This window comes from Miscanthus floridulus, chromosome 14 (genome assembly GCF_019320115.1).
Source record: "Miscanthus floridulus cultivar M001 chromosome 14, ASM1932011v1, whole genome shotgun sequence".
In the NCBI taxonomy this organism is placed as follows: Eukaryota; Viridiplantae; Streptophyta; class Magnoliopsida; order Poales; family Poaceae; genus Miscanthus; species Miscanthus floridulus.
Window position 1 is genome coordinate 23,581,316 of NC_089593.1, and position 72,089 is coordinate 23,653,404.

The following is a 72,089-nucleotide window of genomic DNA, read 5'->3' on the forward strand; positions in this document are numbered from 1 at the left end:
GCAATATCCTACCAAGTAGTCCGGCCATCCCGCACCATATAGGGCGAGTGGTATGTAAGGCTTCCTAGTGAATCTGAGTACTAGTAAGTCCTTTGGGATGACCAAGCCAGAATGTCTTCATCAGGGTTTCCATTTACCGTGCCACCACAGCACCTCCACCCTGGGCTCCTCCCATCATAGGTTCACACCCATGGCCTCCTCATATACCATTTACCCACCATAGGTATTCATTCTAGGGGTGCCCAGGTAGCACCCCATGGCAAGACTTTCCCCAGGCTCATCGTATACTCTAACTTGGTCAACACAACCCTTACCCTCCACGCACCCAAGTCACACACGTAGCACTCTCCCCATAGTCTAGATATCACCAGTTTCCACCACGCATCAATGTAGTATAAGCATAGTAGAAGTATAAGCAATGAAATATAGCAGCAAGCGTGTGTCTAGCCTAATAGCAGGGTAAGCAGGGGTAAGGTTGCATCAAGGTAAAGGCCATCAAGTAAGCATACTACCATGCAAGTCCTATCATAGTGTGAGTATAACAATAAAGTAAAGCAATAGCAGTTCTATATGAGCCATGCGTAATAGGTGCTATGAGGTTGGGTGGGATGTGGCACCTTCAGTGAAGTCGTCTCTGTACTCCTCATGATACTCTCGGTTCTCGTCCGTCTGGTTCTCCTCCGAGTCTGCAAACGATCGCATTATAGTCGTGTTAGCGACGTCTATAGAATAGCACAAAAGCAATGGAAATTCAAAAGAGCCAAATGCACTCAAACATGGGTTTATTGCATAGAGCTCGATTTTAGATGAATTTTGGTCCTGATCTTGTATTTTTTTGAGTTTGTATGAATTAGTTATGAATTTCTGAAGTTTCAATAATTTCTGAAAATGGAAAAAGGCTGAATTAATCCTGGGCTGACATGTGTCACGCTCCTGTTGGTCCACGTGGCATGCTGACATCAGCATGATGTCAGCATGACATCATCGTCTCGGTTTTAGTACTGACAGGTGGGGTCCCGCATGATGTCATCATGACATCAGCATGACGTCACTCAATGACAAGTGGGTCTAGAGGCTCTGTGTTGCTGACTTGTGGGCCCGGTCTAAGTCATCGTCAAGTCAACGGGTGAGTCAACGGTCAATGAATCACAGTCACTAACAGGTGGCCCCGGTCAATGGTCAATGTTGACTGGTCAATGGCTAATACAGGACGAACCTCAACTGGGCTGGTTGGGCCTAGATACGGGCTAGGCTTTGGCTTGCCACGTGGTGCGCGCTGGTGCGGCCACGTCGTCTTATTGGGCCACTAAAGGGCCATGATCCATGGGCGTAGGTGAGGCGCGGTTCATGGTGAACCTGCCTATGTTGGTCCATAGACCGTAGAGCCAGTCTATGAAGGACTTGGTCCACTTACTCCTTCCTAGGGTTCGGTTCACGTGCACGGCGTGGTCGTGGTCGGAGCTCGGCAGAGCTACTCGGGATGTGGTCGACGTGGTAGTGGTCGGAGCTCAGCGGAGCTGCTCGGGATGTGGTTGGTGTGGTAGTGGTCGGAGCTCAGTGGAGCTGCTCGGGACATGGTCGGCGTGGTAGTGGTTGGAGCTTGGCGATGGGAAAAATCCCCTTCTCTTCCCCGACGGGGCTTCCGCCGGCGGTGAGGTCACCGGGGAGCACCCACGGTGGTGCTAGTGTCCGATTAGGGTAGGCAATAGCTTCCCCATGTCATGGCGACTACGACGGCTAGGGCTTCCTAGGGCTCTGGCCACGGTGAACGGCGGCATGGGTTCGGCGGCGTGCATGGACAGGGCTGCAGTGGTAGCGAGAGCCCAATTGGAGGAGCGTGTGAGCTCCACGATGCTTCTACGGCCATGGTGGGCGTGTTGGAGGAGCTCCTAGTACTCCCAGTGGCTCCAGCCATGGTGGTGGGGGCAAAACAGAGGCGGTGGCGCTCTGACGAGGTGTGGTGCGGCAACGCAGGGCTCCGGTGGGCTTCTTCCTCAGCTAAGGTGAGCGTAGTGTGTCTCTCATCATGGCGGAACCAGTCGGGTGTCAACGTTGCCTTACCGCAACGTAGAAGACGTGGTGGTCTCGCCATGGTTGTGCTCTCGACCATGGTGAGCGTGTCCGTGCATGTGCGCTCCTGCTCCGATGTACAACGTCATGGCTGGGGTCCTCCTTTTGGCTGATGGCAGCATGCACGGCATGTCCTGGGTCTTGGCAAGCGTGGCCATGGCGGTCTCCCTAGCTAACCAGTTGGGCTAGGCCAGAGCTCAAAGCTTCAGCAAGGTTTCGATCATGGTGGTGCACGTTCCATTTGGCTAGGTAGGTGGTCTCAGCAAGATGGCTCACCGTAGGGTTCGTGGCGGTAGGATGGCGGTGCGGTGGCGAGGCGAGTCTGTGATGAGGTGATGCAGTGCTGTGCCGAGCAGCTTACGTTGCTGTAGCTGATTGGGGCGGCGCTCCTGGCTCCGGCGAGGTCCTCCCCACAGCGGCTTCCTTCTCCACCTTGCTTCTCCCTCCTCCCTCTCTCTCGGTTTGATGCTGTGTGGTGCTGTGCCACCAGCGGCGGCGGCAAACGGGCTGAGGGTTAGGGCTCGTGGACGTTGGCTTTTATAGCTGAGCTCCAAGGGCTCCAATGGTGGACGACGATCGGGTGGTGGTGATGCATGCAGCGCATCCGACGACTCACATGCGGTAGCGTAAGCGCGGGCAAGGGGGAACAAGGTCATGCGATTTGTGTGACCCTAGGGCCACGCCTGCCACGCTAGTCGGCCTCTGGTCACGTGGGGAGATTGCGTGGGCGAGGGGAAGAAGACGCTACTGTGCTGACAAGTGGGGTCGGGTCGTCAGGTGCTTGGCGCGATGTGGCTGCATGTGGCGCGTGATAGCTGACAAGCGGGGTCGACTTGTCAGCGGCTGTGCGCATGCGGGCAGCGATGCTGGGCCGGCTTCATGGGCCGCGTGAGCGAGTGGGAGGGCAGGTGGCTGGTTAGCTGGGCCGGTCGAGGCAGGCTGGGCTGAGCTACTGCCTCCATCTTCTTTCCTTTCTCTTTTAATTGTTGCCAATTTGGTTAGGGTTTATCATAAATATTAAGTAAGTTAGTTAAACATCACATAAGGCAAAAGAATCCAAATCACAAGTGGGTCTAAGGATGCATGCATGATTTATTTATTTAGGAATTTAATTACTCATGTGGCATAAAACCAAACTATGCTTATGATTTTAACCTAGTTGGGTCACATCCAATCCAGAACTAGGGTTGGGCTTCTACATGTGTCACTCAACATCACATAGGGCTAAAACAAAAATTTTGTAGTTGTGATTTTTGGTGTGTGAATTTTTGGGTTGTTACACATCTCATCATAACCGGGCCTTTCCATGATTACGGATGCAAGCATGTTGTTCATGGCTCTATAAGTTCTTCACATCTTAATAGCCACCTTGTTGTCATCCCATTCATTACTACCAAGAGCTCTTATATGATTAACCAATGTCATGAGCCTATCACAAATTGCTTGTGTTGTCTTACCTTGCAACAACACAAACCTTTCCAATTCAACATAGAGTAACTCAATGTTGCCTTTTCTCACACTTGTGTCTTCTTGAAAAGATACTCTCAATATCTCCCAAACACGGTTGGCACTTTCTACTCCATTTACTTTGTTAAACTCATCCGGACTCAAACTTGAGACAAGCAAAGATACGGCTTGTGCATTTTGATGGAGGTTAAAAGCTTCTTCCAGGGTTATCTCTCTATCTTCATTGGTGGAAATGATCACATCAACTTCCACAACTTCCCAAAGTCTAGCAGCAATGAGGTGCATCTTCATCTCGTAGGCCCAATCGGGGTATCTTATTCCATCAAAGTGAGGTGGCTTGCCATGGTTGACAGTGGGGAAATGCATGGGCGGACCTTTGATGAGTTGTCCATAGTTGAAACCAATGTTGGAGTAGATTCCTTTACCATGACTATTTTCTTTATCACCACCAATGTCACTTGCATTGTCTTTGGTTGCATCATTTTTGCCACTAATAGCATCTTCAACATTCCTGCTCAACACTTCTTTCATCTTGCTCATATCATCTTGCATCTTCTTCATTTCATCTTGGAAAAGCTTTGCTTGCTCAGCCATCAACTCTTTTGCAATTTGCTTGGCCATCTCGGTGGCATCGACTTTCATCTTTTCGGTGTTCGACATTGTTTCTTCTCACATGGTTAAGCGCTAAAAGAAGATCAAGCTCTAATACTAATTGAAAGGATCTAAACAATGCCTAAAGGGGGGGGGTGAATAGGCATATCTAAAAAATTCTACACAAACTCAAAGTCAAATGTTAGCAACTGTCGGAAGTCCTGATAGTTTGAGCCAGAACTTCCGGCAGCTAGAAGTTCCGACTCCTATGTGGATTTTACTAGAAGTGCAAAAATGAACTTTGCATGCGAGATTTCTTACAACCCCACTTCCAAGTGGTTAAGTAGACACGTAGAGTCACTCCCTTGACATCAAAAAGCTTCCACTCTATAGATCGAGTCTAAACCCTAAGAGGTGCTTTAGGGAGAAGAGAAAACAACCAAGAACAAATATGATAGCATAAATCACAACAACAAGCACGCGGGACACAAGGATTTATCATGGGGTTTGGCAACCCCACAAAGAAGCTCCTACGTCCTCGTTGTTGAGGTGACCACAAAGGAAAGAGTTTCTTCCACCTCCTTGCCTCTCTCAAGGAAAGCACAAAGGTCACTTGAGCTTTTCACTATGAAATCAAGGGTAATACAAACTTCCCAAGGCTCCTCCATAAGATGGAAGCTCTTAGGCGATGCCTAGCTGGCTAGGAGCAAAGCTCCATGAGTAATAGATGCAAATCCAATAGGCTTGATGAAGAAATCAAGTGCTCAAGGTTGCCAAAGTGATTCTCTCACTCAATCAACTCTCCTTTCACTCAAATCCTTAGGAGAATCGAAGTTAGGAGCAAAGGAGAGAGGAAATGGGAGGCTTGAATGCTTGGGAGTTATTTTGGATAGAGTTAGGTTGCAATGAATGAGTGGGTAACAGTTAGAAGAGAGGAGAAAGCTATTTATACTCATAGGAAAATCCAACCATTCAGATCTACATCGGAAGTTTCGACACAGATCACCAGAAGTTCCGGTGCTACTAAAGACTACTGTTCAAATGTGCAGACCATTGGGCTTGCTCGACTATTGTTGGAACTCCCGGTGGCTACCGAGACTTTTGGCTTCTGTCGGGACTTCCGACGGTTAGGCGAGCCAGGTGTTTAAGTCCCAAGGTGCCAGGACTTTCGGCTCGCACCGGGACTTCCGGCTACCAAAAGTCCACAAACTATGTCTAGGTGTTCGTGAGGTGATTTAGTGTCACTCTTTTCATTTTATTTTTATGCTTAAGCACTCTATCTTTTTCAAACCATCTAAACTTGCATCCCTCTTTATAGTATGGTGAAACCTAAACTCAAAACAAAGGATAAAACTTTGGAGAGCGCTTTGAGTTTGTCCGCCTTTTCAATTTCAAGAATTTTGGGATACCATTTTATCTTAGATCAACTCTTTAAAACTTTCATGGGACTAAAACTATAATATATCTCATTAAGATCTCATTAGTCCCTAATTTAGATGTCATCAATACATCAAAACCCACATAGGGGGCAAATGCACTTTCAAAACCTTTAACCCAAGGCCTCCTGCAAAGCATTAGACACAGATGATGGTTATCATCGTATAAGAGAGCACACTATTATTGGTAATGTAATTAAATAAGCATGCAACTTGCTTCAACGTCGCTTCACCCTGAATTACCATGACATATTCACACGGTAACTCAGACATCTCTTCCTTGTTCATTGACATGTCTTTCATGACCTCAAATGCCCAAAACTCTTCAGGCTCTTGATTAGCATGGACTTGTGAGGATTTGTTCTGAGTTGGTATGTGTTGAGGTGTGTCCTTTTGAACCACTAAGCATTCAGCTCCTCAGAATGTTTCCTCTTTTTTCGTGGACGCTTTAGCCATCTAGGATCATATCTGTGCTTTGCAATGGGAACAAATAAGTATACCATAAGAACTTTAAGTTTGAACATGTGTTGTACTATTACAAAACATGATTCTTTGAGCCTATGATGTTTGTAACATTCGGTTGGTAGCCGACCATCACTACTACTTAAGTCTCAAATTGACTAAATTCCTCAATACATTGGCATCACACAGAGAGAGAAAGGTTTGTAAACTTCCCCTCCACATCATGCATAATTGCATATCCCTTGCAATAAGCTTCAGTGCTCGAGGCTACTGAAACCCTACAAACCACACTATATTAACTACTATTGGCAATAGCAAACCTAAGAATCCATGGAGCACAACAAAGGATCACCACCGAAAATGCACTCATCACACCAGTGAGGGGGGAGGCACGCTCGGTAGCAGGATGAGATCACCTTGCATGTGTGCTGGTGTCGCTCATCGTTAATGTCTCACAAAAGCATTAGTTGCTTGCTCATGATCCCCATTTCCACATACCACAGGCACTCAGGCAGTACACATGGTTCTGCTCTTGTTGCATAGATGAACACAACTAAAACAACATAAAAATGACTCTAACATAAAACCGAGAGCCATTAGATTCGTTTTCTGCAGGAACAAATTAGCATGTAAAAATTTTAGAAAGAAAAAGGCGAAGAAAGTGGATCTGCATGGTGATGAAAGAAACTTCTCACCTCACATCTGCTATAGGGAAGAGGCAACAGGGTGGCGTGCACACATTATTGGCCTTCTTCCACAGCTAAAATCTAAACAGGCTAAAGTTTTGTCGAGTTACAACCCTTGCAATCAAAATCATATATTTTTTTCCTTTGTGCTAATATTCCACAGCTGAATCTTGAAAGGCCTTCTTCACTACCAACGATTACCTGATATGCAAAAAAAGACTTAACAGAAACAATAATGGGTACAGCTGCAGATCCATGTATCCTTAAAAAAATCTTTGCTCACAACTCAACAATCGTATGTTTTATTCTTTGTGGAAAATAGAAGGCCCTTAGAGGTACACAAAGCACTGACTTTTTCTCTGTGCTATTTATCTGACAGAACTAATCTTCCTATGTTAGAAATTTATTATACAAATTTAATTGGATTATTAAAATATGTTTGGAACTTTTGTGCCTTTGGCTGGTCAGCCAACTAAAGTAAAGAATTAGAGACATGAAACACTACAAAATCTAATGCTTTTAATAGTCTTCTTTGCTTACATACTGCCAAAGAAAGAAAGTAGACAAGATTGAGCTATCACTTCCCTTTTGCAATTGCAATATATTCTGGACACATACTGGATTGTGGACCATGGAAGAAGGAACACCATGTTTCACCACATCAATATGATCCAGCAGTCTGGCAATTAAGGAAAAAAACTGAGAAGTGGTCCACATTGTTCCCCTTAGTGAAAATCATCACACACCTGCACGACAATGTCAACAGATGTTATTGATGATTACTCAAAAGAATGCAGGGATAGGAAAAAAAACATCATGGAATCTGGCTTTCAGCTGGTGGGACAATGGAAGGGATGAGGAGCTAACCATTTAAATCTGCCAATGACAAAACCCTCTGAATAATGCTTCTTCCCATTCAACCTGGTGAAGTTCTTGATTATCCATGTGAAGTTGTGAAACATGATATCTGCCCATCTTCTATGGGCTGGCCCTCCACATGCTCACACCTCAGTCCGTGCCACCATTGCCAACAGGCATGGAACAAGTCTATATTGAGATTCAGGAATCAGGATAATGCAGCACACACAACCAAGTTCCTAATGCGGCACATTATCAAACCAAGCAATAAATCAGACTGAAACAAATACATAAGCAGTAAAATGAGATAAGCACGTATAGTACATTCCATGGGGATGTGTCGGCCACCTCGTTGCTCGTGAGCTGTCACAGAGAACTGCGTCCGATCAAGGGCCCTAACACGAGCCCGCGATGACGACGCGACCACCCTGGGGCACCGGTGGCTGCACAGCTTCCACGTTGGCAAGGTGGGGTGGCCTCCTCTACCGCCACATGGTCCGCGGCGGCAGCATCGCTGGTTCAGCACCTTCTTCTCGACGACGACGAGCTTGCCCAGGGAGCACCTAGCAGTAGCGATGGCATCACCGGCGTGGTTGATGTCAGTGCAGCGCAGGATCCAGTGGCTCCCCCACTTCTTGAGCAAGAGATCTAGATTAAAATGTTTCCAGTGGTGGCGCGGCCTTCTGGCGATGGCACCAGTGGGATATGTAACAACCCGTGTCCAAAACTGTTTATATGGCCCAGCTCCGCACGTGGAACGGAACTGCATACGCGTAGCACCTCTCTTACACTTTCGCTTTGTGTAAAAGGGTTAACTCGAAGGTGCTACATGTATGCAGGCCCGTTCCATGTATGGAGCTGGGCCATATAAGCAGTTTTGGACGTGAGGTGTTACAGATGGTATCGGAACATCAACCCTTGCTGCACGTGTCCATGGAGGGGTGTACCAAGGGGTGGTCTTAGACATCTGCCACATATATGTGGTGAGCCGTCGAGGGCATGTAACATCCCTGGTGTAACGAGCTCGCTTAGCATCAAGATTAAGTGTAAGAGAACTTTGTAGAGCAGGTTCTCGGGTGTTAAAAATTTAACACACACATGAGATAATAAACAAAACTTATGTGACTCATTTTGTGGTCGGAAGAAATTCAATCAATATCGTAGGATAATTTACTTAGTGTGTAAAATGTTAATAGAAATCCTAACAGGAAGAACGAAGTAAGAGGTTTAATCGGTTGGTGTGAAAAAAAAATTCTACACAAAAACAAAATATAGCTTGTATTTAGTACTTAAATGAAAATTGAAGTACAAGGTTAGTTGATAAAAATGCAACTTTTGTTTTGGTGCATAGATGTTGTTCAATAGTATTTTTGATAGCTCAAAAATCAAATTTGAAATTAAAATTAGATCTTTCTGTTGAATCGGGAGGAAGTTGAACTTGTGATTAGTGCCATTTTGGCAAACTATATTGAGCAAACTAATTAAATAGTATTTAAATATTTTGTTCCTACGGTTTAGTATAAAGTACGGACTATTGCATGGAATATTTCTGGGTTGCAGTTAACAAGGTTTAGGCCTCTTAAAAAATTGTGACAAAAGTGCTAATGGTTATTTAGTTCTAACTGAACCCTTGCCCTTTTCTAAGTCTGAAAAGGATAGTAGACAATGCTATTTTGACATTTAAATTCTAACTAAAATATTTAAACACTAGCTTCACCTTCTTGCACGGTTGGTTGCCTCTAAGTGAGTACTTGGATATGGTATAGATTGTAGTGGTGTGGAGTGGCACGTGTTTTCTTAAAAAATTCCCAAACTTCCTTAGAACGCGTTGTGACCATGCTGTTGGCGCTCCGTTCATGAACCAGCACTTAGCGTGACGAACCCATGTTGGCACCTCTCTATCTCCCTCGTTGGTCACCCTCCGGCCGTGCTTGTTGCCTGGATCCGAAGCCCTTAGGGTCTACTAGAGCCTCGAGCTTTTGTTTTAATCTCAACTGACCTCTAATCGGTTGATTTTTACGCTTTCAGATTTGTGCATGACATCGCCTTGGACTGGCTGGCCGGGTGGGCGTGATCACCACGCTCAGGGTGTGGCGTCGCGCGTTGGTGCACCCACTGCACACGCACGCACCACATCGCGCGTGGCGTTGCCATTGGCCATCTCATTGCCACCCTGTGCTACACGTCGGGCCGAGCCAGCCGCGACCACCCCATTGTCAGGCCGGCTGGGCTGTGCCTAGGCCTCGCATGCGCATGAGCACTACGCCGCTGCGCAGCACTGGTGATGCTGCTGGGCGGCCACGCTACGAGGTGCTGTCGCGATGCCATTGTCGCTTGTCATCGCTGTAGCCACGTGCGCACGCCACCTTGGCCACTGGCCATCATTGCCATGCTCGCGTGGGAGTCGCTCTGCCCTACGATTCACCTATCGTAGGCCTATGTCGCTGCCCGCCGCGTCTAGGTCAACTGACCCCAGTCACAAGGTGACAATGATGCCTCCCTGCTTCACCCTATCCCGCTAGCCGACGCCAGTGCGCCCGCTTGGGCCCGGCTACTGCATTCTAACGTTCCGCGTGTAGGCATGCCTTAATGGCTCTATCCGAGCACTAACCAACGCGCCTCCTACCCCTAATTCGTGCGTCCATATCCCCGTGCTGTCGTGCCTCGTCGAGTCTTGGGCAGGCCACCTTAGTCACAGCCGTTCTGGGCCACCGTCCATCGCGCCGCTTCCCAACCTTAAATGCGCGGACTAGGGCATCCCACCTCAATTCAGTGCCTCTACAGCAAGGATTGGAAGCCAACTAGCAAACCGACCCACAACAAGGTGCAGACAAGCCTTGTAGGTGACCAATTTAGCGTTTTGATCGTCGTCGGGCATGTACGCCGCTGCGACCTAGGATTTGGGGGATAGCCACGACCCAAAGGTAAAAACCTTAATTGGTTGTGCCTCTGGGTTCGCTTTGATTCCCTCCAGTTGGTGCTTGTGTCAGGTTGGTCCGAGTCCTCGTCATGGGTGCGGTGACGTGCTGGTGCCATGCTCAAAGCGCCGCCACGTGGTGCGGGTGCACATGGTCAAACCACCTTAGCACTTTCCGATTTTGACTGTCACCATAGCTCGGTCCTCGGTGAGTTTCTGATGCCTCCCCGCCATCTCTACCCCTCCGTTAGTGCCCTAGGTCATCAGAACAGTCGTGTCACCGCCATGAATAGCCGTTCACCGCTGCAGCTCACGTCAGTACGTCCCTAAGCCCCTACTGCCACCCAACCTTGTGTGTTTGGCCATAGAGGGTGGTCGACCCCTTACTTCTATCGTAGAGGGCCTAGTTTGCCCAATGTAACCGCCCTATGCTGTCGGTCGCCGTGCCATCGAGCGTGGAGATCCCTAGGGACCTCCCCGTGGTAAAGGTGCAAACACCTGAGGGTTTGTTTGCAAAGTCGCTGATGGTAGGAATAGTACGTATGGTAGTCGTATTATTACCTAAAAGCTCGGGGGCTTTTCTGCAAAACCATCACTACGCGCGGACGCCCTGGCCTTGGGCCGTTGCGACGCGCACGCAGCCCCGCCCACGCTGGGCTACTGGGCCAAATTGATAGCCACCGGCACTTTTCTTTTCCTAAAGTATTTTCTAATATAGTTTCTAAGGTAAACTTGTAAATTCAATATAAATTTGTGTAGTTGACCAAAAATTGTGAAACCAATTTTATTAGGTTTCTAAAATTATGATCTATTTGTTAGTATATTTTGTTCACATTGTTTCATAGTATTTTCAAGAGTAATCTAATTTATTTGAGATGCTTAATATTGTAAAATATAAATTTATAGGAATTATTGTGATAAATTGGTGATAGTGTTGGCTTTATAAATTTTACAGTAAATTCCTAACATTATTAGGTGCCCACTGTAATTTTTGTAGCTCCATAATAATTAGTTTGCTAAGGTAGCTAAATGAGCCATAGTTCAAATATATATATTTAATCAATAAAATGTCAAAACACCTTGGGATTATAGAACCAAAACATTTTTCGGGGAACGACGCCAAGCCTAGTACGTTAGTTGTTAGAGTTATCTCGTTAGCTTGTGAGGCATAGTCGTATTCTTAGAGTTACGGTTGCCGTTGATTAATTATGTCTCTGTGTTGCATCTACGTATATCATAATAGGAACAACGATTGATCATAGAATCAATCGGAGTAGCAGAAAAGATGGTGCCTTGATGACCATGTCACCACAATGGAATGCTAATCTTTGGTTAAATCTTACCCAGGCAAGCCCGGTGCATAACCCCTATTATTCTGCACTTTATTTTATGCTTGTGCATTAAGTTTAAGGAGTTGAATGAAACCCACTTGCATATATATCCTTATCCTATGAGTCTCACTAGTCCGGTAGGATCGCGTAGATTGCTATGCTATAGGACTCCGGTAGAAGTTGAGTGATTACTTGTCACTCATGAGAGATAGAAAGGATATTTTTGTTGTTATTATCATATTACAATCACATAGAATATACATGAATGATAATTGGAGACCAGGCAGGACTATGCTTTGGATTTGGATTTGGACTTGGCAACCGAGCGAGGCTCTGGTTGCACTTATCCCGCCTGTGTCGATTGAGGACCGTCCGTTGCTGTGGATGGTAGTCAGGTCACAAACTTATTATCCTGAGCACATACATGCTTATGGGAGCGGGAAGGCTCGTTGCTCTCTTGTCGTAGGTTCTGGCTCTTTCCGGACCGACGGATTGGAGGCGGGGAAAGATAGAGGTCTAAGCACCATACCAAGACCAGGCCTCAAGTGTGGGGGCTTGGAGTCAAAGTTTGGAGTGGAGTGGGTTGGTCTCATTTAATATGAAAGATGGTAAAATGATTCTGATTGCTTACCAAATGCTTGCAAGTAGCTAGGTGCTTACTTAGAATGATTAGCAAAGTAACTAAAAATAACTGCTAAAAACTTCGAACATGAGGATGTACCATTAGTAATGCTTCCAGCAATGCAATAAATTAGCAAGCCAAATAAGCCTTGCATATCCTTGGAGTCTTTTATTTTTCTCCTATTGGGTAAGTCTTGTTGAGTATAATTAAGTACTTAGGGTTTTATTCTCCCTATTGTAGGTGACAGGTGGATACTAGAGCTGACTCTTGTGTGTGGAAACCTCCTGATGGGCTCAGAGAGGATTCCTTTCATGCTGCAATCGTAGTGTTTGCTTATAACCCTCACTAAAGGTTTTATAAGAAAAGATATAACATCTGCGAGCATATCTTGTAAATAAATGGCCACTATGTTAATGCTTCACCATGTCAGTAAATTAATCTTTGTTTCCGCAGTAACTCTTATCATATGTTTATTCCCCACTACAAGATAAAACTTGTGAACCTGGAATGTATAAACTCATTTACATGTAAAATATTTAATTTCCGCTATTGCATTCAACTTGTTTAAGTACTCTGATAAAGTGACGTAAGAAATGGCTAAGAATGTTGTAAGCTTTATCCTCTCATTTATGATCCTGAGGGAAAAATATGGATTTTCGAGTTCTCCCTTGGGGTGTGATCGACGGAACGGTATGATTTAGTGCACTCTCTTGGGTACTTGGTGTCTAATAGAAGACAAGTACTCTTAGGAGGGCATTAAATTAGGCGGTTCTACCACAGGGCGTCAGCCCTTAGGGGGGTGAATATAACACCCTAGCCCATTTGTAGCCTATAGTAGTTGTGAAGTTGGCTCATGTAGCCCAAGTGGCACATGTGGAGTTATTGTTGGTGGGTTTAGTACCACCTTGGAAGTTTAGGAGGGTGAATGCCAGCTTATAAGCCTTGTCGTTCTAAACATAGCACCTCCGGGTTAACCCTTTTACATGAAGCGAAGACGAAAGTGTAAGAGGCCTGCTACGCAGACCCGTTCCACGTGCGGAGCTAGGTCATATAAGCAGTTTTGGATGTGGGGTGTTACACGAATGTACGGATCACCGGGATCGCGCGGGAGATTGCCATCTTTCTAGAAAACGATCGCGCGGTGGAGGCCGGGATGCCAGTGCATGATGGACGAAATGACGGCACGTGGGGGTGCGAGGGAATGACTCCTGGTATTGCTAGTTTTGGACGTGGGGTGTTACAGGATCGATCGAATGTATGGATACCGGGATCGCGTGGGAGATTGCCATCTTTCTAGGAAACGATCGCGCGGTGGAGGCCGGGACGCCGGTGCATGATGGACAGAATGATGGCGCGTGGGGGTGCGAGGGAATGACTCCTGGTATTTCAGGAGGAGGCAGACCGACGACGCGAGACAATTGTCGCACGAAAATTGTGTCCACCTTTTACTCTTTGTAGTACTGATTCTGAGATCTGAGATGAGACGAGAAGAGATGAGAGATAAATAGTCCACCCAAGCTGCGGTGAAATATAAGGCGGCGAGTATAATGGCCATTCTTATAAGCTTCCTCCTCAATACCTAGGAAGAAGCCTTCCATCTGTAGCATAGGAGCGACTGTGGGTTCTGAAGGTGCCACAAGAATGCTCATGAAGATAAGGCCAAAACCAGGGCATGCTAGGAGCCACATCCGGGCACCTTCGTTATTTCAAGAATTGCCCGGTTGGTTGCTGGTCTGCTTTGTAGTTTTGGATGGTCATCGGGTTGTCCTTGACCCAGCAGTAAATGTATTTTAATCTGTTTCTTGTGAAAAAAATTAAGGTTTTGTTAGATATGTTCAATAAATGCTATGAATTTTTTTATAAATATATTTTATATATTTTTTCTTGGTTGTATGTTATATACACATGTTTGTATGCAAACTTTAGAGTTTCACTTGATTCACATAAAGTATATCTTTTTTTGTAAATGATGCGATGCGCCATTTATTAAAGTCGTTTAAAAAGTTTACAGCAAGCATATACACCCAAAATATGCTCCCACTCAAATTTTTAATTTTTTGGGCCACTTTTAGGTGTTATTATAATTAATTAGTGCTAATTGGACATTAAAAGGTTAAATTATCCTTGTAAACCGATTGATTTTTCATATATCTCCATGGCAAATGATTGACTAGACATATGGTCTTAAATGTATTTTTATGTAAGTTTTTGAATTTTATCAGGGTGCACACAGTTTAATTTTGAATTTATTTTGACACAACAGAAGTTAATTTGAACTATGAAAAATACTGTATCATTCCAAAAATTTATAAAACACACGGACAGTTACATATAAGCTGTCTATTGCATGTGAAGAAATTTTTAGGGTATATAAAACAAAATTTTATACGATGATAACAAAAGCCTTAAAAATTATATACACGTACCTTAATAAAAGGAAAATAGAAAATTTTCGTTAGGTATTTGATCAAAAAGACCTTACAGAAAAGAGGTACAACATTTCTCCCACTAGCCAATGTTAGCATCAAAATCTTCAAACACATTATAATATAGCCAACCCTACAAACATCTTTCTAGCGCCGAGTGGGGTCTCAAAGATGCAAGAGCATGTTGGAGCGGCGGACAAGTCACTGGGCTGCGAGCGGTGATGACCCAATGCCTCTGGGCTTCAGCGTGGCTATATCTTCATGAACATTCTTCTACTATCTCTCGTACACCATCTTAACTACAAAGAGAAGATTTTTGTGCAGGGCTTTCTCCCGAAAGTGAGTTCCTCTCCCAGAGAGAGCACATATTGAGACTACCAGTAGTGAAGCGATGAGCTAGTGTCAATGGATTCATGTGAAACTGCAAGTAGGGGACCTTAACTGTTCGTGGGGTAAGGGATCTACATGTGCTGAATGGATGTTGTATAATCAGAAACAATGATGGTAGCTGAACGACCGTGTGGATAATGGCCCCGTTCGCTTCGCTGAAAAAACAAGATAAAACATTGTTCCGGTTAATTTATTGTGAGAGAAAAATACTGTTCCGACTGAAAAAGCAAATTGAAAAAGACGGATTATAAGAGAAGCGAACAGGGCCAATAAGTAAGAGTGTAATAGGTAGTTAGGTGGATTCCTATAACACGGTCAGGTTAATCCAAAACCCGATAGTTGTGTCATTATGTCGCTGCCAGGTGAAGTCATATCACCGCCGGGTTATCAGCCTGTTCGGTTGGCTGGTTTATATCGTTACTGGTTCATGAAGAAGTACTGTTGGCTGGTTTATGTGAGAGAAAAATACTGTTTCAGCTAAAAATTTACCATCGTTTACGATAAGCCACAGGCAAACGAACATACTGTATAGCTCCACTGGACAATGATAGGTATCTTCACTGTTGGGTCTCCAGGGTCCCAATCATTTGCTGAATTCTAGCTCTATGACCCGACTGTGAAGCAGGATCACTGTTGCTTCACTGTATGCGGCAATGATGAGGCGTCATGGATCGTCCGTTACTAGTGCAAGATACTACTACTATAATATTCTCTATGACCCTTATCAGATTGTATTGCAACTTTCCTATGCCTCTCTCTTTTTATTACAGTGAACCAATACTACTATGGCATGCCATGTAGCTGTGTCTCACAAACGATCAAATATAGCAAAAAATTAGCGATACAAAAAGGTGCGATATACGAAGTTCATAACAGCGAGCAAGCACATAGTCACATCAGGAGTACCAGTTCATATAAAGGCATTTCAAGCCTTCGTATCCTCTTGTTTGTGCTTGCCCATATTGAGGTTGCGGAGACAGGTCCTTCGGGCTACAGCACCGTTCTTGACTTTAGAATCCATGCATCTATATGTAAGAGAAAAATAGAACTAAAAATTAAAACTTAATTCATTTCTAATCAATTCAGCGCCTTTTCTCCTGTCTAGCATCATCTTATTTGTTGTTTTTCTGGGTTACCACTATGTCCATATTGGGCTTTGCTGTGGTACCCTCAAATGACTGTGAGCCGTTTATTTAATTACATCGGAGGGTTAGAATCATGTATTACTTTCTAGCAGATAATAGATGAAATAAGCAAAGTTTTAGATGTAAAGATCCTTTTTAGATCTAATTGATGCATGCATGATCTATTAGACATGATGAATCTTTTTATTTTAGCAACTTTGGATATAACATAATTTAATTAGAATAAACTAATTATTTTTTATGCACTTGTTACTTAGTAACGCAACATAATGTGCATATATATATGCCCAACTTACATGCACGTATATAAAACACTATGTGGGTATATGAAACTTTAAGATAGCTAAAATATGACCAATTTTTAATTTTAACATAAAATATCATCAAGCTTTCTACATGATGAAGCCGCTAAAAATTTATTTCTAGTACCCTGTTGTTATTGGTGTACAATTTTAACCTTATAATGTGATAGGTTTATAAGCATCATGACATGAGAGTGATAGTTGTCATTTTAGTTTAGCCATGGAAACAAAAAAAAAGTACGTGACAACAATTGCACAAAAGAAAGGGTACAGCCATGCGCAAGAACAAGGAAGGGGCTGCATGCCCACCCATGTCTCGCATGATTAGAGGGATTTGAGAATAGTTTTCCTTTTTTAATTAATTAACTAATTTAAAAAATCAATGGCTCAAATTTATTTGAAATATTACCTCAAAGGAAATAAGAAGGATACTGTAGCATTGCCGGTCCATATTATCCTTACGTGCACGTATACAAGTGAGGCGATATCATTCATTAGGATCATGTGCATCTTGTGTCCATTTGATATAATCCATTTTGATCTTCTTCAGTGTCATCACCACATTGCTCATTGTCGTTCTGTGTTCAGGCGACTCAGACGAGCAGAGCAAGCCCAACTGAAACACTGCCACAAGAAAGCCATCCAGGTTACTGGTACAAGAAGAACCATCATGACCATGTATTAGGCCATCATCCACCACGTCAACAAGATGTCCGGGAAATGCTTGTTGGACCCACTGCCTGATGCTCAATTCTCCTACGAACGTACCATCTGTAGGCCTCTTCCCTGTGAACACTTCAAGGAGCATGATCCCATAGCTGAACACGTCGCTCATCCGTGATGCCTTTCCAAGAGAACCGTACTCTGCTCAAGAAATCACATGTATAAAAAGTTGTAGCACGAATAATCAACTATAAAAAAAATGAAGACACGATCGGCCAGACGATTAATTAACAAAAATGATTGGATAGAGTACAACAACAGCAACAAGTACCTGGTGCCATGTACCCAATTGTTCCAGGCATGCTTGCAGAGATCATGGAACTATCACCACCAAGCAGCAACCTTGCAATCCCAAAATCCGCCACATGTGCAGTCATGTCCTCATCAAATAGCACGTTGCTAGGCTTCAAATCGCAGTGTAGAACCACCTCACAGTGTTCATGGTGTAGATACTCCATTGCCATCGACACATCTAGCATGATGTTCAGCCTCTCGAGGAAGCCCAAAGGCATTCGTCCTTCAGAGTGTAGGAGCCCCTCTAAGCTCCCATTGGGCATGTACTGAAGCACCAGGGCCCTGAAGTCTAGGTTAGAACAAGTGTTGAGTATCTTTATCAGGTTGCGATGTCGAGCCATCCGAAGCACACGGCACTCGGCATCGAAGCTTGTAATGGCTTGATCCAAATGCATGTGTATAACTTTTACGGCAACTACCAAACCATCACTCAGCTGGCCCTTATAAACTTTCCCAAAGCTTCCAGAGCCCAACATGTTGCCATCACTGAAATTTTCAGTGGCACGAACAAGCTCATGGTAGGAGACTAACGGATGGTCATTGATCATGACGTCAGCCATACCAGCAGACTCCCTTGACGATACTTCCTTGCTTTCTTGGTCACCATTACACATAGGCAGGAAGCGAGAGCTCCAACAGCTATGACAATTGCAATAGGAAGCAAATATTTTCGCAAGTGGCGATTGTGTCTGGGAGATTCGGTTCGGCATGGTGGAAACCCTAAGCGTGAAGCGCCGCCACATAGTTCGGAGTTCCCCACCAAGGACTCTAGTGTGATGTTTGAGAATACACCACTTTCTGGTATATGACCTTGCAGCTTATTGTAGGACAAATTTAAGCTAGAGAGGATGGAAAAATTGGCCAAGTACTCCGGGATTGTGCCAGAAATGTTGTTATGGGATAGGTCCAGAGTATCTAAGTTGATTAGTTTGTTGAATGAGTTCGGAATCGTGTCATTGAATGAATTGACTGATAGGTTCAAGTACGTTATCATCTGAATTTTCCCTATTGAATCTGGGAGAGTTCCCCCAAAGCGATTGATTGAGAGATCAATAGCATCAATCTGCTTCAAATAGCCTATATCAACTGGTAATATACCACTCAACAAGTTTTGAGATAGATCTAGCTGGAGGAGGCTATCAAGATGGAATAAGCTCAGCGGTACAGTCGATGTTAACTGGTTATCAGATGAGACTATGTACTCTAACTTGGTGAGGTTACCAATGTCCTTGGGCATGGAGCCAGAGAATTGGTTGCTTTGAAGGTATAACATCACTAAGTTAGCTAGCATTCCGATATTTGAGGGGATGGAGACAGAGAATCTATTCCCACTTAGTTGGAGCAATTGGAGACTATTTATTGTCATGATCGGATCTGGAATGGAACTATGGAATCGATTACCCGAAAGATCTAGATCAAGCAAAGAAGTTAAATTCGAAATGGCAGCTGGAAGCTCACCAGTTAACTTGTTGTCACGTGCAATGAAGTATTGCAACTTGGTTGATAGGTTCCCCACGTAACCTGGAAGGCTCCCGGTGAAATAGTTCCACTGAATTTCATGGTCCAACAGATTTCTGCAGTTGGAAAGAGCAGACAAGAACTCTAGATCCCCCTGCAGGCGGTTAAATGCGAGAATGAGGGTCGTCAAAGAGTTCATGTCACCCATGGTTGCTGGTACAGATCCAGCCAACCGGTTCCCGTCCAAAAGCAGGAGTGCTAATCCAGACATGTTACCGACGGAAGCAGGGATAGGACCTGTCAGCCGGTTGTCGGAGAGATGCAGCTCGTAGAGCTGGCTCAGTTGTCCTAGCCCCTGTGGGATGGATCCTGTTAGGTTGCACAGCGCGAGGTCAAGGAAAGCTAGCATGGTGAGGTTGCCAAGTGCAGCAGGGATTGGACCAGCAACGAGGCGATTAGAGCCGAAAGAGATGATCTGGAGATCCGTCAGCTCGCCCAGCCATGGTGGTATGGCATCCTCGAACAAATTTTCAGGTACTGCAAGAGCTTGAAGGTACGGACACGCTGCTAGTCCAGTTGGAATTTTACCAGTGAAACTATTAGACGCGACAGAGAACCACTGCAGAAGTGGCAGGTTGAAGCTTTGGTTGCCCGGGATTGGTCCGGTCAAGCCGTTTAAGGCTAGAGCAACAAGACTCAGTGTAGAAATGTTGTAGATTCCTGGTGGCACCGGCCCCGTAAGATTGTTCACTTGCAGGTTCATGTATTGGAGCATTGGTAAGGAACCGATGCAACCAGGTATCGGCCCTGAAAGGCTGGTGTTGCCGATGTTGATATAAGTTAGCAAATTTGTGTTGTTGAATAGATGAACCGGAATTGGGCCTGTGAGACCATTCCGGCGGAGATTGATGCTGCCAAGGCTGTGCAGCCCCTGCAGCTCCGTCGGAATCGGACTGGACAGCTGGTTGAACTCGAGATCGAGAATTTGGAGCCTCGTGAGGTTGCCTACGGCGGCCGGGATGCCACCTGACAGGGCATTGTAGCCAACATCAAGGAGCTTGAGGCGACGCAGCCTTCCAATCTCGTCCAGGATTGCGCCAACGAGGCTGTTGTTGGTGAGGTTGAGCACGGAGAGGAAAGAGAGGTTACCGAGGTGAGGGCTGAGCGCTCCCTGGAGGGCAACACCCGGCAACTCCACGGCGGTCACGCGCCGCCGGCGCCTGCTGCACGAGACGCCAACCCAGTAGCAGAACGGCGTGCCGGTTGTCCAGTTCCTGCCAAGGACGTCGAGAGGATCCAAGAGCTGGGCCTTGAAAGCCAGCAGCGCAGCGAGGTCAGAGTTGCTCCCGCTCAGATGATCTGGAGATGGAGATGGAGGCCAGAGTGTGGCGGCCATTTTTTTGCGCCACAACTGCAGCGTGGCGTGCACCGGTGGGCTAACCGAACAGCCCCTCAATCAACATATACGCATTAATGCACTGAGGCAGTAAAACTCCCACCCACCACTAACGCATTAATAGGGTCATGAAGCAGTAAGGGCACTCCTAATACTAAAAACTATCATAGTTTCTAAAGCTCTGTCCAATGCAAATTTATACAAGTAGTTTTCATGAAAAAAGAAATTTAATGCACTATTGTATGCAACTCAAACAAACAAGGATCAACTATGCTAAACATTATGTAGCCTTTCTTAATGCACAATATTTGAATTCAAAGTAATTAAAGTAGGTAACATTTTCCATTTTATCAATTTTCTACAAGTTTTTACAATTTTTCAAACATTCGGCCGATTTAAAACATAAAACAAAATCAATAAGCCTAATAGGACAAACACTTTGCACTGCAGCCCCTGGACTTTTCTTGAATCAACCCACAGTACAAAGAACATTATTCGACACTATTTATTTGAGTCACATTTTTCACAACAAGCCCCCTGATAAAAGCTTCTATTCTCTTTTCCTGTGCTTCTCCTCACCTTGAAGTAGAGCGGAGGGCAGGGGAGCGTCGGGGCGTGGTGATTTGGCGCGGCGGGCCGCCGGTGACGGCGAGGGCGGTGCGCAACGGCCCCGGCTGCATGGGTGGGAGGCGGCAGGTATGCGGGGCGCGACCGGTGGGGGTCCGGCCACACGCAGTCGCGGCCGGTAGGAGCGCACGGGAAATGGCTGCCGAGGCGAGAGCGAGCGTGGGAGACGGCCGACTCGAGCGAGAGCGAGCGCGGGAGGCAGCGGCCAAGGCGAGAGCGAGCGTGGGAGAAGGGTCGGGGGCGTGGACGGGAGCAGGGTTGAGGTCGCGCGAGAAGGATAGCGGCATCCATGAGGAGGAAGGCGCACGGGATCGCAGAGGCTCGATGTAAACTATTTCGCTCTTCCCCATGTGGACGACTGTGGTTTCTTGCGCATCGATGGAAGCGTATATGTCGAGTCTATCTTAGACTCGGTTTCTTGAGTTTTGGCTCTCTTTCTTCAATAAATATAGTGCCACGTCAGCAAAATGCAATAAATAGGAGGGTAATAAAAGGTCATAGAAACCATGATGGAGTCTGTATTGGGAGTGCCCTAAGAGCAGTCCCAATGAAGAGTTTCTAGAGCAGTTTTCAATGGAAAGATATTCAATTTTAGTCTCAATATCTCTAATGCATAGTTTTCTATAGTAATTTCTATGGAGAATAACATTTAACGAACATCAACATGTATTAAAACTGAGGGCGGTCAGATGTGGCAAGCAATCATAGGAGACCATACTGCCACATCTCTACCATGTTCATAGGTGGTGTGGTTCTTCTTCTCCCTCTAGCGCATGCTCATCTAGCCTATAGGTGAATGTCGTGCGGCGTGACACATGGATCCAACCTCATGCAGAGGCACCATGCAACGTGAGTGGCTCCATCGGCCTATGCGGTGGCTCCGAGCTCCAGCGACTTGCACGATGAGGCTGAGGCAAGCGGCGGCCCACGCCTTCAGGCAAGCGGGGACTCTAGCGACCTGCATTGTGAAGGCAAGCGGAGGCTACGGTGGCTAGCATCACTTAGTGTGGGTGTACACTAACACCGCCATTTTGTCCAATAATCAGGATCACAGTCGCCTTGCACAACGATCCGATTGTGTGCAGTGCGTGTTCACCGTCACTTTAGCGCCCGACACATCTATGTCGAGGTGGACATCACCGTCACTTCAGCGTATGAACCGTCTGGTCATTGGTAATGGTCACCGTCATATTGTAGTACGATTCAGCGGTAATACACTATTGACCCCTGCCGCATACGACGAATAGCGGCGGTGTTGTCCGTTTGCTTCACCAACGACAAGTGTTACGACGGTGATGACAAAACAAACAATGGCCCTTACATCCGATGGTGACAGAATTGCATCTAGTTTTTCCAATTTATTTACTAATTCAGATGGGCCTTAATAACTTACTGAACACACACCATACAGATATAATCATTACACACCATTCATCATGTCCACAACAAAGAGTATTTTTTATAATAAGCGACACTAACATAACAACTGTGTTAACTCAAAAATTAACACAAGTGGTACATATATAGAAGAATAAAGGTTCTACTCCCTACAGACTTACTTACATAACGAAAATGAGGTAGATGTGATTCGCTCCTTCAGATTGACACTCTTGCTTGCAAGGCAAAGCTTCCTTCAGTTGGTAGCCAGTGCACCATGGAACCCCTCTTCTTTCTCTCTTAGCCATTACAGGAAAATCATTCAAAAGCACTTAGACTCCACAACCTGCACAAAGCAGTGACATTAATAATATTCAATATACAATTGCTTTGGTTACCAAGGTAAAATTGGACTGTATATAGAATCAAAACAACTACCTTTCTAAAGAAAGAACAGCATATGCAACTTTACTGCTCTCCTGTAACACCCTCGGTGTTACACCGTTAATCATCTACTAAAATATGTCATGAGCATCATACTTGTGTGTTAATGCATGTGGTGAAGTGAGTAGATAATGCATTACAACTAAAACAATCAACAAAAATGCGAAATGAAAGCTGCTCCATGATTCGTACAGTTAACAAGTAGGGGTGTAAACTAATTTTTATTCAACAAAAATTACTATAGAACCTATATATGAGACTTAAATAAAGTTTAAAGTATAAACTTTGTAGATAACAATGCAACTCTTGCTGTAGAAAAATAATGTTACTAGCTAGTATTTCTAACAGTCTAGAAACGAAACTTGAAAACAAATCTGGCTCAAGACTTAGAAAAATTCCTAAGGTGAGCAGCAGTGTGACAAAGCCATGTTTGGCAAATTATTCTATGAAATTGAGTTAAGAAGGGGTGTCGTGTTGTAGCTCTTATTGATAGCCTAAGGTGCCCTCTTTAGAGTAGTGAAGATGGCTTGGTTCCAAATTGAATCGTTTAGTTTTTATGGGCGCTTTAAAATTCATATGCATACTCAGTCTCGGGCCGCCGGGCTCGGGTGCGTGGTCACCACGCGTGGCCGTTCTGCATCGCTGCGTGGCTGTGCCGTGCGCGTGCATGCGTGGCCACACACCGGCCGACCGAGGCTGCCCTTGGTTTGGCCATGGCCTGGCCACGGCTTGGCCGCTCTGGCCGCACCGCTTGCAGCCAGTCGTAGGCCGCCGTGCCTAGCCGGCCCTCTCTGCGCCCGAACACCGCTACCACATTGGTTGCCACTGATGCTGATGTTGCCCTCCATGTCGTGCGTCACAACACAATTGCAGTCATTGCCGCTGCCGTCGTGTCACTCCCGCACTCGCGTCTGCTCGCTGCATTGCGCTGCCCCCTCCTTGGCCTGGTTGGGTGTCGTCCGCACGTGGCTGTACACGCCGTCATCACGCCATTAATGGCGTAGCGGCACGTGGGCCATGGCTGGTCGTCGATGCTCACGCTCATCCCCTCATGCTTGGACGTAGGTCTCTCGGCCACGATAACTGCGCCCCACCAAGACATGCGCCAGCCGAACCACTGACCGCACCTACATCCCTTTTTCCCGCTACGTCTCTGCTTTCCGCCGCCATCAAGTCGCAGTCATGGTGAGCCAAAGAGTGAGCACCACTCATCAATTCCTCGTGCTCGCATCTCTGCCTTTACATCCTCTTACCGACCGTCCCCTCCACGCCTTGATTGCTACCGGGCCAAGCTCCAATTTTGGAGCTTTACTTCCGCAACCACGCCATTAAGGCCCAGCCCGCCTCATCATGGACAGCTTCCACCTTGCCAAATCGAGCCAAACTGATTGCGCCACTAGCCCCATCTAGAACCCTTCATCGCCATGTGCACCTAAGCCGCACTCCTACCACCGTCTCTACGCCGCTGACACGGTCGCGCCACCGTGACCCATCATCAAACTTGCCAAGCGCACACGACCAGTCTCGCTTGGGGCATCTCCAGCCAAGCCATCGCCATGGGTAGGTTCATGGTGAGTCACTGGTGCTCACCAGCTATTTCTACCACTTCCAAAAGGTCGTGGCTCACCGAAACTTGGTTGCCACCGTCGTAGGGTGCCCGTCATCGTGGAGAGGCCATTCTACTATGTCCCGGCTAGTCCAACCACTGCTCGAAGTTGTGTGTCGTCCCATAGGTGAGGATCGACCTCCTAGGTGCGTCGAAGGGGCTCCCGATTGGCCGGTGTGGCAGCCCTGTGCCAGCCGACGCCATGCCAGCGAGCATGAGGGCATCGAGGACCGGACGGATGTAAACATGGGTTAGGGCGAGGGCCTATCGGCATAAGGGCCGACTGTAGGAACAGGGTGCATAAGAGCTACATTAATACTAGAAAGAGCAAGGATGTTTTTGCGAAAGAGCAACCGCGGGCTCCCTCTCGCCATGGGCCGGCCTATGTGCATGAGCCGTGCATGCGCACACGCACGAGTGGGCCGCATACACGTGGTTGTGGGCCATGCTGGTGAATTCATTTATCATTTTATTAGAAAATAGAAATAGCCTTATATTTTAGTTTTTAGCTGAACTTTGATAATTAACAACAATTCCTATAGGTGTCAAAAAATCATGAGACTAATTTTGTTAGGCTCTTAAATTCTTTATGTATTTGTTAGTATAATTATTTTATACATATCTGTGATGAAACTAAGGTCTATTAAATCAATTGGAAATACTTAATATTATTAGGTTAATAATTCTAGAATTTTTTGTGGCAAAATGGTAACAACTTTAGCTCTAAAAATTTTATGGTAGTTTTCTTGTATTATTATGTGCTCGCTGTAATTTTTGTAGCCTTAGAATAGGCTAAGCTTTAGGGTAGTTAGATACTCCTTGTTTTAAATATATGTAAATCACTAGTAGAGGCAAAAATATATTTTAGTTAAGTTAATACGTGTTAGATGAATTTGTACCTTGTTTGGTGAAAATACTAGTTAGCTTAGTATCTTAGTTATTAGAGTTAGCTTAGTAGATTAGTAGATGTATTCTTATTTTAAGAGCTGTTGTTGCTAAAATACTAAGTGTTGCATCATCGTTGCATGCATGTAGAGAATGAGTTGATGGAGTTCGTGACCACCGGAGAGCAGGAGTACGAGGAGGTGATCGAGGAGTACGAGGAGGAGGTCCTCGTACAGGAGGAAGCCTTGTAGCCACCAACGACTGACATAGCTGATAATCCACCTGTCCAAGGCAAGCCCTAGTGCATAACCCTTATTTTGAATAATCACTGGATATATATGTGTGTGTGTGTGTGATGTGCATTTACGTTACAGGATTTATATTGAAACTACATGCATAGATAAATCGACCTATGAGTCCTACTAGCATAGATCGAGTAGCTGCTATGCTTAGGCTATCGAAAGCATGAGTAACATGTTGTTACTCATAATAGGTGATTATTATTATTACTCTCATGATAAAATAGTGAAAGAAAATGGAGACCGGGCAGAGATATGGTACATGTATTGGTGGGTGTAATAGGTTGTGTTCCACAGCTAATGGGGCATAGCTTGGTTACACTATTTTCCCTATCCATGTTGGTTAAGGATCGTACATTGCTGTGGATGGTAGTTAGGTCACAGACTTATTATGCTAAGCACATACTTGCTTATGGGAGTGGGAAGGCTCGTTGCTCTCTTATCGTGGGTTCCGGCTCTTTCCGAACCTACTGATTGGAGGTAGGGATGGTGGAGGTCTAAGCACCATACTGAGTCTAGGACTTAGGAGTGGGGGCTTGGAGTCCAAGTTTGGACGAGGACCTGGACCCCTTCATAGGAGAGTGGTGGGTTGGTCTTGCTTGTGCCTAGGGTACAAGCAAGGCGTGTGTTTTGGGGTATCTAGCTGGGATATATTGGTTCATGAATTGCCAGGTGATATGGTATGACTTGGCTATGGTCTAGCACCATAGTAAGAACTAGAAGATGAAAGGGGGTGAATGGATCTGATTGCTCAACTCTTGCTTGAAAGTAGAATAGGTGCTTACATAGAATAGTTAGCTAATGAACTAATCATGACTGCTAATAAAACACATACATAAAGATTCACTACTAGTAATGCTTTTCGCAAAAAGGAAATCCAGCAAACCATAATGCTTATCATATCCTTTAGAGTCAGGAATTATTCCCATTAGTCGGGTAAGTCTTGCGAGTATATTATGTACTCAGGGTTTATTTACCCCTGTTGTAGGTGTAGTTTGAGGAGTGGCTATTGTGTGGAGGATTCTTCTGGTGGGCACAGACAGATCCTTATATCTTATCGTTAGATGTTTATTTCAATTCTACTATTTAAATTCCGCACTCTGAACTTGGTATTGTAATAACGTATTTCTGAGAACTCTTGTTGTATGAAATGGACTAAGTATTGTAAACTCATTCTCATTATTGGATTCTGGATGAAAAATGTGGATTGTTCGAGTTCTCCATTGGGGTGTGCTCGATGGAACCGCCTAGTGTAGCTTACTTTCAGGGTGCTTAGCGTCTAGTGGAAGACAAGCGCCTCCGAAGGTGTGTTATTTCGAGCGGTTCTGCCACATCTCCTAATGTCTCCATGAACAAGGGAACACAAGGAAGATAGTGAGGTCCCTCCGGACGTAGCCTCTAGGTAGGTCTATGATACTGCATGACCTGGGTAGGAAGATAAGAACTTTTTTGAGGTTCATGTGATATGCAATCAGTTTTTTGTCCTTGCCAACAAGGAAAATCAAATTCCATTCTAGGTGAACTACAATCACTCTATATTCTGCATCGCAAACATCATAACCAAATTAAATATTGTCCCGTCCAAATATCTCCAGTGTGGTCACTATATGCTTCAATGTCTAGTTATCAGTACCATAGTCTTCTAGGACACATAATGAAAGTTGATACTTCCTGAACATACTAGCAGTACATAAACATAACTGACCCTGAGCTTCATGGGTGGAGATTGCTTCACCACGTGGCCTACGAATTTTCCTCCATGTCTTTCCCTTCATATCAACAACAACTATCTAGGACAACTCTAGCCAGTGCATAAAACCATTAAGAAACACACTTATCGAATATGTGTGTACAACACCCTCGCTCCATTCAGATTCTTTAAATATCTATGCTGTACTCTTAGATGAGTAGATGCTCACACCTACGAACTCACCGGCCCTCTTCTTCCCATATTCAATCACATGGAAGTGCGAGAAGACTATCGGATCAAACCCCAAGTGAACTGAACCAAAAATGGTTGTTATCCGACAATAATCACCATTTCTTAGTCACTGGATTACAAAAAATATAGCAAAACCCAACACACTAGCATAGAATGAGCCCACGACAGCAATCTAAGATCACAACATCCTCAATGGGGAAGGGCAAGAAGGTCAAGGAGGGGTATTCCCCATTGATGCTGGTGAACTTGCATTTGCCTTTCCAGCCGCGATAGAAGAATCCAACAACAATTTGTGGTAGCTCCTTATGGTACTCGGATTTGGAGAAGGGGCGGTTCTAGGAGCGATAGACACACTTTGCAGCTGAACAAGGTGTGGGTGGTGAGGCATTGGAGGATGAGGACGAAGACATGGTCTATGAGGACGACCACTTGGTTCCTCTTGTTGGGGGCCTCCTCCTGCATCTTTAGTTCTTGACTAGGATCTGGTGGAGTGGAGCTAGCAATGGAAGCGGTTGCGCTGTTGCTTAAATCAGAGAAGGAGCACCTGTGGAGATTGGATTGTGAGCTCCTTAGTAAATAGATGGAAGCTTGTTTCGTACTCAAATGACTGAAGAGGGGAATAAAAATCCAAGAAAGATGGAGGGAAGTGCGAAAGAATTACCATTGCCTTTGGAACTTGTAGGATTGGTGGCCACGGCAGGGATGAGTAGTAGTCTGGTCACCTATGGATCTATGCAGGCCCTGCCGATGAGGCATACCGCTAAGGGGTACTAGCTTGTCGGTGGTGAGTGGCGGTCACGCAGTTTAGCACTAGGGAGCAAGGGGTAGCAATGAAGAAACAAAAGCTATGGGCAAGGATAAAGACATGGGGTGGGGAGCGTGCTTTGTAAGTAACCCTTTCAGACGTGGGAATGAAAATTGTGCACAACTTTGTAAAAAAACACGTGGGCTTGGAAATTGATGAAAGTGTTAGCATCCAGACCGTATCCAGGCGGCAGTGAAGGGTACCAGTAGTGGTGAATAGGTCCTATGAAGATGTTCCAGGAGCCACTACACCACTATCGCCATGGATAGTGGCGACTGCTGCCTGGTTGAGGGCGTCACTCGTTCTACCCGATTGTAACTAGAAAAATGTTAGATTAAGGGCCTATTTGGTTTCCTCTTGCTAAAGTTTAGCTACTAAACTTTAGTCACTTTAGCCACATGAGCGCTTTTGATGATGTGGCAAGGTTTTTAAGAAGAGAGAGAAGAAGTGAGTTTCATGAGGATGAAACTCTCTTGGCACGAATACCAACTCTCTATGACTCATGGAATTAAATGTCTATGAAACTCTCCATTGAGAAGGGGTGTTTCATCCATATTTCATTTTATTCTACATGACATGGCTGTCTTGGAAACAATATAATGAAACTCTCCACTAAGACTGGCCTAAGTATGAAATAAACTAGAACTGAGTCCAATAAATCTTCCATTAATATCCTATACCCTACAAATAATCTATAGGTCTAGGAATTGAAATACGGCATTCCAACGATCCTCATAACTGGCTTTGCTTTAGATAAGGGTCATTTGCATCTATCTGCTTAATACATTCAATCAATGATGGACCTAGATGCAACAAAAATTCTTTCATTTGCAATGACCTTACAAGTATGGGGGTAACCTACACCCGACTAAATAGGAGAATGGAGATGGGGAACAGCCTCATGAAACTTCCTCTAACATCCCCTAGGAGTAGTGGGACGAAGAGGAGAAGCAGAGCAACATGATATCTATTCCCACATCTGGATTGCATTCCTGAGCCAGAACTGCTCTGGCTCATGAATGCAATCCAGATGATGCTCGGGCCCTTGCTCTAGAGAAAGCTCTGGAAGATCCACCGGCGCCAGAGCCCTTGCTCCAATGAAAGCTCTCCATGGTTTTGATTCCTCATGCTTCTCTCGTAACTTAAGATGACTTATTATAATAGACTATATGTACAATGGTTGTCCTTTTATGTTGTCTTATAGTAACTCACAATTCCTTAATTAATGCATAGAATAAAAATAGGAATGTGAGTTGCAGGCTTGGAAATTGACACGAAAGTGTTACCATCCACACCGTTTGCAGGTGATGGTGAAGGCTACCGATGGTGGTGAATGGGTCATTCAAAGATGTTAGCACCTAATAACGACTATCGTATCATACGGTGTCATACGTGTCAAAGGCACACAAATGGTACATCCATCACGACCGTGGTCATGGGCTAAAAGTAGATGACGAGGTCCTCTCGATCACAAAAGGAGGAAGGTGGCGGGAACCTTGGCTCTAGCCCACGCAGACCCCCACGCCGAATGCACTGCTCCACCGTTGCCCCTGCATGCAGGCGCCACTGTGTGGACGGCGACGTCTGCTGCCTGGTTAAGGGCGTCGAAGCAGTAGCTATTTTTCACCGAGAACTGGGTGATGATGCGAGCGTTGTTGTTGGCATCCCAGCGAAGGAGGATCACCTCCTCCATCTACCAAGCTAGGTCATCAATGGCCTGATGCAACTCCACCGCCTCGGCCTACGTGGCATTGAGCTGCTCCTCGATAGCTAAAAAAGGTGACAAGAAAACCCTACAACTGAACACACGACGTCTCATCGCATGAAGTGAAAGAGCAAGATCATGCCCAATATGACTTACCAGCGAGCTATGTCTAGGCCTCAGCAGCCACATCCTCCACTGCGACCATTTCATGCTCTGACGTGACAAGCGTTGTCTACACGGTGTCAAGGCAAAGCTGCTGCGTGGGGTCATTCTACACACAGATTCGATGGGCGGTTGGCCTTGCCAGTCACATAATGACTTAATGACACCCACCCACGAGCAGTCGAGCACCATAGAACACGGGCGCATAAATTGAAACGGTATGGAAAAGATGGGAATGCATAAGGCTTACTTGGTTCACGCTGGTGCATGGGCAACTATCCTTCTGCCTTCCCTCCGATCGCTTCACCTGCCTTAGGTGTCCATCACAATTATAAGTATGCTAGAGTGGTACTGTGAGGGAGGCATTCACTTCATGTCACCTGCTCCGCCGCTTCCTTGTTCTTGTTCTTGCGCGCTTGTAGCCTCTTCTCCGTGCACCAAGATGGATCATGGCAAGCGTCCTTGAGAGGAGTCACTAGTGGGCGAAGGGCCGCTGCCACATCTCCGAGCCTACCTACACGGCAAGGGTAAGTTTAGAGCAATGTTTTGAGATCACGATTGACCTACGCTGATCAGTGACCTTTCTAGGGCCGTTTCCCACACCGCATCCGAAGGGGCCGCTAACCCCCCTATGCTGTGACCCCATTGATGGTAGGGTTGAGTTTGTCCTTCTCAGCGTCATCTTCCTTGGATGACCAGCCACAGTTTCATGAGCTTGTCTACATGGCGGACAAGGCCCGCCAGCCATACTCTGATGCCACCCGCAAGGTGGGTCGGCTGGAGCACTGCCTCGATGCTATCGAGGTGGCGCTCACTACCTCAGAGAGGGAGACTACCACCATGTAGATAGTGACCACCGATGCCTAGGCGCATGTCTTGGGTAAGGGTTCTCTCCATCTTGTCGTCCTATCTGACATCCGTAGCTTCTCATCTTCTCGCCGTCTTGTTGTTAGTGCTAGAGGAGCAGCTAGTGGCCTCTCGCCATGAGACAGAGGAAGCCCACCTCCAGGAGTTTCTCCTAATGGAGGACCGCGAGTGGGCTATGGTGGTAGGAATTCAAAAGGGAGCCAGCATCGCCCCCACTACCATGGAACTCTGCACCACCTAAGACTTCCACCGGGTGGAGCCCAGGTTCCTAGGCCACGCTAGGCAGGCGAAGCGGGCCGAGCTGGTCGGTGACTTCACCGTCGCCGCGGCCATCGTCATGGCCACCGTGAATGTGGAGGACATCTTCCACGGTGGTGGCCAACACCCTTAGGTTTTACCTAGGGCCTTTTTATAAAGAAATCTTCTCAACCCATGTTTCTTGATTTATTTTGTTTTGTGCACTGTTGTCTTGTCGTGCTTGCCGATGATCTGATCATTCGAATGTCATAGTCATGTGACCTTACCTGGGGATTGATCCACGAGGCTTAGCCTAGTGCAACTCCATTTTCATGACTAAAGTGTCGTACGACAGATCCAGCGGCATCGCGTCCTCCGTCAAACTCTTTTCTTTAGGTCGACCTGCTCGAGGGGAATGGCCTAAAGTCTGATATGACTTCGTGGAATAGAGCACCGAATGGCCTCATCGCCACTCACAATAGTCCCATTGCGTCATAGGTCTCAGCGTAGAGGAGGTCGAGACTGCTCCCGCCATCCATGAGGACACAAGACTGGCAGGTCTTGCCGATGATTAGGCCGATGACAAAGGGAAAACGTCCTGGCTACGGAATGTGGTCGGAGTGATCCTTTCTGTTGAAAGTGGGCGTAGTCTTCAACCATTTCAGGAAAGTTGGGATAGCGTCACCTAGGGTGGCCTTGTTGACCTCCCTATCCATGAGCTTTTGCTGGTGTTTGGACTCGTGCGCCGCTAGCCCACCAATGATCATGAGGTACCCTTTTGGGTTAGGATACGCAACCCTTTTATCAAAGGATATATAGGTGAGCTAGGCATCCATTGGATTTCCCTATGATTGCACTGAGCGAGAGCAGGAGTTAAGGCGAGGCTATGTCTCCCATGATCTTAGTGGAACACGCTCCTCCTAGAAACAACGTTGGAAGTTGGACGGAGAAAATTGACTGCACCATGCGGCTTGTCTAAAGGGCCGCGTCCACCGGGTCACTGCAGCTAGAGTAGAATAAAAATAGGAATGTGAGTACCACAACGACATGAGCCAACATTTTGTTAAAAAAGTAAATCTTTATTCATAAGTCTAGTAGGTTACATTTGAAAAGGTGTATAATAACAAAGATGTGTATCAAAGACTACTGGGTGTACAATAATAAAGACCTATCGAGTACATAAAACAACATATGCTCGACTACAATGTCGTAAAACTTCCACTAACATCACCCAAGAAGGGGCATAGTGCGGAGTTTGAAACAACAGTGTTGTAGTCATAGGATGCTCCGATGAAGAGAGCCAATGTGACACCCACCTCGCAAAGCTTTCATTTGCATCCCCTCGTGTAGGCAAGGGTTGTAGCAGAAAGCATGAGGAGACCTGCCCACGTGTCTGACTCCTCCATGAAAATGGAAGAGAGGATCATCCCCAGACATACCAAAGGCAGTGATCCTCCTTATATCTTCGTAAAACTTCGACTAGCACTAAGGACAAGCAACCATTGCTGCACCCCAAACATGGAAGAAAGCCAATCCTCAAGGCCTTATCCCATTGCCGGTGCACCATGGCGATGAAGATGGATGACAGGCTCAAAAACTTCCTTTCACTAAAACTAAAGGCGATTCTTGGAAGGTGTGTAGAATGAGCACAACTGATGGTAAACTAGCTTACCTTGGCTTAAATAGCCCCACCCAAGATGCGCGCAGGGAAGACAATAGTCAAGGTCTATGACATCTGTGGCCACCCACACGATTCATGAGCGACGGAGGGTGAACATGATGCAGTTTAGATTCTCGGGCACATTTGATTCCCTGCCACATTTCATCCTCATCTAAAATTGGACTTAATGACGATGTGTACTCAAGCGTATGATACGACATGAGTGGGGAAGGCAACAGTCAAGGTTCGTGACATCCATGGCCACCCACGCGAGTCACATGGGTGATGGAGCAGGGTAGATGGCGTAGACCATTTGATTCCCTACCACATTTGAGGCGCATCTATAACGCGGGTGCATTGTAGTGCTTTTGAGGTGTCATTTTTGTTTAGTATTTTGGAGTGCCCTCATCAGCATTCCCCATGTACCCATAACATTAGAAATCAATATAAGTATTCTACTACTATAGTGCTTCTTCCTTCTTCATTGTCATGCAGGCCTTCCACCTCTTAGAGTAGGGCAATGTCACACTAACGCTGAATCACCGTATGAAACTGCGATGGGAGCTATAACACCACCATAATGTATTGTTCGCACCAGAGAAATAAACCAATTTGGAAACACAACAAATTAAGATGGCACACTAGTTTAGCTATAATAATGACAACATCTATCCTAGATGAAATTAACATGGCCATAGACAATCAAACAACATTGGTCTATTTGAACATGTCGTGACATAGAGATACATCAAATGGAGCTTTATTCACTACTCCGCTAATGACTAAAAGAAAAAGAACAACAGAACATAAGGAAGAAAGTAAGGTCTGCTCATGAACCATGCTAGGACTTTACGTCTACCACAGCTATGGTCAACACTGGCAAGGATGACATGAACTTTTCTTCAGTCCATGTCATACGTGATGATTGTTCTTTCCGCCCCAACAAAGAAAATCAAATTCCATTCTGGGTGAACTGTAATTGTTGTGTAGGCTAAATCATAATCCACATAACCAAATTTAATATTAGTCTTTTCAAACATCTTCAGTGTGCTAACAGTATGCTTCAATGTCCATTTATCAGTAGCATAGTCTTCAAGGATCCAGACTGAAAGTTAGGATATATTGTGACCACTAACACCACCAATAGTACATACACACAAGTGACCCTGAGCTTGATGGATGGAGGGTAGAGTACCATGAGGCCTAAGAAATTTCCTCCATGTCTTTCCCTCCATATCTACAACAAGTATCAAAGAGTACCCCATAATGTGCAGACAACCGTTAAGAAACACACTTGCTGATCTTGAATGTATCACATCATCAATGTCTCAGCCCCATTTAGATTCCTGATAGATCCATGTTGCAGTTTGAGATGAGTAGATCCCCACACCTAGGCACTCACTGTCCTCCTCCTCCACAAATTCAATCACATGGAAGTATGAGGAGGTTGTCGGATCGAACCCCAATCGAGCCTGACCAACAGCATGGATGCTAGGCAGTAGTACCCACAAATTCTTGGTTGCCGGATTATAGACAACATAGCAGGATCCAGCAGCCTCAACACACAAGCATAGGACAAGGCCATTGCAACAATCTAAGACAGCTACTTTGTCAATGGAGAAGGGCAAGAAAGACAAGTCAGGGCATTCACTAGTGACACTGTTGAAGTTTCGCTCGCCTTTCTCGCTGTCATAGAAGAAGGCAACCACAATCTGGGGCAGCACCTTACGGTTGTTGGAGATGAGGCGGTTCTAGGAGCGGCAGACACATTTATAGCACAACAAGGAGCAACACGAGGAGGCAGTGGAGGATCTCCAAAACAACATCCTCTATGAGGCTACCCAGTGCATTCCGGTTGTTGGGGGCTACCTCCATTTCAAAGAGCATACGATCATCATTGTGCAGTAGGATGAGAGCTTCCTTTGTAATGAGATAACTAAAGAGGAAAATAATCTGACAAAGATCCATCAGTGTAGTGCGAAAGCATTACCCTTGCCTTTGGATCTGGTGGCGGTATGGCGCAAGGCGTGTAATGGTTCACACAAATTGCGAGAGGAACAATGTGCCAGCCATGCAAGAGGTGGTGGTGGCGCTGCGCGAGGTGTGCAATGGTTCACATAAACTAAGAGAGAGGAACGATGCACCAACCTTGAAGATGGAGAAGTGGAATGGTGATGCAACTGTGTTGTGGGTAGTTGGGAAAAAACTCGCTCAATTTACTACCGCCGGTAGACCAAACGGTCGTGTAGGACTGGCGGCCAGAATGCCTATCCAGTCGGCTCAGCTTTTCATACGACGGAGAAAATACCATTGCCGCATCTATTGTTAACCCATGGGTGGTAGAAGTTTCAACTATCGGTTTCCTTCCTCAGGAGGCCTCTCTATCAGTCCAACCGGCGGTGGAAGCATAACACAGCTGCTTCTATCGCTATGGCAGTAAAAGTGGTGATAGTGATAAGTCAATCTATAGTAGTGATCTATCCTAAATCTAGTCATAAACTTCTCTACACACCTATGACTGGTGAAATGGAATGTTCTATGGGTTAAACCTTTGCCTTATGAATTCTATTCCATCTTCTCCAATGTTGATGCAACACATGCACCAACAAATATCACAAATGATATGATCCACTTCATATCATCACGTGACCTTATTGGTTCATCAATCTTGACCTCACTTGCTCTTTATCATTGCTTCGGTCCATCGACACCAAGTCTTGCTCAAGCTTTCCTGCCACGTAGTTTATTGCTTCAAAGCCTCCGACTTGCCCTTTACGCTTGCAACCGGTCCATCAAGCCAAGTCTTGTCTTGATCTTCTCCACCTAGTCACATGACTCCATGTCATGTATCACATATGTTAAGCTCCTCCATCACATGTGTGAGCTTTACTACATATCTAAGCCATTTTCATCTCCATGGCATGTGCTGCTCACACAAGTGTACTTGTGGACTAATCACAAGTGTACCTCACATAAACACATATTCTGGAGCATCAAAAAGGTAATTTCAAGCATTGTTGTTGTTTTAGTTTTCCGTGTTTCGTCTAAAAATTGATGTTGTTTGAGATCTACAGGTGCAGATTAAGAAGTGGCTCCAATCAGCCGGAGCCAATCTCTGTTGAATTCACTTTGGCAACTGAGCAAACAGCTGCTCCTGTGAAGGAAAATTGTAAAGGGAAAAGAAACAAATTGCTAAAAGGATTGCAATCAATCATATGGTGCCATTAGACAGCCTTGCCATAAGCACTAGAAGCAAGAAAACCGATCCAGCAAGTCCTGCAACGAGCACAAGAAGCAAAAGGAGACTTAGCTTGTGATTCTCGCCAATAACTTATGATATATATGCATGTGGACTTAATGTAATGTTTGAACCTACATGTATGTGAACATTAATGTATGCAGCTATGGACCATTTATATTGACTATATGCATAGAGATTCTATGGACTCAATGAAGTGTTTGAACCAATTTATATTGAGATCTCATTAATATTTATCTATATAGTGTGGATGAAGTTTATTGCACAAATAATGCAAGCCATCAATAAAATTATTTTTTGGGAAACTTTAACCATAGTTGTATAATGTGGATGAATTATAATGCTTAAATAATGCATATTAGCCTAACAAATTATTTGCCAATTTTAACCACGTTAATATAATGTGGACGAATTTTATTGTCAAAATAAAGCATACAAATAAGCAGTGTCGTAGAGGGAATAAGTATGTTTTTAACATCACATGAAGTAGTGTCATATAAGGAATCACCGCATTTTCTAGAATAGGGGTATTCTGGTCATTTTGCATGACACTTAACAGTGTTAGTCTCCCAAATTGACGGTAGTGTCGTGTAGGACACAAAAATTCAAACACAGTGTCATAAAGGAATTTTGAACTTTTTAGGGCCATACAAGGTATAAGTGAGTTTCATAGAGCCTTATAGGTAATTTTCTCAAATTGTACCACTTTGTGGATACTAAATAAGATCAAGCATGAGGTGGTTACAGAACACTTTTGTGGAGTTGTGACATTCTCAAAGTCACTTAAACTCCTATATAGTTTGGGGCATCATCGTAGACTAATATAATTATAACAAAAAAAGAGCATTTATACTAAAAACACAGAGAAAGAAGAGCTTTATCTTAGAGAAGATCGTAAACTCGTTTCATATTTTTTAAAACATTTTTCTAAAGAATATTTAAATTTAGGATTTTAATTGCATATTTAAAAAAACGGATTTTTTTGAGAAAAAATGTTTTTATAGAATTTTTTATTAAATGTATTGGACCCAGAATTGTTGACGTAGACTGATTCACCTCTCTCGCGGTTGAAAGTTGGAGGAGATAAAAAATCTGTGTTTTCCCATTTGGCGAGGGAAATCGACATTCGAGCAAAGTTGAACACGGGTTTAAATAAAGGAGCAAACAATGAAGTAGATTATCCGCCACCAGGTGGCAGTGGCACTGATGAACCACTGACCTGATATTTCGCGGTGACTCGGGCGACTCAGGCGGCGCTCACCGGCTTAGCTAACGGCACCCTCTCCTGGACGCCCCTCTGATTATAGTCGTCGCCTCCTAAAAACCAGAGCTCATCCGCAACATCCCCTCCCTTCCCTCTCCGCCCCTCCATTCCCTCCCTCTCCTCTTCCCCGTCATCACCAGCGGCGAGGGTGGCCAGCGGGGGCGGATCCCCCCCCCCCCCCCCCCCGACAGGATCTAGTGCCTCAGATGCGCCATGCCTAGACGCTACTTGGGCTGCGCTGGCGGGGCCAAGCCGTGCTGGGCAAGCAGCGGGGTGACACCGGCCAGCTCCCGCCCCTACTCTTCCTCGTCATCGTTAGCGGTGGGGGTGTCTGGCGGGGCCTGATCTGGTCCCTCCAGCCACGCCCTGCTTGCCCAATGCCAGGGTTGCGCCGGCCGGCCCAAGCCACATGGGGGCAGACTGTGCGTTGGCTCCGTCCAGGCCCAGCATGTCAGGCGCTGCCTTGCCACGCAGGGGCTAGAGAACCATGCCTTCGCTAGAGCTACGCCACCCCGAGACTGCACTGACAACTGTCCAATGTGCCCTACCTCGCCTCGGCTACGCTCGGTAGGATCCCGGCCAGTGGTAGCCACGGCTGGTTGCAACTGCCCCTGGCTGGCCGCAACCGGCCTGATCTGGCTATAGGGCGGCTGGTGTTGGCCATAGCCGGCTTGTGCTGGCTGCAGCCCACCCGATGTGGCTGGACGGCACGGTGGTGGCCGGTTAGCGATGCTCATGGGTTTCACGGTGTAGCGGCGGTGGTGGGCTGCCTAATTGGGTGCAGGCGGTTGCGCCTGTGCCAGTTCCTGTCTCTTCATCCGGGCGGTGGCTCTCCTTGGGGAATGTCATTGGAGTCATGGAGTTCTGGCAAAAGCTTTGCCCAGTTTTGGCCGAGCGGACGATGGTGACGCCTTTGGTGCCACGTACCTCCTTGGAGGCGTCGTTGTTGAACCCTGTGCTTCTCTTTTCTTCGTTTTCTTAATCTTATGTTTATTCCAAGTAACCCACCACTAGTTTAGTGATTTGTAATCTGTGTTACGAGGCTCTCTCGTAGTTACACCGTGCAATTCACTTCTCTTAATTAAAAAAAAAACGGACTATATTCTCTGGTCATGAAAAACCGGATGTTTGGCCATCCAAACTCAGGCTCGATCCATCACCCATCCTGCGACGGCGAGTGGATCTCCTCGTGCTCCTCCTGCAGTCCTGCCCCCTGCCGTGTCGTCGCTTGGCCGTGAAGGGGTTTTTTTTTTTTTTTTTGGTCCCATCCTCTCCTGCCTGTCGCTTGCTGACTGACACAGCAAGCAATAGCAGTAGAGTAGGGCACGGTGTCCGGCACCAGAGCCACCCAGCTCCTGTGGCCCTCCTCCGGTGCACGCTGCCGCTGCCGTCCACGGTCCACACATGCGTTCCGTTTCTTGGACGGGGCCCCACGGCGCGGCGGCTGCCACTCCCACCCACAACATGCGCGTTCATCACGTGCCCTCCTCACTCAAGCGAGCGATCTGCACGAAATTAGCCCAAAGGTTGAGGGGGCCTTGCCGCTCATCCCTCGCCCGCAACTTCAAAATTTCCAAACCCGCATCCGGCGCCCGGTGAGAGAATGAGAAGCTGCGAGGACCCGGTGCACCGTCACGTGAGCCTGCGCCGGCGGGGCCCACGCGTCGTTGGGGGACGCCGGGACGGCGCGGCTTTGGGAATCAATTGCGCGTTTAATGGCTGTTGCCTGCGCAATTATATTTTGCTAATACGACCAGTAGTGGTTGGTTGGCAAATGTTTCGATTAGGCCCTGTATCTGTCGCGCTATCACTGTTTGATCGGGATACCTGGGCTTGCCCTTTCAAACACAAACGATGTCTCCTGTGCTATAAAGTGTTTAAACGAAAACCAACTTCTTTTCCTTGGCCCCATTTGGTACTTAAAACATATGCCTAAGACTACTTTTGAGATGACAAATCTAGCTGCACTACTTCAGCAGTACTTTTCAACGAACGAACATTGTTTTTCTCTCCCAACAAATCAGCATAAACATCAGCATAAGCCAAATTTCAGCGAAACGAACAGGGCCAAAATCTACACATTAGCTTCGGTTGGTGTTTCATTTTATTAGAACATTCTTTCTAATGAGCAACACTATTAGTTATACTTTTTTTAGATAATGACTATTACTTATTCTTGGCTTTACAAAAGCTGGGTTTCCTCGGTAAAAAAATACACTATTACTTTATTCGTATTGTGCTAGCAAATAGGTTTTCAACTAACTTAGTACACTACTAGTGCAAAACCACATCGCCCTTGTAGATAAGTTCTCTATCTTGGCACCTTATAAACTTTGAAGATTTCAAAACACCATCTTCAAAGAGAAGAATTCACCATAGCTTGGAATATAGTATAATTTAAAGTGTGTCACTGCCTTATCTTTCTTCCTCCTCCAATTTCCCTCGCTAAGTACAAATTTGTGCTATAGTGCACTTCATGAAAACACATATCAAATTATGGTCAACCAGATTTGGAGAGGAGCTAGTTATATGGGAAGAAGGCTTTCTTTGTGGTGTTTTGTGACTGAGCAGATGTGGAAATGAGCCAGTTGTTGGTCTCTTCACGATGCAAATGAGAAGGCTACGTTTGTATGCTGCTGCATGTATTTACAACTCCATGTAATGGCTAGTTGTCTGATTTGAATGCAACGGCTGGCAAAGACCTTCTCAAACGTGTACAGAAATCCTTTGTTTTTCCTATCGTGCTACCAAAGACCTGCTGATTTACTTTCCTGTGTTTTTTTTAACTCTATCTACATGATTGGAGAAACATAGCACATAAATTTGTATGCTTTTTTCTATTCCTATATGTTTCCTATCGTATGCTACAAACCGAGTTTCGATTAAGCAAGTCCAAAGCACAAAGACACCAAAACCATTGGTGAATTTGCATGATAACCCAGAACTAGAGTGACTGAAACGCAAAACTCCCACACGCTATCGAAGGACCGCCAGTTGAAACGGAGCAGAATCACCACCGCACCTTCTGCTCCTGCCTCGCCGGCCGCCGCCGCGTCCCTAGCCCCCAGGACCTCCGCCGCAAATATCGCCATGAGCTCAGCCACTTCCGCGGCGCCGCCTGGCCGCCGTACTAGGAGCCGCCCGCCATCAGCTTCTTCTCGCAAGTCTGACGACCCCTCGGTCGCCGCGGCCGCCGCCGCCGCCAACGGGAATGGGAACGGGAAGGCCGCATCCAAGCCCGCCTCCCCCCACCAGCTCACGTAAGCGCGCGGTCAATCTTCTCCTTCCATTTCGTCGCCTCGGTTTCGAGCCGGGGCCGCTGAAGATTGGATTTTTAATTGGTTTGGGCTTGCTTGCCCAGGGGGGAGAGGACAGTGAAGAAGCTGCGGCTGTCCAAGGCACTGACGATATCGGAGGGGACGACGGTGTCGGATGCGTGCCGGCGGATGGCGTCGAGGCGGGTCGATGCCGTGCTGCTCACCGACGCCCATGGCCTCCTCTCCGGCATAGTTACCGACAAGGTGACTTCTCTTCTCTTTTTCGTAATTTTCTGGTTCTGTTTGATGGTTACATGTGTTCCAGTGTGCTTTTATAGCGATTGAGAGCTGAGGAAATGGGTCCGGTTTTCTGAATTTGATGTAACAGGAGTCCAAGATGCTACATAGTACATATCTTCCTGGGGAAAATCTGTGTTTGGATTACATTCTTGGTTTGGAGCTTAGCAATTGTCAGTTTCTGTCAAAGCAAAGTTCCATTTTATTTGGAGATTTTGATCAGCCTTTTCTTTTACCAAACTTGGACGACTCATTGTAATTTCCTTTTACCAATGCATATTTTTCCCTATGCGTAAATGAAAGAGGGTGCTGTTGTACTTGTTTAGTAGTTGGTTTATGCCTAAAACTATCGAAGCAGTCCAGGTTATATGATGATGGTTTGCATTGCACTTTTGTTAGGCATCTAGAAGACTAGAACATTATCTTTATATTCTATAATTTCTACTCAGTAATTTGAAGTAAATAACCTTGTAAGTTGTAAGTTGCTTTTTAACCAAGCAGACGATGGCCTATTTTTGCTGCTTTCAATATGACTTGTTGATTTTTGTTTGTATTCAAATTGGGGTGCAGGATATAGCTACAAGGGTGATTGCTGAGGGGCTTAGGGTGGAGCAAACCATCATTTCCAAAATCATGACACGGAATCCTATTTATGTGATGTCTGACACACCTGCCATTGAGGCTTTGCAGAAGATGGTTCAAGGTATGTCTAGTGATTCTGGCATTTCCTTTGATAGAGTTTATTAAATAAATGTTTGTATGGACAATATGGGAACAAAGTAGAGAAAGCCAGCTTGTGATTTTCACTGAACTGTGCCATGGGCTGTTCTCTGATATATGTACTGTACTGCACTAACCATCCGTGTACATTTTTCGTAACAGTATAGGCTACTTCCTGAAGTTCTTGTGCAACTCATATATTTTGCTGTAACCACTATGCTTTTTTTCCTGTCTTAAACGTAATCTTGTGTTTGAAAAGAAAAAAAAAATTGTATTGTATCATGTGATGTATACTATTTCATAAGTCATTGTCAATCCAGCTGTACTTGCTAGTTTTGTAAGTGCAATGACAATACAATTTTGGGGAGCTGTATTGTATCACAGTCCTCAATATCTTAGTAGCAAATGAATATTTCTTCATTGGTATGGTTAAATTTCTAGGATTTGTTTGTCACGTTGCTGAGTTTCTGTCATGATTTCAATGATAATATATGTGTATACTGTGTAAGCTGGTTGTTCTCATGTCCTTGCACAGAAACCCTTAGTCAACACTTAGTTGGATATGTGCTTCCTTCTTCACTAACATCAGCTTTTCCAATTTGTTCTCTCATATTTTAGGGAAATTTAGACACCTTCCTGTTGTGGAGAATGGTGAGGTTATTGCTATGCTGGACATTGCAAAATGCCTTTATGACGCAATATCAAGACTGGAAAAGGCTGCAGAACAAGGAAGTGCAATAGCAGCTGCTGTTGAAGGGGTCGAACGTCAATTAGGAGGCAACTTTTCAGGTTTCTGCATTACATATAATATCTCAAAATTCTCATTTCAAAAACCATTTGGGTCATATGAGTAAATTGGTTTACATCTAGAAGGTATATTTTATGAAATAGTAATCATGCTAACGCCTTATCATTCTAAATCCAAGTGAACTTCATATCATACGAATTCGCTAGGTATATCATATTCTGCTCTACTATTAAATGTTTATATTTGTGAGATTAGACACAAGATAGTAGATTGATTATCAGGGATATGAGGTTACACATATATAGGCAAGGATGACCTAGGTTTATAGAAACAGAACCAGCAGGGATCCTTGCCTAATAGATATCAATCTATCTGTCCTAACCATATAGGCACTAGGCCCAATAGGATGTACAGGCCCATTAGAGCTGTGGCACCCTTTGTCTAACGATATTATATATCTCAATTGTTGTAACTACATTTTAAAAACCATTTTTACGTTGTATCATGTTACAAATCATTTAAAGTTAGTAATTTTCTGTGGTTACAGTTCCTTCTGCTCTCATTGAAACTCTAAGGGAGAGGATGTTCAAACCTTCTTTGTCAACCATCGTTACAGAGAATACAAAGTATATCATTGATTTTCTCTGACTATTTTCTTTCAATAATTAGCAATAGAAAGGACATTGAGCTTACTATGCTATCTTGCAGAGTAGCAATTGTTTCGCCTACAGATCCTGTGTGTGTAGCAGCACAAAAAATGCGAGAGTTTCGGGTTAATTCAGTGGTTGTCACTACAGGAAACACATTGCAGGGGATCTTTACGTAAGCATTCTATATTAGTAAAACAGTATTGTCCATGATTCCCTTGCTTATTGTTGATGTTGTATGATTATGTTACGCAGCTCAAAAGATATACTTATGCATGTTGTGTCACAAAATATTTCCCCTGAGTTGACTCTAGTAGAAAAGGTATTCCATTATATTTACAATTTTCTTTTTCTCACTGTCTAAGTTGTCCAGTTGCTTTTACACTACCTGTGCTCATTACTTCATTATAACATTTTCAGGTGATGACTGCCAACCCAGATTGTGCCACGTTAGAAACAACAATTCTCGATGCATTACATATAATGCATGATGGCAAATTCTTGCATATTCCTGTTATTGACAAAGGTGCCACCTGATTTCTGTCTCAATCTTTGAATATCATACTGCTACTTTATATGCTACATGTTTAAAGTCTTCATTATTGTGAACAGATGGACAGATTGCTGCTTGCCTGGATGTCCTGCAACTTACCCATGCAACTATTCAATTGGTAACCCCTAACTCCATACTCCTTCAGCTCTCTTCTGGTTCATACATGAATTTGTCTATCTAATTCTCTACTTGTAGGTTGAAGGAGGGAATGGAACTGTGAATGATGTCGCAAACTCGGTAATGCAGAGGTTCTGGGACTCTGCTCTTGCATTGGAGCCTCCAGATGAGGAATTCGATAGCCGTAGGTTTGTTGATGGGTCTTTTGAGGATTATTTGTCTTCTTCTGTTTTCATATGAGGCTATAATACAACTCTCCTTGTACTGTTCAGCGAGGTATCCTTACTCCTGCAGTCAGAGGCTGGAGATGGAAAGAGTAGTGTTTATCCCCCTGTGATTGGCAATTCATTTTCCTTTAAGCTTCAAGATCGAAAAGGCCGTGTGCACAGATTCACTTGTGGTATTTGCTTGTTCCATAGTTTACCTGCAGATGTAAGATATGGTTGCATCATCAAATATAACTGAATGTTAATTTTTCAATTCACTACTGCAGGCTCAGAGAGCTTGGATGAGCTTGTGTCTTCTGTAAGACAAAGATTAAGTATTGCTGATGAAAAAGAAGCAGTGCAACTCTTGGTAAGATCGACTGATCAAGTACTTCAGCATCAGAATGGTCCTATGGTTTAGTAGGCATATAAGCATTTAACTTCCAAAGATTACGAAGGTCCAATAGGATGAGATTAGGTGCCCAATGCCCCAATATCTGATAGCAAAAGCCAAAGTTTCCCTTACTCTGTTGATGAAAAATTAACTGTGTTTATTATACTTGAAGAGTGTGAACTCATCCATGTGACCATGTCTTTGCATCACCATGGGTGATGATATAAATGGTTTCATTCGTCATTGCACCAACTAAAAGATGGTTTGTATTTGCCCGCACTAGCCAACTTGATCTTGTTCTATGTAGTATGAAGATGATGAAGGTGACCGAGTGCTGCTGACAACAGACGCCGATCTTGCTGGTGCAGTGCTGCATGCCAAATCATCTGGGTTGAAGGTAACTCTTTTTTTTTTTGTGCCTTCTGTGATTATCTATTCGATTGCAGGTTGTAGGGCTACAAATTACTTGCTCGATCCACCTGACTAAAACAAATGTTCACCTTCAGGTGCTGAAGTTGCACATCGAAGATCCCAGTTTGTATACCGAAGTGACAAAACCGTCACAGGAGCTGGCACCACCTCTCTGCAGTAGTGGGATATCGCTGGTTCATGTTGGGTTAATGGCCGGTGTAGTGGCTCTCAGTGGCGCAGCAGTGATAGTTTACTTGAAAAGATCTCAGCTGTGATCTCCAAAACCGGAGGATGGCCTTCTCTTTTGAGGAGTGGGATTGGTGGCATCTGAAACTAGCATTGCCATCAGCTAATGCATTCTGAAGCTTTGCCTTCACCCTGGTGCCATTTATAAGCTAAGAACTGAAGGAAAGTACAGAAATGAAGATCACATCTGTGATCTGTTGATGAACTGAAGGTTCATACAGGTCACTGGACAAGATCGTTGTTTTTTGGAGTAGGCGAATTTCTGGCAGGACGTCCTGCCTATCTTTGTTCAGTCTGCACGAACGTGGACAATTTCACGACTACGGTGTAATATATGTAAACATTACATATATGTTCCCTTTTCATACTTATGTACTTGTTTGTAGATAAACAGATGAAGTAAACTCATTTCAGATGACTATTGTTTTAGAGGGTAATACTGATTCGTCTATCTGTCATTCATGTTAAGTTTGGTAAAACTGCATTCTGTAACTCCCTGTGACAACTACATCAGCTGAGCTGCAGGCTCCTGAACGCCTGTTTAACTACGGGAAGTCGTAGTTTACATGGAACGATCTAGACTAACATTGGGAGAGATCAATGACTTGTGCACAACAATATCGGCAGCAGGTAGCACTCGTTATCTGAAGGATTTTGTCCACTCATTAAACGCCAAGAAAGAAAAGGAGATGGAGGTCACATGTCAAAACTGAAGCTCCAGAGAGTACCTGATGTCCCATCAGTCAGTTAACTGAATTTCTTACTTACACATGGCATGCCGCGCATTGCCGTGTTGATATGTCATCAATTTTGCAGATAATGATGAGAGTAAATTTACGAAAACCATTGCACTGACAAGTGACAAGATTCAGAATGTTATAATGCCCCTTTATTTCACATAATATAAAGATCATTAAAAAAACAACAGACTCGACAGAAGTACCATTTTTCTATAACTAGACTAGAAGAAGAGTGGAGGGGTTCTCATCCGTTCTTCCACGAGCGGCGAGAGTCTTAGACCAATCCGGACAAGCATTGGCGGCCGGCCAAAGGCGGCGCCACGGAGCTCCGTTCGTCGGGCCCCATGGGCGTGGTGGAGTCGTCGTCAAGCGCGCGAGATGAGTAATGGCTGTCCCGGCCTTTGCCACCCTCCCGGGACGGAGGAGGGCGGCGCCGTGTCCTCCCCTGGTCTGTCCTCGCCGGTGGACGTGGACGGCAGCGGCGACTTCGTCTCCGTTGTCGTCGTGCTTGAGGCGCAGAACCACCCCTCGATCGAGCTACGTGGTGAGCTCCATGCTCGCTCGCCTCCCCTGCGGCGGCATGGGCTGCCTTTGCGTCGTGCCCCTGCTGCTGCTGGATTTATAGCCTGGGGATGGGGAGGCGGAGACGATCGCGGCGCGATGCATGCAGTGTTGAGGGGCTCCGAAATGAGGCCTTGACTGAGCACCTGCGGCGCGATCGGGCGGGCGGTTACTGCTGCGTCTGAGCGGCGAGTACCATACGCGCGCGTCTTGTCCGGGTTCCATGCGTCCCGTTGAGCAACTTGGGAGTGCAGGCGTGCCGTTCATGGAGGATCATTTTCTTCCACCATCGGACACAAGGCCTGTTTTTATCAGGTAAATCTAATAAGCTCAGAGGTTGAGTGGTTTAAAATAGGCTATAAGCTGGACTGTTTGGATTAGCTATAGTTCTTTTTTAGGAGTTAGCAACATTTCTAAGACCGTGGGGGCATATTATGTGAGATTTTAATTAGGTTTGATCTAATTTTATATTCAATTAAAATCAAATAATTTTTAAAAATCTGGAAAGGAACTTGATTTTGTCTTTAGGGGGAAGTCTTAAAATAAAAAGTACTTTCTTCGTTCCAAATTATAAGACGTTTTGTCTTTTATGGATACATTGCTATTGCTTTTACTACGTAGCTGGACATAGTGTACATCTAAGCTCATAGCAAAAGCTATGTATTTAGAAAATCCAAAACGTCTTATAATTTGGAGTGGAGGGAGTACAAGAAAGCTTTCTGTTGGTCTACATGCCAATGTGACTGTAAATATTTTTGTTGGAAAATTGCTTCCCACTTCAGACATGCATGCATCTCGGTCTACATTCATCTTGTTCTTATCTCTGAGTGTCCTATATATCACCCATTTATCTGGAAATGCTCCGGGATGATTACACGAATTGAAGTTGCACTTCTGCTCTCAACACTACAACCTTCTGGTGGTGAAGCAAGCATTTATTTTAGTTTCGGAATTTTTGGAAGTGATTGTGTACACCTAACCTAGCTGATGTACACTTCAGCTCTCAAACACAGCCTACAGTGTTGATGAAGCTTCCTTTTGGTTTTGGACTTTAAGGAAGTGGCTGTGTGCACAGAGCTGAGCAGATAGGTATGGTTCACCATGTGAATACATGGCGGAGATGTGCCCATGTGTGTGTGATGAATGATTGACACAAGAGTTGAGAGGTTTTAGACTTTTCCAGTTGAATCATATTTCAAATGTGCTTGTTTGTTCTAATGGCTAATCGGAGGTGTCGTGTTGAGTGTGTGTCATGTGTGTTGTGCAACATGTCTCTTGGCTTGTGAATATACAGGTGTTGGGTGCGCCAAGATAGTCGAGGGCAATGGAGAAGGTCAAGTGTGAAGTTTGTGCGCGATAGACCGGGAGCGGTGGAGGGCAGACGAGAAGGCTTGGACTGAGGGACCAGTGACCAGAGAACAGACCATGTGCAGCTCACATCGGGCACAGGAAGAGCAAGAGTACATTGGTGATAGAGACCGCATCGACCAAGTCAAGGAGGAGCACGTTGGCGGAGCTTGGACACACATCTACACGGGTAATGAAGATGGCGTTGGTCAAGTTAAGAAGGAAGGCAAAGGCGTCAAGCTTGGCGGAGGTTGAATACACGTCGACACTAGTGAGTCACTCCTAGTGAGACGCGCATGAGGGGTTTGTCGGTCTGGTCATTAAATCAAGATGGACAGTTTGATGGTTTGGGTCTCGAAACCATCGGAGGAGGGTTTGCTAGTTTGGCTCTCAAAACTAGGCATCGACGATTTGGTGGTTTGTGCTTCAAAACCATTGGTGGTGGGTTTGACCGGTTTGGACCTCAAAATCAATGAGTGGTGGATCGACGGACACGTGGTGGATCTCGAAGCTTGCATCGAGAGGTGAAGTAGAGTTGAGAAAGGCGTCGGTCCGTTGCATCGTTGAAGAAAAACTTGGATAGATTTACCTATGTTAGGTGTTTGGGCTAAGCGCTTCGTCTAAGCGCGACTTAGAAAATAGCCAAGTTCCTATATATATGGGAGGTGGCTGGTTGTGAGGCCAAGCCTTTGGATGACTTTGGGATTAGTTAGGTTGAGAGCTTTTGGGTTAGGGCTAGGAAGAGAGGGAGAGGGAGGAGTGTCTCCTTGATTGAGCTTTTCTCCATCCAAACTTTGTGATCTATTAGGAGTGGCTTGTAATAGCACATGGTGAAGTAATCAAGAGACCAAATTCGTATGTCACTTCTCTCCCAAATATGAAATTTCTCTTTTTTTGGTGTTTTTAGTGGTCATTTTTCGGTGTTTTCGTGCTGCTGGTTTGGCCGTATCTTTGACACATTTTTAGAAGTCTTTGGGATCCTTGGAACATATCTAAACCATGTCTTGAAACCCAGCTTCTGATCTCTTGGATCCAAGCCCCAAAACTTTGCTTTCCTTCTTTGGTGATTTTCTTGAACATTTTTGAGCTGAAGGTTTTGGGTTGTTCTTGATGAGCAAGATGCATAGCTTCAATGGATGTTCCATGCATCCTGTGACATTTGCACTCGAGCTATTCATGTAGAAATCAAGTCCTGCATTCTTGAATGGAAACGTTGCAATGATTTATTTTTCGTGCCACTGTATGATATGTATGAGCACTAACAAATTTTGGCATCAAAGTATATGTACAATGAAAATATTTTTATTTAGATTTATAGAAAAAAGTAGTACAAAGGTTTCAAAACATTACCAATCATGCACACATGCTAAATCTTCATTTTTGATAACCTAGATCTTGAAAAGACAGAAAGACCGAACCGATTCTTTGGTCAGACTGAATGCCCACCCCTATCTAGGACTCTGTATTCGATATGAAGCCTGTAAGAGTCATTCACGAATTGTTTCATAACAACTATAACATGAAAACTGGTCCATGACAACATAAACAATCGGCAATTTTACCACATCAACCACCTTCCCCTTCATGGCTTCTTTGAACAAGTCTTCAGTGATCTCGTCGGATTTCAGGTCCTTGTTAACATTTGCACCCAGTACAATAAACATGTCATGGCACTGCACAAGTGCCTCCTCCTGTGCTAGTAATGTGACAGTGATATAACGCTTGGAGCACGGCCGCATCATTCCTTTGCTCGGCTGTGCCCTGTACTTGGTTCTGTTGATCTTTATATTAAATGCAATGAATCCATCAGTAATGTTGGTTAGCTGCAGGCAACATGATATGGCCTTCCTCGGCTCGAATAGGAAGCACAGCTCCAGGGCCGGATCTATGGCAAGAAGGTTGAAGTCAGAGCTTCTCTGCAAGGATGGAGGGGTTAATTAATGTGATTATGAGAATGTGTATCCTTTATTTATCATAGCGCGTTGAAGTAAGCTTAATTGTCAAAGTAAATCGCATGGGTGCCATTATTTTGACTAAATCCTAGTACATTGTTTAATGAAATCAATTCGGATGCAATCTAACATATAAGTGTTTGTATTTTGGATCTTACGAACACTTTACTTCATGAAACGTTTTTGCACAAATCCTAGTTATTAGACATCCTGGCTCAAAGAACCTATGAATCTAAAACATTTGTTTTTTTTCTTCCAAAGTAGGCTAACAAAAGGTGATTTGAATCACTCAAGCATCTATATTCTATCAGAAATGTTGTACCTGGACAATTAGATCTTTTGTCTCATCAGATGGTAGTGACATTTTCATAATTTCCGCTTCTAATTGTTCCAGTTCATCGACAACATCCTTTATAGACGGCCTCGTTTTCCTGTCAGCTATCACACATCTTAAGGCGATGTCAATACATTTCTTCACTCGTAGGATTTCTATTTCCAGCGATGGATGCTCATCAGGCATTTCTTGCAGCCTTTTCTTCCACTTTTCACATACCTGATTGGCACATAAAGTTAAGGAACATCAAATAAAATGAATGCAAATGATACAGAAAATTATGGGAAAAAGAGACGATCGTTCCTCATGTTTTCTTTCTTACATGCTCAGTGAACTGCTTGGCGTCCATTTCAGCAGAGCGGGTGCGACCCATATTTCCATCCATTACTTTAATAATTATAACTCCAAGACTGAACACGTCATACTTCTTTGAAACAGATCCATTATCCACATATTCTGGTGGCATATAGCCGCTGCATAGCATATATATCATCAGTATGGATGTGATTAGCTCAATATGAATAATGGAACTATATGTTAAGGTCTTGTTTGGATGTCCATGTATCCATTTCAATTCATGTGTGTTAGGGTGTGTTGATGTAGAATTTGAACTAAATTCCACACCAATCCATCCTAATACACATGGATTGAGGTGGATACATAAGCATCAAACAAGACCTAAGGCGGAACAACAAAATTGACGTTTTGAAAAAAAGGAACAACGAGATAATTAGGAGGAACTTACTGTGTTCCTTTGACAGTCTCTGTTTTATGGGTCTGTGTTGAAGCAACGAGTTTGGACAAACCAAGGTCTGCAATTTTGGCCATCTTATTGTTGTCCAGCAAAATATTATCAGGTTTTAAGTCCAGATGGAAAATAGGTTTCTCATATGCACTGTGAAGGTGATTTATACCCTCACATGTTCCTTTAATAATTTGGTAACATGTAGGCCAATCTAGGTCACAAGATTCATCTGCAAGTAAAAATGGAAAAGGAAAGCCTATAAAGCTACAAATCACTCATTTTAGTATGGCAAAAAGTTGGATAATATGCATGGAACTTAATCGATCATCATACCTGTGATATGTTTATCAAGGCTTCCACATTCCATATATTCGAAGCAGAGAATTCGCTCCATTAGTGTGGCTAAAATTAGTTCACCATTGTGTTGGACATATTTTCTTCTTGATTCATAACAGTAGCCAACTAACTTTACCACATTCTTATGGTGGACCTTGCTAAGGTTGCGGAATTCATTATCAAATGCCTTATCATCAAGCCCTTGCAACTGATGAAGCTTCTTAACGGCAATCTCTTTGCCTTTATACACCCCCTGCCAAAAATCACTTGTGGATATAGATCACAAACTTATAGCTGCTGGCAGTTGTATATAATTGAAAGTTAATTGAAACCTAGAGGAAACATAATGAGCATTCATACCCTGTAAACAACTCCATACCCACCACTGCTAACCCTGTGATCCTCTGAAAAGTTGTTAGTTATTGTTTCGAGCAAATGGAGTTTAATATCCAAGTCGTCAGACATGTTCCACTACGCTTATATTATATGTTGGGTCTTCTTCCTGAGAGGGGAAAACTCCTTCACTTAACATTCACTAAGGGCTTGTTTGGAAGGGCGGTGTTCAGTGAAAAACACTGGTAAATTACAGGCCTGATGAATTGGCTGTTTGGATGGCGAGTCAAAACCGGTGTAAAATAATAAACTCATACTCAGGTCTGGAAAAGAAAACGACATCCATCGGGCACGCCTCCCGCTTCCGCAGCTCAGCTCCATCCTCGCGCACGCCGCCGCCAACGCCATCGCCGTAGGCCGCCGCTGCCGCTGCCGCTGCCGCTGCCGCGTCCCCACCCTGCGGCCCTAACCGCCTTCTTTCTCGCCGAGATCCGCAGGTGCCGCCAACCTCTCCTGCCACCCGGAGCGCACCAACACCGCCGCTTCGCCGCGACCACCACACGCACAGAAGGCCACCGTAGCGACTCCACTGCTAACCTCTGCGGCGCAGCCCCAACAAGGCATCAGCACGGGCTCGTTCCTCCTCGCTCGGAACTCGAATCCGGCGATCCAGAGCCCAGCGGCGGAGAATCGAGCGGCGTAGCCATGCCCCCGCCCGCCCGCCCGCACGCATTGGCAGAGACGATGGAACGACGTGTGGTGCCGTCTCGGCAGCAACGGCTTCACCGGCTCCGGCTAGAGTATAGGCCATGGGACGCACGAGCCGACCTTGTCGGGCACGGCAACAGGGCACTGACAGGTCAGACGGACGAGTGAGGATTCAGGCAATGGAGCAATATGAGTTGGTTTTTCTTTTCTTTCACTCGTCGACTCTCTTGTCTCTTCTGGTTTCTCGAATGCTCCGATTCACAATTCTTCCGTCTGTTTGCTGATGAGAGAATGTGCTTCTGCTACCTAATTCTTGGAATTTTCAGTTCCAAACTTCGAGATCCAATTTCAATTCCATGATCGAAGTTGATGTTAACGTTGCTTTTGCGCGCGCTCTCTATCTGTTGATATTCGGATGGCAGTTTCAGGACACCTACAAGCATTTCAGTATATACCCAAACAGCTTTTTCCAGGGGTGTAAAAATCATTTGCATTCCAAGGGTTTACTTGTGCACAACAAATTACAGTTGTATTGCATTTACAAGTGCATAAAATTTCGAAACACCCAAACAGGGCCTAACAAGAATATGTATATGTTTAACAAACATCTTAATTATTAGAAGGAGGAACAGGACAACAGATTGAAACAATTGCCACCAAATGCACAAAATTTGACATGTACTTCCATGACATACACGTACGATTAACTATTTCCCATTTGGACCAAGCTTCACACATGATTTGCCTTGTGCACAAAGAATTGAAACTATCCAGGAGTATTAGCACATACCTGCTGGAAACGATAGCAGAGACAGGAGTGGTTAATTTTGCTGCTTGGCGATGAGGATCCCATCCAGCCTCATTTATATATCAAGAGGGGTCGAGGTGCAACGTCGACAAACAAAAAATGGTTGACTTGACTCCGGATCGCCTACATGATGCTCTAGCCAGCGGGTGGTATTTCGGTTGATTCAATAGTATTTCTGTGAGAGAGAATAAGCTGAAATAAGCATAAGCCGACTGAAAAGTAGATGAGCAGGATGAATAGCTCTGCACTGACCAATGGTGAAACACAGTATGATGGGACATTTGGAAGCTAGTAGAACTCGGTCATGTGGTTCAACAAAAAGGATGAGCGGTTCTTATAGCAAGTTTAATAAACTGGGCTATAAGCAAAGCCAAGTCAACAATAGATTAATATAACAACTAAGACATACAATAATCTGGTTTCTTCTCTTGCTAAATATAATTACTACCTCTGTTCCGTTTTATAAGACGTGGGCTAGAATGACACGGTATTCTAAATTACATTTTGACCATTTATTTACTTTATATTATACTTTTTATGCTTATAAATTAATAATTATTGAATAGGACAACTACTTCCGAATTTTATCATATGAATTTTATATTATGATAGTTAAAAATTGTTCGATAAATTATTGGTCAAAGTTTTTAGAGTTTGACTCTTAATGCGTACTCCTTACAAAAATGAACGGAGGTACTATTTTATTATGAGTGGGACCCGCCCACTTTCTCTCTCGCCGTCTTTATCTCCCAGAGCCACTGAAACACGCAGGCCCACAAATAGCAGGAGATGTGCTATCCCTCCATGCTCTGACTTGTGACAAGTAGATTGTCGTTTGTATTTTGTCTCATCCATCTAGGCATTTATTGGCTAAACTTGGCTATAAGCAAAGCCAAGTAAAAAATAGATTAGCCCTACGCAGCCGCTGCCACTGAGACGCCGCCTGCCATAACTCTTCCCTCGCTACTGCCGCCTCCGCGCCTAGGGCCCTCCCCTTCTTCGTCTCCGGCGCGTCTGCCAAGGACAAGAAGGAGAGGGGACCTGTAATGACCCGAGTTCGTTACAATATAATCTCTTATTTTGGACCATCGGAGGAAGCCACCTACCGAGCTCCTGTGGAGATCCCTGGTGCTCTGAGCAAGATGGATCATTGAGAATCCACCAAATTCACCCCGCAAGCACCCCCAGATAGACGTGGTCAGGCTCACACCCGGAGCAATGGAGAACCCTTACATGGATTAGTACTCGACCTGTTGACATCATCAAAACTAACTCAACCTCAGAGAGTACCCTAGATTATGATATCTTGGCCTTCAATACAAGCCACCTCATGACTTAGCTAATTCAGCAAAGACAGAGATTTACCGGACAACCCACCAGATGTACCGGACCATCCGCCAGGTCACAAAACAGTAAGAATAAGTGGAACTATTTTCCATTTATAAAGACTTGGGCCCACATGTCAACACAAGAATGAGATAACCCTCAGCTGAAGCCACATCTCCTCACTCACTCTCTCACTCATCCCTTCATTTGCAACACACTCCCTCTCTCTCTACACTCAAGAGCAAGCAAGAACCCTAGAACTAGAGAGGGGAGAGATTGGAGAAGGAAAGGAAGAAGAGGAAGAGAAGCAACTCATGGACGTCCCCCACTTCTTCAACCTCATTCATGGTGAGCTCAAGAAAAGTAACTCTTATTTCTTGGATTTTTCTCCAAAAGCCTAATTTATGGCTCTTGGTGCAAGATTGGAGACATCGTGTTGGTGTTGATTCCATCATATGTAGAGTAAGTTCAGGAGACCTTCATCTAGCTAAATCACCCATTTATCTTATCGATTGTCCTTTGATTCATTCTTTTTGGAATGTTGCAAGAGGAAGTTCATGAGGAGCCAATCTCTCTTTGGATGAAGAGGCATGGATGAAAGAAATTGAATCTTCAAGTTTTTGGCCACGGAAGCTCTCAAATCTCAGAGCTAAGGATTTCATCACGATCTCATGGTTTATCCCCTTTTTCTCATGTTTTTGGTTAAAACCCCAACCCATAGTTACACTTAGTAAACCTAGCTCAGAACATAGTATTCTTGAGCCTAGTGAGCCACCTAAACTATCCTAGGAATATCTTGCACTTGCATGGATCACAGCACCAACCATCTAGGCATGAAACCCAAGATCGCCCATGAAAAGCTATGAACATAGGTTCTATTGACGATTCAGTGGAGAGTCCGTCAGATGTGACGGAGTGTCCGCCAGTTCTAGAAAGTCACCCAGTAGAGCCTTGTACTTCTTCGGAGTAAGTCAGTGGAGAGTCCACGGTATCACATGGAGTGTCCACCGATTTATAAAGATAGTAACCCAAGTACTCGAGAGCACCTGATTTCCAGTGGAGAGTCTATGACCTCTCACGGAGGGTCCGCTGAAATATAAACCTAGTTAACCAGAAACCTGAGATCTCCTGGTTTTCATCGGAGTGTCCGTCGTAGGGTTCGGATAGTCCAATGAAAGATGTAATCCCCAAAAATGCCTAAGTCCTAAACCACCGGAGTGTTCTTCGGAGCATCCGCTAGGTAACGGAGTGTTCGTTGCCTCCGACGGAGAGTCCGCCAACCCTAACAGAGTCAAACCAGAACCAAGTCATCTCAAAGCCCAACCCGATAGAGAGTCCGCCACATATAGTGGAGAGTCCTTTAGTTCACTGAAGGTGTGAGATTGTTTAGGAAACTTACCCAAGAGGTCAACAATACTAGACTAAGTTTAGTTGTAAATAGTGCAATAGTAGAGCCATGTTAGACATCTCTTCCCAAGTTCCAAATCAAGTCTCAATCTTTATCTCCTTATCAGTTATCCTCACTCTTGATCTCCATTTCTTTCAGGAAATCGTGTAGCGTGAGGAACATGTATAACCAGGCAGGCACCCCACTACTATGAACCCTATTTTGGATACTCATTACTTGTCCCATTATGAGTTGGCATTTCATCTAAATATGATTAACAATTAATGTTGTTTCATTAATTTAGAACTAGTCATTAATCAATTTAGAGCCTTCACATAAGCAAACAGGGTTTGAAACGCTTAATTGCTTAGCAACGTTAGAAGTCAAGTATGAGAAGGAACTCATGCTTACGCGTGTAGGATGCTACACGGGATAATTAATCACTAAAATGAATGAGGGTTACAACTTATCTACTTCCCTAATCATGACTAAGGACTAACCTTAATTTGAAATATGAAATTGATGATCAATTTGGTAATTCTTGCTCATACGAGGGGTAGGTCACTGTGAGTATAGGATCTCAAGTGACATAGCTCATGGAGCAGCTAAGGACCATGCATTGGGATATGTGAGTCCGAGTAACCACCTTTACAGACCACATGTCGCATATGGGGGTGACAAGCCGAGTAAGTAATTGTGATCGGTCTATTCATGAAACTGGCAAGAAGGTGGCGCCGGTTAGATGGTGGTAGCATTAACCGAAAACTAGTCGAACCTTTCATCAGACATTCTGGCCGATTTAGGGAAAGGTTAGAGATGTGAGGCAACCCTTATCTTTGTGCACAAGATATGGTGGTTAGTCCCATTCTTCCATGTGGATACAGTTGTACACCTCTGTAGAGTTATTTGAAAGCCTGAAGTCCCTCGAGACGGAGTCTTTTTGGTTGTTCTTACTTTCTATACCCATGGTAGAGATTAGACTAATGAAAACATGATATAGAATAATGTGTTGATCATTTATTTATTTTTCTATCTATTACTACTTGTACTATGTTTAATAGCCATGTTAATGTTGATTCATGAGCATGTCATTTTAATAAATGCCATTGCTTTTCTGCAAATGTACAAATGCCTGAGAATAACCTTGGATCCACCAAATGTATATATATGTTGGAATTACGTCCTGCGAGTACGCAATGTACTCACGGTGCTGCCTTTAAGTTGTTTTGCAAGTATCTTGATTTGGTTGTCTTGAGCCAATGCTCACTCTACCGATGCCTATCGGACCTTGGAAAGGGCGATTGCAAGATGAATTGCATGTTAACTCCAATAAGATCATGAGTGATATTCTACAGAGCCGAACCTTAGAGGGTTAATTATAATTTGATGCTAATATTAATTCGTTATGGTTGTAATCTAAAAATTTTAGTTTAAACCAAATCCATTATATGAACTGTGGTGGCATAATACTCGCGTTATGTGTTGGTTTGCCATTTGGGGTGTTTTGTGTCACTCGACTGTTACAAAGATCCTAAAGGGGAGGTGCGGATGGCACCCTCCTGCCACAGACGAGTATCGGAGCAGTGGTCGACTTACATGAGCAATCCTTTTGTCGAACCCCCATATAGCCCGAACATTGTTGTCGATGCCATACCCTTGGGTATCTCGACTTTCGTATTTGCTGACTAGAGACTCCTGATCAGAGAAGACCCGAAGGCCTATAACTACCCTATTCAAGGAAGGATATCTCTAGATTACGCCGACTTCGACTAGGACACGGCTCCTTAGCTTGTAGGGCAAGTTGATCTCGGATATAAATAGTTAGCAATACCCCCTGATGTAATCATCGACTCTTTCGTAGGCATAGCTACATTGGAATCTCAATCTTGCCGAATACAAGAATACAAGAGTAGCAACTAGACGTATTGTAGCACCTGGTTTTAAGGACAAAACTAGATACACACCATATGTGAGACCAGGAAGTCAAATCACACATATGGCTACAAATAAGGGGTAATATCAAAAGACAATGCTTTATTACATAATGTATTAGTACAAAGAATATAACCTTAGACACAAATAGCGGAAAGACAACTTTCGATCTTTGAGTGAAGACTCCACTCCACGAGGATGACTGACTGGTTGATCACAAGCCAAACTGCTCTAGAATCTAGCAATCTGTCTCCACTCCACGGGGACAACTGACTAGTTGATCACAAGCCTAACTGCTCTAGAATCTAGCAATCTGGTACCAATCTAGGATTTTTCTAAAGTATTGAAAAGTAAAGCAAGCGTAAGTACATATCATACTCAGCAATATAACATAGGGTTCATGAGGCTCAAAAGGTAGACACAGGTTTAACACTTTAACTGCGGTTAGCTTTTAGTGAGTCACAATTTTAAGAAATTGAGTAGCATCAAATTTATCATAAGCCCATATAAACACATGATCAGGTAAGTATGAATAATGAATAGCATAAACAATTAACCATTAATGACCATCTATTTCATAAGAGTTCCAAGGCCGCTTGTGACCATGAGCACGACTGATATACCAGTTTTACACTATGTAGAGGTTGTACACTTTCACCACGATCCATGATTTATCCTTTCACTCGAGGTTGCGGGCTTTTTAACCCACTACCAAGGAAGGTCGGCAGGTTCACTATGAAGTCTTTCAAAGGTTTGTCTAACAAGTTAGGGCCACTAGGATTCCAATTGGCAAGCAGGTATAGAGCCCCCCTTCCAAATGGCACATTCCACGCAGGCTATACAGATAAGGATAGAGGCCGCACTATACCCATCGTGTCAAGCCCCTGTTGCACCATAAAGGTAACAAGCTAGAAAAAGTCCAAATACTTGACTAAAGCCAGAGCCATATAGCACTCATGGTTGTACTATAAGTCCCGGTTGACCACTTATAGATAAGTCCTTAAGGAGAGGAATCTGGAGCATCACAAAAACCAAGTCACCTCGAAGCCCAACTCAATGGAGGGTTCACCACATATAGCGGAGAGTCCGTCAGTTCACAGAAGGTGTGAGATTTTTTAGGAAACTTACCCAAGAGGTCACAATACTAGACTAAGTTTAGTTGTAAATAGTGCAATAGTAGAGCCCTGTTAGGTATCTCGATTTGGTTGTCTTGAGCCAATGCTCACTCTACCGATGACTAGCGGACCTTGGAAAGGGTGATTCCTAGATGAGTTGCATGATAACTCTGATAAGATCATGAGTGATATTCCACGGAGCCAAACCTTAGAGGGTTGATTAGAATTTGATGCTAATATTAATTTGTTATGGTTATAATATAAAAATTTTGGTTTAAACCAAACCCATTATACGAACTGTGGTGGCATGATACTCGCGTTATGTGTTGGTTTGCCATTTGGGGTGTTTTTTGTCACTCGACCATTACAAAGATCCTGAAGGGGAGGTGCGGATGGCACTCTCCCACCACAGGACCCATCTTTTTTTCTCATAGTTTCATATCTAGTTGCTTAGGTTTTAGTCTAAATAAATCTTTCTGGAGAAATCAGATGATTTTTGGTCGAGATCGTGTTTCTTGTGATGATTTCGGTGATTGCCACGATGAGATCGTCATTGTAGTTGTCGATTTCATTGGCAGGTGACCAACTTGTGGCCTTTATCTGCAAGGGCGCCCCCAATGAGGACAGCTACTCTGGGACATTGATCTCATCGTCGTTGGTCATGGAGAGAGGAAATCAAGGTTTGGAGGTTATGAATTTGCATCCTATGCTATACCTGACGATGCAACTGCTGATATTCTTTCATCGATTCAGTTGCATTTTGGACTGGTTCTGAAGCGTTGGATTTTGCGACATGTCCATTGTTTTAGGGTTGGTCTTTAGATTCGGCATAAGGACTGCATTTTGGCTCTGACGTTTGAGATAAGCCATTGGGGAAGAAGATGATGAAAAAATCTAGATAAAACATTATGTATTTTTTATTTTGGATTATTAGGTGCTCACTGTAATTTTTGTAGCCCCATAATAATTAGTTTGCTAAGATAGCTAATGAGCCCTAGTGAGAATATATATTAAATCAAAGAATGAAATAAAGAAACACCTTGGATTGTAGGACTAAAACGCTCATCGGGAAACAACACCTTATTCGGCAACATGGATACGTAGCCTAGCACGTTAGTTGTTAGAGCTATCTCGTTAGCTTGCGAGGCGTAATCACGGAGTTGCGGTTGCTGTTGATTAATAACATCTCTACGTTGCATCCACGATGGATCACGGAGTCATCTAGGGTAGCAGAAAAGATGGTGCCTTGATGATCGTGTCACCACGATGGAGTGCTAACCTTTGGTTATATCTTACCCAGGCAAGCCCCGGTGCATAACCCCTATTATTCTGCACTTTATTTTATGCTTGTGCATTAAGTTTTAAGGAGTTGAATGAAGACCACTTGCATATATATATATATATATATATATATATATCATTATCCTATGAGTCCTACTAGTATGTCAGGAACGTGTAGATTGCTATGCTATAGGATCCGGTAGAAGTTGAGTGATTACCTGTCACTCGCGAGAGATAGAAAATATATTATTGTTGTTATTATATTACTATCACATGAAATATATATGGAGGATAATTGGAGAACGGGCGGAATGGTACTTTGGATCTGGACTTGGTTAGGCATTCGAGCGAGGCTCGTAATGCACTTATTCTGCCTTTGTCGATTGAGGACCATCTGTTGTTGTGGATGGTAGTCAGGTCATAGACTTATTATCCTGAGCACATACTTGCTTAGGGGAGCGGGAAGGCTCGTTGCGCTCTTGTTGTGGGTTCTAGCTCTTTTTGGACCGATTGATTGGAGGTAGGGAAAGGTGGAGGTCTAAGCACCATGCTGAGACCGGGTCTCAAGTGTGGGGGCTTAGAGTCCAAGTTTGGATGGGGACCTGGACCCCTCGACAGGAGTGAAATGGGTTGGTCTCATTTGTGCCTGGGATACAAACCGGTCATGTGTTTCGAGGTACCCAGCTGGGAAACATTGATTCACGAATCACCATTTCTATGAGACGGTACCGACTTGGCTATGGTCTAGCACCATAGTAAGAACTAGTACTTGAAAGGTGATAAAATGGTTCTGATTGCTTACCACCTGCTTGAAAGTAGCATATGTGCTTACATAGAATGGATAGTTAATGAACTAATGATGACTGCTAATAAAATTTAATATAAGGACACACATTTAGTAATGCTTCTGCAGATGCAATAACCCACAAGCCAAATAAGCCTTGCATATCCTTAGAGTCTTTTATTTTTCTCTTGTCGGGTAAGTCTTGCTGAGTACAATCGAGTACTCAGGGTTTTATTCCCCCTGTTGCAGGCGACCGATGGATGGTAGACGACTTTTGTGTGTGGAAACCTCCTGGTGGGCTCAGAGAGGATTCCTTTCACGCTACGAAGGTAGTGTTTATATATAACCCTCACTAAAAGTTTTAGAAGAAAAGTTTTATAATTCACCATTAATCTTTATTTCCGCTATAATTATGATCATATGTTGCTCTCCGCTGCAAGATAAAAATGTAAACCTAAAATGTATAAACTCTTTTACATGTAAAATTGTCTTAATTTTGCTATTGCATTGAACTTGTTTAAGTACTCTAATGTTTGTGATAAAGTGATGTAAGAAATGGTTAAGAATGTTGTAAGCTTTATTCTCTAATTTATGATCCTGATGGAAAAATATGGATTTTTGAGTTCCCCCTTAGGGTGTGCTCGACAAAACAGCACGATTTAGTGCACTCTCTTGGGTACTTAGTGTCTAATAGAAGACAAGTACTCTTGGGAGGGCATTAGATTGGGCGGTTCTGCCATAGGTGGTATCAGAGCATAAATCAGGAGATAAAGCTTCAAAACCCTTTTCTAAATTAAAATCTGATAACCTATTTTTGCAAAAAGTTAGGGCATTTGTCTACGAAGTATATAAGTAGTCCTATTGTTATGGTTAAGCATTCGGAATAGGTTTAACTAGGCTTTCTCCGCTAGTATACGATCTTTAAGTCCGTCGCGTTGGTATTGCCTTGGTTGTCGTGCCCATATTGCTTGTAGGTGCATCATCCATAGGTGTCACATGTGTCGCATTGTGCACGACTGACCTATCCTTGTTCAGGAGTTACTGCTGCACTCCATGTTAGTCTATAGTTCACGCTTGTCGTGACTCACGTCTTTCCGTACTCCTTTCTACGCTCTTGTTGGATCCTTGCCCTGTAGCCATACTAGTCATTAATGGCCTCGGACACTGGTCGCCTCGAGTGCACAAAAATTTCAGCTGGTTTATTTGTAGTTACCCCACGCAGAAACTGAAGGTGGATAGCGCCAGGACCACTGACCGCTCTGCCATTACAAAAGGGCCTAGCCTAGCCATTGGTATCACCACTTGGCACTCTAGCTCACCTAGCCCTTCCTCTTGAGCAAGCTTTTTGCTCAATCCTCCTTGCAACCACCCATTAGGATGGCAGGAGCCTAGGTTAGCAGCTACTGCCTGAACGCTGAAGGCTTCCCCAAAATCCTGTATGCCATCCTAGAAAAGCTCAGAGCCGAAGATCATCCCGAGTATGAGGGCCGTGAGTATGAGAAGCATGTCACCGAGCGGTGTGAACTTACTGTCTATATTGGGAAGAATGAGGAGCTCCCCAACATCACTGAGGCCAAGAATGTGACCACAACCGGGTTTCACTTCTATTTACACCAAAATTTGGGAAGAAGAACGCGGGAACTCGAAGCTTCCTGGATTGTGTCATCAAGGAATCAATTAGATGTGAATCGGTATCAGCTGATTTAGATGTGATGTCAGAATCGGCTATTTTATAGATGATGTCTGCAAACGGCGTCAATGGGTTATATTTGAAGTGCTAGAAAGATGTGTCGGACTCTACAAATAAGAAAAATTAGGGTCCAAGTTATTATTTAGTTAGGAAGTTTTCTTTTATTTCAAGAATTGTATTGAGTCATATTTGAGTAGGATTCATGTTTAGGTTCCGGGTATAAATATTAGACCCTGGTTATTGTAAAAAAAGGAACACTAAATTAATCAATCTTTCCGGCTTTCGCCATCGCATTAGGAGTAGGAGTACTGTAGATCTCGGTGAGTTTTTTAGCAAACAGGGCTGCATCAACTGATCGACCTCTAGCTTGCTTGTGAGTACCGTCATGACTTATATTGTGCTTGTAAAGCTGCATCAGCTGATTGATCTTTTATGAGCCATAATATAAGTTAGTTATCAATCTGTATCGTAGTTTGTAAGGCTGTATCAGCTGATTGATCCCTTACGAATCATAATATAGATCAAAGTTATCGATCTTGTGTTAAATAACTTGTTTAATATAATATCACCAGTTATCGAATATGCTAAGATTAGTAAGATTTTCCTTGCGGTTTTTAGTTGATTCGCCAGTTATCGATCTTGCTATAATTAATGTTTTATTAATTATAACAAAATCATTCAATGGAGATAGAGATAGATCGGCATCATATCAACTTAATTGGTCGTCCTTTGATCTGGTCACGCTTGAAATCTTATAATTGATGGCTTAATTCCGCTAGATCGGCTGTTTTATCTCTATTCTAATCAAATATAGTATGCATCCAAAGACATGTTTCAATCTTGAATAAACTCACTAGTTAATGATATCTAATCTAATGACACTACCATAGCTGCATCAATCCGGTCGAACCTCACTAGTAAGACTTTAGATTAGAAATTATCAATTAGTGGTCTTGTTCATGATCATAATATGTACTCTGTTTGTTTGCTATGACTGCATCGGCTATTTTAGCATATTTGCCTATACTCTCACGCATATAGCATGTTTTCATGAATCTGTCAACATATAGATGGTTTTATAGATTCTTTGGCTTTAGTTTCTTATCATTATCATACTGCATCAATCCGATCGAACCTCACTATTGATGATAATAGATTAGACTCAAAACTGTTTGTAGATTCATTTATATTAGACAGTCGATTTGTTCGCATGTTATACTCTTTTCATCAAACTTATTGGCTCGACGCTTTAAATCGATCATGTTCCATTTAGCCGATGATGCTTTCTGATGTTCCATGAGCATCGGTTATTTTGATTGATATCATTATTATTTAATATTAGCCAATAATCCTTGATTTAAAGATCTTCATTTCATGGATACGCTGGATATTGACTATTTAGTTGATAGCCTCATTGAATCGGCTATCTAGCCATACATTTGAAATTGTTTGGTGTAACACCGACATGTTCTACCTTAAATTACTGATAAGACTTTCTTTCCTTATCAATTGCTGGTCAAATTGACTGGCACGTCGTTGGGTTTTCAGAATCGACTGGTTCTGTGTTGAAGCTAAGCAGATCTCTGGTCTGATTCCACTCAGATCTTCCGGCTTGCTGTGTGTTGATCACATCGCCACATTTTTATGTCAACACACTTTTTGGCATGCCCGGTGGGACCACAATCGTCATGGTGGTTCACAACAATAAGGACATCCTTATGGTGCCTTATGAAGACTTACCTAATGAGGATAAAGATGTCATTGGTAAGGCTATAGAGGAGTTTCAGAACAAGTGCTTGTTGTCATACACCAAAACATGTGACAATAAAGTTGTACAGAAATATCCACTGCCGAGAGTTTTGATGCATGGACAGTTAGATACAGATGAAGCTGATAATAGATATTTCTTTGTAGAAGCTATCAACAAATCTGTTCATGATGCAATGTTGAATCATAATACAGCTTTTTTGAATACATTCCACAATACCATGAAGGAGGTATTTCATGGGTTTCCACTTGATCAGGTTGGACCAGCTTATTATAATATTCCACATCCATCGACTCAGGGGACTAATCAAGCCAGTACTAGCCATCAAGAAGCAGCACTAGCTAAGAGTGATGATGCCCAGGCAATTCATAATTCATCTGAGCAAATTCAGGGTGCTACTACTAATCAAATGCAATATAATCCTGGATCATCAGTGCAGCATGTGTAACAGTCGACAGGGCAAGTTTAGAATCAGATGGTTAATTTTGGTACATCAGGCCAAATACCACCGTCGGCTCAAAAAATAGCACCATCGGTTCAAAGAATTCATAGAGATATAGATCCTAATGTTTTCAATCAGATATTTCAAACAATAAATCAGCAAGGGGCCTAATAGATAGATATTCTACAAGGATATCATTTTGGTTCAGATTATAATAGTCTCAATATGATTCCAAATCTAGGATATCAAGGCACTCAGAATTTCAATCTACAGATGGATCATCAATTGCCAAGAAATTCAAGCTCAAATGCTGATGAATTGTTGCTCAGAGTAACCGAAATGATGAAAAATTAGTTTGGTTTAAAACCAAAAGGGCAGACCTTTTTGTACAAACATCCATATCCAGAGTCCTACGAATTACAGGCTTCCAAAATTTGCTAAGTTCACTGGTCAAGATAGCACAAGTACAATAGAATATGTTAGTCCATATCTTACTCAGTTGGGGGAAGCCTCTGTTGAAGAAGCGCATCGAGTTCGTTTCTTCTCTTTGTCCCTGTCAAGACCAGCTTTCACTTGGTTTTCATCACTAGCGGTTAATTCTATTGCCAATTGGAGTAATCTTCAAAAGAAATTTCATACATATTTTTATGCTGGCACAGGGGAAAGAAAGATCACAGATGTGACAACTATAAGGCAAAGAGCTAATGAATTGGGTGTTGAGTTCCTTCAGAGGTTCCAAGAAACAAGAAACTTATGCTTTTCGTTGAATTTGACTGATGATCAGCTAGCTGCGTTGGCTGTTCAAGGAATGTTGCCGACATGGAGAGAAAATTTGCTTGGGCAAAAATTTGAAAATTTAGGTCAATTGGTTCAACGGGTGGTAGCACTTAATAGCCAATTCTAGAATATGCGCAGAGATATCCGATTCTAGAAGAATGCTGCAATCGCTGAAGCTTATAACCCATATTTAGTCGATGATGATGATGAAGAAGAGAAAATTGCCGTAGTTGAATGGAATTGGGGTAAAAAGATAGTAATGGTTCCAAATCCTTGGGGAAAAGAAGTTGAAGAAAGTTATGATTTTGATGTTACAAAAGCAGACAAACTTTTTGATTTCTAGCTTGAGAAGGGACAGATTAAACTGCCTGCCAATCATGTTATATTACCTCCCGATCAGTTGAAGAATAAGAAGTTCTACAAGTACCATAACACTACTTCCTATACTACTAATGATTATAGGATTTTTTGGCAGCATATTCAGAGGGCTATTCAACAAGGGAAGCTTAAATTTGATACAACTCGAAAAATGAAAGTTGATGATAATCCTTTCCCAAAGGGTCAGAACATGGTTGATGCTAAGTTGTTCAAAGGGAAAGCTAAAGTTTTAACATCAGCTAGGGCAAGAGAAACTGGAACAGTTGATCCAGAGATGCAAATATCGGCTGATAAATATAGAGAAATTAAAAGGCGTTGTGACCAACAATAGAGCCGATATGAGTAGGGAGAAACGTCGAGAGATGGTGCGATGAGACCATGTGTTACATCTCGAATTCTATTGAATAAATGGCAATGGTAGAAGGAGAAAAATTATCAGCGCTGGTTAGAAGAGAAGGAATATCAACATCAACAAGAAGAAAAGAGATATGAAAGAGAACAAGCTGAGTCACATTGGAATTGCCTTTTCTTCGGACATTGTTGGAACGAAGGTTTGAGATTGCCTACTAGAAATAATTGCCCAGAATATAGAGAAACAATATTGGGAGTTTAGGCAATCTCAAGTCAACCGTCGGTTTATCCATGATCGAATTAAATATCAACGTAATGATGTGGATCAGCACTTAAAAAATAGAAGCATTCGTGATCGGCTTGGAAAGTGAGTTGTTGATCAGAACTGGACCAATTATGAAGAAGAAGATGATGAAAAGTATGTTTGGTAGGAAGGACAGTGGTGTCCAGGAGGTTTAACATGAAGTCAAAAGAGAAGAGTACAATGCTTAAGGAGTAGAGAATTAGAACAAGCTCAGAAATCTAGTAAACCACAAGTATGGCGTGCTAAACAAACAACTGATAAGGGTAAACCATCGGCTAATATTCAAATGGCTTTTCTTTTACCATCTGAATTTAAAGCTCCAGCAGATCAAGAAGTTTATTCGGATTTTGATGAGTCAGAGTATGAAGAGATGACAACCTAGTTAACATTGATACAACAAGCTATATTTGATAAACCAATTAAGCATCGGCATTTGAAGGCTTTATATGTGAAAGGTTTTATCGATGGGAAACCAATGAGTAAAATGTTGGTTGATGGAGGTGCTTCTGTTAATCTGATGTCTTATACTACTTTTCGCAAGCTTGGTAAAGGACCAGAAGATCTGTTTGAGACTGACATGATGCTTACGGATTTTAGGGGTAATGCGTCCAAGACCAGGGGGGCAATAAATGTTAAATTGACAATTAGGAGCAAGACTTTGCTCACTACATTCTTTGTCATTGACGAAAAGGGTTCATACAGTTTACTCCTTGGTCGTGATTGGATTCATGCCAATTATTGTGTACCATCCACTATGCATCAATGCTTGATTCAGTGGCATGGAGACAATGTTGAGCTAGTTCATGCCGATGATTTTGAGTATAGCAACAGCTGATCCAATGTATTGGGAACTAGAAGATTTTGAGTGTTTTTCTGGCAAGTGATGGGAAGGAGGCTTCATTAGAATCAGTGATGAAGGCCCACAGCTGATCCGAGCAGTCGGCTGTAAAAGTTTATTTTAATGGATAATCCAATAGATGGTACAGATGGTAAACTAGGATATGGCTTTACGTCGGCTGATGAGTTAGAAGAAATAGATATTGGTCCTGGAGATGGGCCTAGGCCAATGTATGTAAATGCTAAATTGGATCCTGAGTATAAAAAAGAATTGATAGATTTGTTAAAGGAATTTAAAGATTGTTTTGCTTGGGAATATTATAAAATGCCTGGCTTAGATCGGTCAATTGTTGAACATCGGTTGCCAATCAAAACTGGATATCAGCCATTTAAACAAGCTCCAAGGAGATTTAATCCAAATGTTCTTGATGATATTAAGAAGGAGATTGAAAGACTACTAGAAGCAAAACTTATCTAACCTTGCCGATATGCAGAGTGGATATCGAGTGTAGTTCCTGTGTATAAGAAAAATGGAAAGTTGAAAGTCTGTATTGATTTTAGAGATTTGAACAAGGCCACACCGATGGATGGTTATCCTATGCCAATAGCCAACATTTTGGTAGATGCAGCGGCCGGGGACAAGGTAATTAGTTTTATGGATGGTAATGCAGGTTATAATCAAATTTTTATGGTTGAAGAAGACATAGCAAAAATAGCCTTTAGGTGCCCCAGCGCAATCGGCTTATTTGAATGGGTTGTGATGACTTTTGGATTAAAGAATGCTGGTGCAACTTATCAGAGGGCAATGAATTATATTTTCCATAAGTTGATCGGCAAGATTATTGAAATCTATATTGATGATGTGGTGGTGAAATCCAAAGGGTACAAAGAACATCTGGCTAATCTACGACAGACTTTGGAGTGCATAAGAAAACATGGTTTAAAGATGAATCCTAATAAGTGTGCCTTTGGAGTGTCAGTTGTACAATTTTTGGGTTTTATGGTCCACGAGAGAGGAATTGAGATTGGTCAGAAAAGTATGAAAGCAACTGATGATGCAGTACCTCCAACTAATAAAACATAATTACAGTCTCTGCTTAGTAAGATTAATTTTATCAGAAGGTTTATTTCAAATATGTCAAAGAGGGTTATGCCGTTTTCTCCTTTGTTGAAGTTAAAAAATGATCAAGAATTTAAATGGGGTGACGTACAACAAAAAACATTTGAAGAGATAAAAGAGTATATGAAATCTCCACCTGTGCTGGTTCCTCCTCAGCAAGGTAAGCCTTTTAAGTTGTATGTGTCAGCCGATAGCCAAATGATTGGGTCGCCCTTGATGCTATAGTTTAAAGGAAAGGAACGGGTTGTTTTCTATTTAAGTAGAAGACTTTTGGATCCAGAAACAAGATATTCTCCTATTGAAAAGTTATGTTTATGCTTGTATTTTTCCTACACTAAATTACGACATTATTTATTATTGGCTGAGTGTACAGTTGTGTCTAAAGCCGATGTGATCAAACACATGTTGTCAATGCCGGTATTAAATGGGAGAATGGAAAAGTGGATTCTTGCATTATCAGAATTTGACTTGAGGTATGAATCGGCTAAAGAAGTCAAAGGGCAAGTGATGGCCGATTTTATTACTCAACACCATAAACCAAGAATTGGCTATGTGCAACCTATGCCTTGGACATTGTTATTTGATGGATCATTGTGCAAGCAAGGTGGTGGCATTGGTATTGTTATTATTTCACCTCGGGGGACAAGTTTTGAGTTTGCCTTTCAAACCAAACCAATGACCAATAATAATTAAGCAGAATATGAAGCTATTCTTAAGGGACTTCAACTTCTTCAGGGAGTAAAGGCCGAGTCAATTGAAATATTTGGAGATTCACAGTTAGTTATTAATCAGTTGATCAGCCTATATGAATGTAAAGATGATATTCTAAAGGGATACCATGATGAATGTTGAAAGTTCCTTGAAGGGTTTCCTCTTACTTCTCTTTAGCATATTCTAAGAGCACCGAATCAAGAGGCCAATCGGTTAGCTCAAAATGCGTTAGGCTATCGAGTGTTCCAAGAAATCTTAAGTAGTGAGACCTTGGCTGATGATTGGAGAATTGAAATAGCCGATTACCTCAAGAATCCATCGCAGAAGGTTACTAGAAAATTGAGATATAAATCGACTAAGTATGTTTTGTTAGATAATCAGTTGTATTACAAAACAGTTGATGGAGTTTTGCTTAAATGTTTAAGTCAAGAAGAAGCAAGAGTATTGATGGGAGAAGTACATGAAGGAATATGCGGAGCTCATCAATCGGCTTAAAAAATAAAATGGGTTATTCGCAGGTCTAGATATTTCTGACCAACAATATTAGAAGATTATTTTGAATATTACAAGGGTTGTCAGGATTGTCAGCGTTTTGGTAATGTTCAGAAATCATCTGCATCAGCTATGATCCAAATAATTAAGCCATGGCCATTCCGAGGCTAGAGAATTGATTTGATTGGCTAGATTTTTCCACCTTCAAGTAGAGGGCACAAGTTTGTATTGGTAGCAACAGATTATTTTACTAAGTGGGTTGAGCCGGTACCAAGGGTATCGCCTTTAGTTTAAAAAAAATTAAATTGAAGGGATAAAGCCGATACGATATGTATCGCCTATAGAGCAAAAACACACACAAGGATAATCATGATTCATATTATGGCAGTTTTAGAGATGAATTCATAAGGAAAAGGAAAAAACTTTATTCATTCATCGTTTGCTCCTAATACAAACTAATCGAACACCTTGTTCACAACATCTTGGGCTGGTGTGATATCTACAATGGCCGCCGCAGCATCGTCGAAGTCCTCAATCAGCGCCTTGTGCATGTCGGGATCATCGGCCATTGGGAAGCCTGGCTCCATGGCGCGGAGGTCGTGCCTGGTCAGGACTTGCGCCGTGGCCAGAGCCACCGCTGTGCCACGACGAATGCCATGGAGGGCAATCTCTTGGGCACATGTCGGGATGTCATGCAGACGGTTGATAAGCAGAGGGCCCCAGGCATTGATGGCCGCCGTAGCTGCGTTCATCGCTAGTTGGAGGTTTTCCAACTATACCATCAGGGCTAGCAATCAAAGAGGCAAGAAGATTATCAAGAAAGGGGCAGTGAAGATAAGAATGAGGGTTTTCTTGGAACTAAGCTTACCCGCTTCCATGGCATCGGACTCGGCCAACCTCGCCCGAGCGGCATTGGTTTCCTCCTCTGCGTCGAGGAGGGCGGCCTATGAGGCCTCGAGACGGATCTCAAGCTGACCATTTTCCTGAGTTCCCTCGGAATAATTGTCCTTGGCAGCCCTCCACTCCTAGAGGAAGCGCCAGGCGTCGTCGCCAGTGTACGAGTCAGAGGAGTCCGACGAGAGTCCGGCGTGGGGGCGGCAGTAGGCACAACATTGAAGGGCTCGTCGGCCCTAGGAGGAGGAGGAAGGAGTCTGTTATTCAAGAAAAATCTATGGACAAGTTAGAGGATGATTCATTGCCATGAGTAGAGGGCGTTTGGTATTACCTCATGGGGCGGAGGCGCTGGTTCATTGGCATCTCCTCCTCCGAGATCTCATCTGCTACACGCTTGCCGCGGTTCATTGGCATCTCCTCCTCTGGCACAACATTGGAGGGCTCGCCAGCCAAGGGTGCTGGTTTAGATCTTGAGAGGAGAAGAAGAGGAAACTGCTATAGGGTTCTTGAAGGTAGAAGGACATAAGAGAATGAGAACAGTTGTGGGTGTAGATGTGTTTGAGGCTGAAGCCCTTGATTGGTATTTATAGCCACAAAGGTGAGACGGTAGATATCTTGGGATGTGTGAAAGCAACCCCAATTGATGGAAGGGGAAGCGCTGCTTCACTAATACCAAGGGGAACGTGGCGTTGATGATTGAGAAGGAATTTGAAGGGTTTTGTGATAAAAGCCGTTTTCAGATTCAGTTAAGTCAGAGTAAAGTCAGAAATTAGAAATCGACTAATTCAAATCGGCTCTTCTAGCCGAACCAAAAAGTATAGTTATCATCAGGTTTATGTGCTACATATACTGGAATGTAAATTACAAGTTAAGAGCGTCATGAATTGCTCATAGTGCTTTCAGCCAAATAGCATCAACTTCTGCAATTTGTTGTTTATCTTCTTTGGCTGATCTGGGAATGCTCTCAAGACTGCTGCAAATAGTTTTGCCTTCTTTGACCTTGGTCAACATTTCTTGCTTCTTCTGTTTGATAGCATTGGGGATCTAAGTAAAGTTGGACTCATGACATTTGATGGTGGTTTTCACACTTTCCAGTTCTTTTTCAAGCTCAGCACGCTTAACTCTCAGCTGATTTAGTTCTGGTTCAATTTTGGAAGAAGAATTCTTCAAATTGTCGATCAGTTGTGCCGATTCGTTGGCTTTTTGTTTGTTAGAATTCTTTTTGTCCATCAAAGCTTCACGGTCAATCAGATTTCTTTGAGCCTTTTTCACCTTGGGAGCTTGGTCTTCGATATTGGATATAGGTATCAAGGTGTTGACACAAAAA

General features: G+C 43.8%; 2 protein-coding genes and 1 pseudogene across 5 annotated transcripts; 1 reads left to right on the forward strand and 2 right to left on the reverse strand.

The window, feature by feature from the left end:
• Positions 1-14,882: 14,882 nt before the first annotated feature.
• LOC136506034 (probable LRR receptor-like serine/threonine-protein kinase At3g47570) lies at positions 14,883-20,589 on the reverse strand (annotated as a pseudogene).
• A 20,072-nt stretch (positions 20,590-40,661) lies between these two features.
• On the forward strand, positions 40,662-45,801 carry LOC136504587 (CBS domain-containing protein CBSCBSPB3-like). 2 transcript variants are annotated; one of them, XM_066499535.1, is made up of 14 exons: positions 40,662-40,973; positions 41,075-41,234; positions 41,838-41,970; positions 42,606-42,776; positions 43,283-43,361; positions 43,444-43,557; positions 43,638-43,704; positions 43,803-43,908; positions 43,995-44,053; positions 44,131-44,240; positions 44,325-44,452; positions 44,546-44,628; positions 44,960-45,049; positions 45,159-45,801. In XM_066499535.1, the coding sequence occupies exons 1-14, from the start codon at positions 40,804-40,806 to the stop codon at positions 45,336-45,338; spliced, it is 1,650 nt and encodes a 549-aa protein (XP_066355632.1). In that variant the 5' UTR covers positions 40,662-40,803; the 3' UTR covers positions 45,339-45,801. The 2 variants fall into 2 exon arrangements, with proteins under 2 accessions (XP_066355632.1, XP_066355633.1); XM_066499536.1 differs by having other exon boundaries at positions 40,783-40,973; positions 41,089-41,234.
• A 3,235-nt stretch (positions 45,802-49,036) lies between these two features.
• LOC136505518 (cysteine-rich receptor-like protein kinase 44) lies at positions 49,037-53,250 on the reverse strand. Of its 3 annotated transcripts, XR_010771229.1 has the most exons (7): positions 51,685-53,043; positions 51,322-51,577; positions 50,989-51,217; positions 50,566-50,716; positions 50,232-50,462; positions 49,308-49,873; positions 49,037-49,149 (listed from the first exon to the last, which is right to left on the reverse strand). XR_010771229.1 is itself a non-coding variant. In XM_066500685.1 (6 exons), exons 1-6 carry the CDS (start codon positions 53,216-53,218, stop codon positions 49,445-49,447), a joined length of 1,359 nt encoding a protein of 452 aa, XP_066356782.1. In that variant the 5' UTR covers positions 53,219-53,250; the 3' UTR covers positions 49,261-49,444. The 3 variants fall into 3 exon arrangements, 2 of the variants coding, with proteins under 2 accessions (XP_066356782.1, XP_066356781.1); XM_066500685.1 differs by lacking the exons at positions 49,037-49,149; positions 51,685-53,043 and adding an exon at positions 53,156-53,250 and having other exon boundaries at positions 49,261-49,873; XM_066500684.1 differs by lacking the exon at positions 49,037-49,149 and having other exon boundaries at positions 49,261-49,873.
• Positions 53,251-72,089: the final 18,839 nt, after the last annotated feature.

Excerpts from the sequence above, each read along its gene's own strand:
- LOC136504587 (XM_066499535.1), top strand. The coding sequence starts at position 40,804 with ATGAGCTCAGCCACTTCCGCGGCGCCGCCTGGCCGCCGTACTAGGAGC. Across the intron at positions 43,705-43,802 it reads AGTTGACTCTAGTAGAAAAG|GTGATGACTGCCAACCCAGA; the intron begins GTATTCCATTAT and ends TAACATTTTCAG. Across the intron at positions 43,909-43,994 it reads TATTCCTGTTATTGACAAAG|ATGGACAGATTGCTGCTTGC; the intron begins GTGCCACCTGAT and ends TATTGTGAACAG.
- LOC136505518 (XM_066500684.1), bottom strand. The coding sequence starts at position 51,789 with ATGTCTGACGACTTGGATATTAAACTCCATTTGCTCGAAACAATAACT. Across the intron at positions 51,578-51,684 it reads GGTATGGAGTTGTTTACAGG|GGGGTGTATAAAGGCAAAGA; the intron begins GTATGAATGCTC and ends GATTTTTGGCAG. Across the intron at positions 50,463-50,565 it reads CCAAGCAGTTCACTGAGCAT|GTATGTGAAAAGTGGAAGAA; the intron begins GTAAGAAAGAAA and ends TGTGCCAATCAG.